The sequence below is a fragment of the Malania oleifera genome, chromosome 7 (assembly GCF_029873635.1).
Source record: "Malania oleifera isolate guangnan ecotype guangnan chromosome 7, ASM2987363v1, whole genome shotgun sequence".
NCBI lineage: Eukaryota > Viridiplantae > Streptophyta > Magnoliopsida > Santalales > Ximeniaceae > Malania > Malania oleifera.
The window spans coordinates 20,125,238-20,197,326 of NC_080423.1; the positions used below are offsets into that span (position 1 = coordinate 20,125,238).

Here is a 72,089-nt window from a genome sequence, read left to right on the forward strand (position 1 = left end):
TCCGCTCAATTTAAACTTCGTCCAAACCCCTTTTGGGTGAGGATGGAGGTTAGATTGGGAACCTTTGTATATAGGGATTAGAGCTTACCCACACATACTTGTATATAGTCTTCCCTAACTAGGATAGAGCCATGAACGACCTTATATATACGTACCTACCCTGGGTTGGGGCAGGAGCCACATTCGTCTCCATGTATAGTGTATTGTATATATGTTTTGAGATACCTTATATTATACCATGCATTCTGCATCCATTTTAGACTTACATACTACTTAGCCTGTATTCTAAAAAAGCTCAATAATGAGACCATGGCCCATCCTTTAAAAAAAAAAAAAAAATGAAACACTTGGCCCAAGCATTTTAAAATATGGGTCAGCCCAACCCTTTTCAAATAACTCGGGCCCAATTCTTTAAAAACAAACTTGGGCCCGACCTTTTCCTAAGCAAAAACTGGGCCCATGCCTAAGTTTCAAAAAGGAGCAAACCCAGATTTCAAAAGAGGACTTCAACCCCATTGCCTAAAAATTTGGGCCAACATTTTTTCAAGTAATCCAAGCCCAATTCCTTTTCAACTAGGGCCTTAACCCATCATGAAATAGCTCGAAGCCCATATTTTAAAATACTTGAGGCCCAAGTGCACACTAAAGTCCCCAAGTCCACATTGAATGAATCCAATGGGTTGACTAGCCTGGGTCAACCCCAACCTCAGAACATAATTTGACCCTTTATAGAATCTGAGGTACATGGACCATCATCAAGGAAATGAATGGGTAAGGGAGAAATTGAATTGAAATCGTGACCCATCAATGGTCATGTTAATCTTGACCCGTTTCATTAGTGGGATTTTTTTAAAATTCTAGCTAAGTAGTAATTTAGGTTACATCATACTCATGCACTCCATTTCATACATAGTCATGCATGATAGGCTGCATGCATGTTTATATCTTTGTTTGTATATATAAGTGCACTAGTTGCATCCATGCATAAACACCCATTGCATACCCTAATCATGCATCAAAACATTTTCACTCATGTAGTACATAAATTGTGCATACGTAATTCTAAAAAGGGAAATTCTTTGGTTTTCAGTTCCTAATCAAAGAGGTGGTTTGAGTAATATAAAGTAATAATTAAGACCACCACGCATCAGTACAATACCATGCGAAGAGCGAGAGAAATGAGTGAACAATTGGAAAATAGAGTCCTGGGTCTAGAACAAGGACAAGAAGAGATAAATGACAAGATAAGTAAGGTTCTAGAGTTACTGATGAACAAGGGAAAGACAGTGCATGTTGATCCCGAAGTAGATGTGGACCCCGCTCAGGCCCCAGGGTTCACCCCAGATCATGGACAAACATCAATTCCACCGCCTGGTGTCATGGGGGGTCCACCGCCGAATATGCCTCCTTTCATCCCTGCTATGCCAGCACAGGGGTTCCCAGTGGTAGGAACTCCTCCGTTCGTACCGTATGATATGGGAATAAGCAAATCTGAGGCTGAGTGTCGCTGCGCCGTATTAGAAGAGCGCTTAAAAGCAATTGAGGGTTCTAATACTTTCGATTCAGTTAATCCAAATGACCTTGGCTTGGTGCCGAAAGTCACCCTGCCACCCAAGTTCAAAATGCCAGACTTTGAAAAGTTTGATGGGACCCGATGCCCTCGAACACATTTAGTGATGTACTGCCAAGCAATGGCCGCTTACTCGGATGATGAAAAACTAATGATGCATTGCTTTCAAAGCAGTTTGAGGTCCGCCATCCGTTGGTACATTTAGCAAGATAAGGCTCGGGTCCGCACTTGGAAGGACTTGGCCAACGCCTTTGTTACTCACTACCGCCATGTGACGGAAATGGCGCCTGATCGCATGACTCTACAAGAGATGGAGAAGAAATCCACCGAAACATTCAGAGAATATGCTTACAGGTGGAGAGATATGTCAATCCAAGTGGACCCCCCGGTGAGTGACCGAGAGGCTATCTCCTTGTTCGTAAGTACATTAAAAGACCCCTACCGCACGCACCTTCGGGGAGTAACTCCCCACGATTTTATGGATAATGTGGCTGCGGGAGGAAGAATTGAAGGCGATATCAAGGCAGGCCTAGTTAAGGATAATGGCTCGGAAACTGGTTTAGGCAAAAGGTGGACTAATAGGAAGAAAGAGGAAGAGGCACAAATGATACAGGGGCAGTTTAATTGGAAGAATCAGTACACCAGAGGTGGGAACCAATGGCCCAAGAGAAACTTTGGTTTTGAGCCCATGGTAAATCAAACAGCGCATACAGGCACAAGGCCCCAGATTGTTCACTCTGGTCCACCGAATCAACAAGCACAAGATAAGAATGTGACTAGAAACTTCCGAAGGGTGGACCCCATTCCCATGACATATGCCGAATTATTTCCTCAGCTGCGGGAAAGGGGGATGGTATCTGCAATCCCTGGGACGCCCGTTGCGAACCCTCCTCCACAGTGGTATGATCCTGGGGTTCGTTGTGAGTACCATGCTAACTCTCCCGGCCATACTATTGACCGATGTTGGGCCTTCAAGCATAAAGTGCAATCATTAAGAGATGCTGGATGGTTAGCATTCGACGACAAGCAACCGGGAATCCATGGGAATCCTTTGCCCAAACACGAGGAAGGAAGTAGTTGACATATCCAGGAGGTTCCCAAATCAATGGTTTCAGTCATTATCCGCCGAGGCTAAAGTGATGGAGTACTGAACTTTTGACTATCTAATCCTTTTCAGTTGATGTTCTTTTGTTTTCCATTGTTATTTGCTTTTCGTAATCTGTGGACGCCTGTGTCTCGAAATAGTTTCTATATTCAATAAAATGAATTATGCATTTCGTTATCTCACTTGTATCATGAGTCCCATTGCCAAATTATGTTTGCTTATGTTTCATGCCGAAATAGGGAAAGTAATATTGCTAGTGTTCATGAGCTAGAAAGAGATGTTAAAGGATGAAACAATCATTGAATTCAGACATTATGAAGAAGTTTTTTTTTTACTTTCCAAGGAATTCAACGAGGTGGCTACACTGTTTTGATAAATTAATCACTCATGTTTTGATCAAATGATGGATGGCCCTCTTTGGCTGACCAAAGAACCCAAACAATGATTTACCATTTGTTAACCAAATTGAGCCTGAATGTTAAACCAGCTTTTTCTTAAAAGTCAGATCATCAAAAATCCAACCTGGGTTTGGGTCCCTTAGCGTTTGGCAAATCATTTGAGACAATAGTCATTACCAAAAGGATGGCAGTCATTGTTCTGCTACCCAAAAGAAATTCAAAGAAGAAATCCCTTGCAAACCCTTTTTGAGCCTAAAAGATTTATTTCTTGATTAACCCGTCAAAGGATCACACCCCACATTGGGGCAGTTTTTAAAAAATTGGTCCGAATTGAAGTTCAAGTGAAAATAATGTCAAGATTCCTTGATAAAAGGAAAAGTGAAAGTTGCAGTAAAAGAAGAAAAAAAAAAAGAAGCAGGAGGAAGAAGAAAGAGAATAAGAGACTTACTACATATGTGATCTTTGACCAAATTACCCTTGATAAAATTGATGATTTTGAGCCTTATGTAATTCCTTTCTTCTTTAACCCATATCCTTAGCCTACATTACGGTCCAAATGAAAGTCCTGACCAGATTGGTATACATTGTTGTCTCTAATGATTTGTCAGACTCAATACTGAGTCTGAACTACGTAATGACCTGATCCTGAAAAGGTACGTAGGCAGCTTGTTTAAATAACAAGTTCGGTTAACATCTTGCAATAGCGCCTCAACTCGAACTGGGGGCATAAAACATTATTTGGGGTGGTGTTGTTGAGCCTTAGTTTTCCTTTTATTCTGAAATCCTACATCCCTAAGCCTACATTTCGTCCCGAGTCTTAAAGACCATCTTGAGATCAAAGCATGGGTTGATAAAACTGGGGCAGTTGACGAGAAGGACAGTCATCTAGGTTGGGAAATTAACGTTACATGACTTTTGAATACTGGTATGAATTTTTCCCTATGATAGCATTGAAACATGGTAAAACATTTATTTTGTGCGGATGGCCTTTTGATTTAGCAAATTGATGTCATAGTTGCATAATCATTCCTCGTTCCTAAAAAAAAAAAAAAAGAGGAACCCTTCTTATTCTTTAGAGCATTAAAAGAGGATGGATAGTCAAAGAGTTTCAGAATCACCAGAAATTTCTATAAAGAAGATCCTTGTAGAGAAAGAGCAGCAAATGTTATGTCAAGTTCAAAAGGAATCCAACAATAGAGTCAAGATCGGTGGCAGATGAATTTAACTGGGGCAAATTCCGAGTTGAGTCTCAGTAGGTCCCATTCAAGCACTTTCTGATCGGATTGGAATAGGAAATCAGAGTCAAGATCAGTTGTAGGTCCATTCAACTGGGGCAGATTTTGCGATTTTTGAGCTGAGTCGATCACTTTCATGACTGGATGAATAAAGAAGATTAAGCCAAGATCAGTTACAGATCCATTCAAATATGGCGAGTTTCATGTGGAGACCAAAGATGAGGTCATTGACCACAAGTGCATTGGGAGAAAAGATTCATGCATTGTCATGCATTACCCCAAATTTCATGCATTGTCATACATTTCATGCATTACCTAGATTTCATATATTGCCATGCATTCCATGCATTACCATACATCTTATGCATTGCCATGCATTAACCTATATTTCACACATTACCACACATCTCACGCATTGTCATGCATTTCATGTATTACCATGCATCTCATGCATTGTCATGCATTTCACGCATTATCATACATTTCATGCATTACCATACATCTTATGTATTGCCATGTATTTCATGCATCACTTAAATTTCATGCGTTGCCATGCAATTCATGCATTGCCTGCATTTCATGCATTGTCATTCATTGCATACATTACCTACATTTCATGTATTACCATACATCTTATGCATCGCCCTGCATTACATGCATTGTCATGCATTTCATGTATTACCATGCATCTTATGCATTGTCATGCATTTCACGCATTACCATACATTTTATGCATCGCCATTGTGCGTTTCATACATTACACAAAAAATAAAAATGCATACATATAATCACAAGTTAGTAACATGCATATTAATTGCAACATATCACTGCATTATAAGTTAGCAACATGCATACATATAGCAGCATATCATTGCATTCTAGCATCACAAGCAACAATAGAGCACCTTTCACACTTGTCTTGAGCTTTCAAATGATTATTTGACATCCTTGATGGAGAAATTTTAGTTGTATTGGGGTAACTAACCCTAAGCACACATTGATTTACTTGGAAAATTAGGGCAAGTTGACCCCAGACACACGTTGATTTATTTTGAATTGGGGCAACAAATCCCAAAGATAGGGGATTCATTCATTGACATTCAGACTTTACCCCAAGTGCATTTTCCAAATAGAGTAACAACTTTCCAAACTTTGCTTGCACACCTTGCTACTGGTTGAGATGGCTGGATCATCGTGTCCCTACGGCTTGGATTCTTACATTCGAAGCAAGCCATCATTGTGTCCCATGGCTAGATCATCGTGTCCCTATGGCTCGGATTCTTACATTCGAAGCAAGCCATCATTATATCCTATGGCTGGATCATCGTGTCCCTACGGCTCGGATTCTTACATTCGAAGCAAGCCATCACTGTGTCCCATGGCTGGATCATCGTGTCCCTACGGTTCGGATTCTTACATTCGAAGCAAGCCATCATTGTGTCCTATGGCTGGATCATCGTGTCCCTACGGCTTGGATTCTTACATTCGAAGCAAGCCATCTTTGTGTTCCATGGCTGGATCATCGTGTCCCTACGGCTCAGATTCTTACATTCGAAGCAAGCCATCATTGTGTCCCATGGCTGGATCATCGTGTCCCTACGGCTCGGATTCTTACATTCGAAGCAAGCCATCATTGTGTCCCATGGTTGGATCATCGTGTCCCTACGGCTCGAATTCTTACATTCGAAGCAAGCCATCATTGTGTCCCATGGCTGGATCATCGTGTCCCTAAGGCTCGGATTCTTACATTCAAAGCAAGCCATCATTATGTCCCCTGGCTGGATCATCGTGTCCCTACGGTTCGGATTCTTACATTCGCAGCAAGCCATCCCTGTGTACCTCAACCTGGATTCTTACATTCAGTGCGAATCGTCTCTGGTTGGCAGAAATAAACAACTCTTGATTAACTTGAAAAGCGATAGAGAGTTGAATGGCTTGGCTAAAATAGGTGTCTTTTATCTTTGCAGGCTTGTTGCTACAAAAACGTAGGAGAGTTCCTACTGTTACATTGAAGCAACTAAGCCTACAAAGAGGGGCAGCTGTAGACACCCTATTTTTGCCCTAGCCAAATAAAACAAGGGGTCCCCTCTTAATTCTCTTATTATTATTATTATTATTATTATTATTATTATTATTATTATTATTATTATTTTCATATATTATTAGTACTTTACTATTACTTTGTTTGTATTTTTATTATCATTATTATTATTATTTTTCATTTTTATTATTATTACTAGTACGTTTATTATCTTTATTTTATTTTTACTTTACTATAATTACTTTTATTTTTCATTTATTTTATTGTTTTTATATTTATTACTATTATTATTATTATTAGTATAATTATTATTTTTTTTTTATTATTTTTAGTAATGTTATCATTATTATTATTATTATTTATTACTTTTAATAATAGTGTTTTATTTTTATTAATATTATTATTTTATCTTCATTTTTATTTTTTACTATAATTATTTGTTATTATTTACTAGTAGTATTATTATTATAATTATTATTTATTACTATTATTACCTTATTGATGTTATTACTATAATTATTGTTATTATTATTATTATTATTATTATTATTATTATTATTATTATTATTATTATTATTATTATTATTATTATTATTATTATTTCTATATGTGTTATTACCATAAGAATAAGAGCATAAAAAAAAAGAAAAAAGAAAAATAAAATCCAAAAAAGGAAATGTTTTTAGGGTTTTCAAAAAAAATTTTATAAGAAGAGAAGGCTACACAAGACGGGAGGAGGGGGCACTGCACAATACAGCCAAGGGCTGCGCACAGCACTGCCAGGAACCAAAACCAAAAAAAAAAAACCTAACCTTTCTTCTCTCTCTCTCTCATTCCCTCACTACCATTCTCGAGTAAGCTCTTCATCGCTATCAACCACCGTTGTCGCAGTGAACTTTGGCAGATCCAAAACCTATCAGACTCGCAGACAACATCGCCATTGTCGTTGTTGACCCGTTGCCTATAGCTCGCTCGCTGCTTTGTGGATTCCTGTCGCCGCTTCGCCTCCAAACATCTGATCATCTGAACTCTCCCGCAACGTTGGCGTCGCCGCACCAGCCGCACAGAAGCTTCACACAGCTCCTTTTCCCCCACGGTTGGAGCTTCACTCGCCGTCGCCTTCCATCCTTGCTCCGGCGAGCCTCCCCACCACGAGACAAGACACAGGCTGCTCCGACGAACACATCGAACGAGGCCACCCAGCCTGCCAGCGGCTATCCGAGCACCCCCCCCCCCCCTCTGCAGACCTCCCTGGCGAGTCCCTCTATGAGCCACCTTGCCTCCTGTTTCTGCCACACACACACTCTCGCACACACAGCACACATAAATATACATATATACTACTGTTAGTGTCCATATGTCTATATATATATTTTCTTTTATATTATGCATATATATACATATACATATATATATATATATATATATATTACTGTTAGTGTTAATAGGTATAGGTATATATTTTCTTTCATATTGATCATATTAAATATTTTTATTTTCTGTATATTATTATTAGCAATATTATGGTATTATTTGTGTGTTACTATGATATTATTATCTAACAATATTATTATTATGTTAGTATTTATATTATATCGTTGTGTGTAGCATTATTATTGTACTTATATTGCATGGTAGTTTTTTGTTCAATAATTATTATTTATTGTTATGAATTACCCTTATTATTGTTATATTGTAGATAGTATATATATATATATATATATATATATATATATATATATATATATATAGCCATGTCTATATTTTTAATTGTTTTCATATTTAATACCCATGTCTATATATATATATATATATATATATATTTTTATTGTAAATATTAATTGATTTGTTCCCATTGTTGTAGGGATCTTAAAATTTGTTAGTTTGTATTTTGGTTGTGCATATTATTTAATGAACATTATTATTGTTGTAGAAATGTTACAATTAAAATTCGTTTTAATCTTCAAGTTTATACTTTTGTTATATTTAGGGTATGTATTAAATTTCATATTCATTTTTAGGGTTTCCTTATTTGGATTTATAGAGTTTCCATTTAATCACGTATTGATTTCCATAGTTTGATTATTTCTATATTATCATACATGTGTATCTATTGTTTCCATATTGTTATACATTGATTTCCTTTTTGGGGTTTGATTTCTTCCCTATTATTGGATATTATTGTTTAGGATCAGATTAAAGTTATATAGGGCTTATATTGTTATTAACATTGTGATGTATAGACCTTATTATTCTAGTGGCATTTATCATTTGTAATTATGTGCTATGATACATATATACATATATACATATTGGTTGTGTTATTGTTACAAGTAGTGTATTATTGTTATAATATATTAGGGCTTTGATTAATTCATTTTGTTTATGGTATTTTTAGAATTTTTAGGATCTAAGCCTATATGGTATTTTTACCCTTTTGATATATATGGTGATAGCATTATAGTATTTCTATTATGTTTACATGTGATGAGATTTATTATAGTATCCTTAGTATATTAATATATATATATAGTAATATGGTATCTAATTACTTATTTTGACATGCATGATATTTTAGTAATTGTGAGTTGCTTATTACTCTATTACCATATATTAAAACCTCCCAACTAGTATTTTAATACTTAAAAAAAAACTCTAGAAGATTTCCAAAATTTTGGGAGTGTATTTTGTAAATTATTTTCAATTTTTTATCCCTATGATTTTATTGCGAGGGTATGAGCCTTCGGGCATTACGTACCCTAAGCTCTGAGGGAATATATATGTATATATTTATTTATTTATTTATTTTTCATAGGTATTTATAAATTCACAAAAAGGAGTAATTTAAAGATTTATTAGATTAACTTAGGGATAGTTTCAAATTAATTAGGTACCGTTCGTAAGAACGGGCGCGTAGGGGGTGCTTGTACCTTCCCCTCGCGTAACCGAACTCCCGAGCCTAACTCTGGTAACATACACCGATTCTACCCCTAACGGGGTAGTAATCACGTGTTCTAACCACACTAAAGGTTAGTGGCGACTCCGACCTTTTCCATGATTTTTCCATGAAAATATTAAAACTGATTTTTAATTTCGCCGCCCAGGGCACCCGCGCTCCCGGGACGTCGCGACATCTAGTACCCTCATATGTGACCTCTAATTTATCCCATATTTCTTTTGCAGTGGAGCATGCCATAATTCTGTTAAATTCATTTACATCAAGACTACAGTACAAAATATTCACAGCAGTGGCATTTGGACTAACAACTTTCATATCATCATCATCATATTCATCCTCAGTCTTAGCAACTCTAGTAGCACTCTCAGTTTTCATAGGGACATAATTTCCCTTAAAGACAATCCTCCACATCTTCCAATCAGTATTTTGAAGGTAGATGCACATCCTCTGTTTCCAAAAGGTGTAATTAACACCACTGAAAATAGGAGGTCATGTGGAAGATGGTCCCTCAAGGAAAGGGGTAATGGAGCTATGAGCCAAATGTGATCTTTTCCAAAATAATAGTTAGTCTATGCTACGTGACTCTGATACCAATTGTTAGCTTTACCATGATCCCAAGAGGGGGGGTGAATTGGTATTTTTAAGATTTAAGTCCTAGTTCAATCTCCTAACACCAGTATATTCACAATCCTATGGTCAATTTAGGGCAAGAAATGTAATTATACTAGAAATTAAATAAAGCAATTTAATTAACAGCACATGCACTGGAAAGTAGTAAGATAAGAGTGACACACAGAAATGTTATCAAGGTTTGTCCAATTACCCACATCCCTGCCTTGGCTAACAAGTACAAAAATTACCACTATAGTTGCTCACTTAAAAAGTGGAGCAGCACCCATAACAAACCAGGTAAATTAACATAGCGCTGACCTTAACCTTTACAACCAATCCTTACTAGGCAAGATTACCGCCCCCTCAGGCCACGCCTGGAAACACTCAGATTTTACAATCAGTTGGTATAGAAATAGTGTTTTCACATAAAGCAAAAATGTACCCAAATACGCACGTTTACATACACACCAATAGCATGGATATAGTGTAAGAATAATGATGCAAGTTTTGTTCAATCAATACTCAACACAGTATAATTAGTATGATGCTCAAGAGTATTCAACACAAGCAATGGCTTGGAATCTAAACAAGATATTTCTATAACAAATTAATATTCCAAGTATACAAGTCAGATAATCAACCTAGCTTAAAAGAATTTTCCTCAATGTAATATGCACAATACTAGTTTGGAAATATTTGCTTGTTTGAAAAATCTTTGCACACCAAAAACAAATCTATTGGACACTTGCAACAAAATGCAAATATCCAAAGCTTCCTTGGTTTAATCCCACCCAAGATTTATAATAGAAAAATCCGTGGGATAAACCTAAACTAAGCTCCCAAAGAAGTTATATCAAACACACAAACAAGTGGGAGTATTAGCACAGAATAACAATCACACTTTATACAAAAAGAACTCTCACAATCTCATATTTTATCAAAAGGATGCAAGTTTGAGAGTATTTGGGCAAAGGGTGAACTTTCAAGAGAGAGGAATTTTTGACTAATCACTTTGCTAATCGCTCTCTAATCTTGCAAATGAACTCATATTTATAGTCAGGGGTAAAAATATAACCGCTTGGGATATAATGGGAATAATTAAAAAAGTCCCAAATGATTAAAATGCAATTAGCCCAAATTAACCCTGTTTTACCATGGTTAAAATAATTTTAATCGGTTGGGGTTCGGGTGGCTGAACTTAAGCTCGGTCACCCATCCAGACACATGCTAAAAAGGTGTTCAATGCAGTTCGGTCGCCCAGATAGAGCTTTGGCAGCCCGAATCAAAGTCAGTAGCGAAGCTTCGTGACTTCGGGTGCCTGGACCAATATTCGGTGACCCAAATTCATGGGTTCGGTCACCCAGGGTCCTTTTTGTACTAAAATGATTGGTCACCTAAGTTAGTGAGTTGTCTTTTTTGAGGGGTTCAGGCGCCCGTGGATGGTGTGTGCATTTAAGGGTCGGTCGCCCGAGAGCCTAATCAACATTTTGACTTGTCAACATTCGGGCACCCAAGGAGTTTTGTACTCCAAAGGTTTGGTCGCCCGAGCACTCTCAAGTTGCTTAGAATTGTTCAAATTAAGCACAGTTTCAACACACCTATATATTATATGTTATGTGTGTGTGAGTGTTGGAACCTAGGGTCTTGCTATGGTCTTATTGAGCTTACGATATATCCTGTATGCATAATGTGCAGGTAAGAAACATACAAACCATGGCTAGGTTACTATTAATGACCCATATTATAGACATTAAAATATACAATTATAAATTACAAGTCTTCAGGGTATTCTTGTTTCTTCAAGTGTCCTTCCTTGGGATAATAATAATAATAATAATAATAATAATAATAATAATAATAATAATAATAATAATAATAATAATAATAATAATAATAATAATAATAATAATAAGATGATGATGATGATGATTGTTAACTTTGGTGCATTTCCAAGAGTGGGGGTGAATTGGGTATTTAAAATTTCTCTCTCAGATTCAACTAATCTAGCAACAATATTACTCAACTTAGGGTATGTCTATGCAATTATAAACCCAATCATTCACAATAGTAAAATACAAACATTCATGTGCTAGAATTTAAAATGTGGAAATTAAAAGCACGCACAAGAAATGTTATCGAGGTTTGGCGAAAGTGCCTACGTCCCCACCTTGGCTCACCAGCACAAGGATTCCACTACAAGTTCACCTCATAGGTAAAGCAGCACCAGTTACAATCAGGTCAATTAGTGGGGTTGACCTCAACCTGCGCCTTACCAGGATCGTGCTCCTAGTTTTCCTAACTGAATCTAAGCCAATACAAGACTATTCAACAGGGCTAGTCTCCCTCTTCAAGCGCACGCCTAGAATACAATAAATATGAAATTTGCATAGCATAAATATGTTTGTCAACTAAGCAGACTATGTACCACAATATAGCACAGTATGATCAGTGCACATCAGCAAGATAGGAATTATAAGCTCAATGTCAAATGTGTCCAACTACACTCTTACTAACGTCAATAGGTAATCAAAGCCATGAGTGTATTTTTCAAACAATCTTTGAAACAATCAATCACAATATCTCAATCACACATAGGGTTTCAAAGATATCTAACAAATGAAATCAAACAATCTCTGAAAACATTTTCTCAAGATACTAGCACAATAGATGTTTGAAAATAAGCATAGGAAAAATATTTTTGCACACATAGAAAATCTAAGCTTTAGGTGTCTTGCAATGTGAGTGTAAAGACCCACAAGCTACAAAGTTTCCCACACACCAGATTTATTAAGTTAAACCGGTGGAAAACTTTAGCTCAACTCTCAATCCAAAAATCACACAACAAAGAATATAATGAGAGCTTCAAGCCAATGGAAATGGAGTATAATTCCTCAAGGTACTCTCACAAGGTTTGCATTAGCAAAAGGGAAGTAGTATGAGAGTGTATAGGCTTTGTGCTTGAGAAATAGGCTTGGAAAAAATCAAAGGATTTTTTCTTAATCAATGTGCTAATCACCCACTAATTGAGCAAATGAGCTCATATATATAGACATGGGGGAAAATATAGTCATTGGGTACACAATGGGTATTTTTGAAAAAGATTAATCATTTTTAATAAAAAATAACCCGGTTTAACTACGGTAAAAAATTTGCCAACCCGAGAGGTTCAATCGACCGGACTTGAAGTTTGGTTGACCGAGTGTCCCAATTCGATCAATCGTGAAAAATTGAATTGTAAGTATGGTCGACCATCTTGAGGATTTCAAAGGCGATTTTCCAATTTCGCACGGTTTGAACGATTGGGTCAATTTGAACTACAAGGTTTGGTCAACTGGTCGGTTGGCATTTCCCATGTGGGAGTTCAGCCGACCAAGGTGTTGCCCATATAATATTGGCCGGTCGACCGAGTGATCAACTTGTTGACCTAGGGAGGTGTCGACTAGGTCTTGCCTATATACTTCTAGTCAGTTGACCAAGCGGTCAACATGTTGACCTGGTTGCGGTTCGGTCAACCGAGGATCTCAGTATAACTAAGTTCGGTCGACCGAACATGCCATCCTTGGGCATTTCGGTCCTTTTTCTCTTATAAAATTTTTCCTATTCATATAATGATTGATGTTAAGACTATATGGCATATTGTTATGAAGTATAGGGAGTCCTAAGGTTAGTCTAGGTCTTTTGAGCATATACCCTAAAAAATTCGGCGTCAGTCAACTGTGATCCCTAAGGTTCTGTGGCCCGCTATGGTCAGTCTATGGTCATCACTGAACTTTTATCCATATCATGCATGCAATGCATTAATTATTACAGACCATTTCCTATTTACTATTACAGACCCAAAATGATAAATATAAATTACAATAAACAAATAAGTTGGGGTCTTCAATTTTCTTCAATTTGTCGCATGCCATCAATATAATCTGATTAGTATGATCCTGCACACAAACTTAATAGCCATCAATTACGAGTATTTGTCATCATCAAAATCGGGTGTAATCTATAAGGTCAACATTCTCTCCTTTTTTTATGATGACAAATGCACAATGCAAAAAGTGGGAATAGCCTTGAAAGGCTCCCCCTAGAAATATGCATAATGTTAAAGGTTTATAAATGCAAACATTTTTTAAGTACCCAATTTCTCCCCCTTTTGGCAACAGCAAAAAGGGCCATGATAAACATAAAGCACATAGGCATAGACATTGAGTATTAATCATCTAAATACAAGATATGTTTAGGAAAAGGTTTTTAGAAAATTCGGCAACATGTCGTTTGAAAACAAAACATTTTTTCCCCAAAAATACCTTTATAGAAATGACCTGATTGAGTTTCAAATTTACAATATCCACAACTACCAGCTCAAACAATTCAATATGATTAAGACTTATTACTTTCAGCATCTAAAAAAATAATATAATCATACAATACACAATGAATGAAAAAGTATGAAATATAGCAATTACGCACAGAAACAATATAACTGGTTATTAAAATATTCAAATGACATGAAAAACGTAGTTAAACCAGAAAATATCCTCAAACCATTGTGATTTAAGCATTTCATAAGACCCACAGAAAATTTGAATTTAAAGACATACGATGTACAAAGAATGGATTTGAGCATAAACACAGTCTAACTAGTTCGCATGCATCTTTATGTGTAGTTACTGAACCAGTTATGCAACTTTAAAACCATATATGTGTATAATAATAATAAGGTAAGAAAGAAAAAATTCGTTTTGAAATTAGTTCTTACCATGAAGTATTACAATAAATAAATAAATATATATATGTATATATACAAATATATATCCCCCTTATGATGTTAGCTTAAAGTACTAGGGGTTGCTTACAAAAAAAAAATTAAAGATCATGCAAGTAAGTAACATTTTTCTGGTTTTTTAATCAAGCACACAAACTGAAATATAACCAGAAAATATAACCATAATGATCCTAAAGTTTTAATAATCGCATTCAAGATCATATGGCAAACACAAAGAACGTGTGGCGAGGAATTATATATCAACTTAAAATTTTCAAAAAGATCATTTCATTTAAGCACATGCCACAGTGAATTCACAATAGATCGAAACCGAAAAATGTTCGTGAGCAAAACAATATGGGAATTTATGTTTAGATGCTCCCCCTATCAATTTGAATTATTACTTAAATACACTAAGTTGCTTATACTAGATAGAAAATTATTTCATTATGCCTAATAGTATAAGCCATCAATTTAAATCTTTAAAAACAACTATATTTATCACCTTATCAGTGTAGTTGTCCCTATATAGACCATTGATGCATCAGAAAATTTTATATTAAGGCATACTTTAAAAGTAATGACCCATGAACATTCCATATCAAATCATAGAACTTCAAGTGCATGATATTATGATCAAGGATATCATAAGAGTCTCAACATTTCAGTAGACGAAAGTAATGCACATGGGTCATTTATGTGTTTCCTATAAGTATGGATCTAAGCCTTTCTAAATGTTTGATGATTACGTTAAGATGAAATTTAATTATTCAATTGATTTTCACTCATCTTTTCAAAAATATTTTAACATTAATTTTAACATAATCATCTTTCTACAAGGTTTTAGTTTGGGAAAATTCATGTCAAAATTTCAGCAGAATGCCGTCTGTAAATTGGACATTTTCCCATAAAACCTACACTTGATAGGTTCAATCAAGCAGTTTATAATTCAGTTCAAGGAACACAAAAGCCTATATCCACTACCAGCATGCAATTCTCATCAATTACATCTGTCATGCAAGAGGATTTAAATACAAGCATGCAATCTAGTATCATAAACTCAAGATATTTAGTATAGCTCAGTAGTAGTTAGTGCTAAGAAAAGATACAAACTATCCATCAAAGGAATTTTAACCAATCAGTATGTTATGGATAGTAATTTTGCAATGTTGATTTCATAAAGGCATATGAGCATAATAGGTATGATATCAAGAGAGCATTTCAATTTATATAATCATGAAGAATAAAAGCTCCCCCTGAGTAATGCACTCAACTCATTTAATGCCTTTTTCATTTTTTAATTCTTTAGCCAAGAGTTATAAGTTTTTTTTTTTTTAATGATTTAAACTTGACTTTGAATGCATAGGCTTTAACAGATCAAAAAGTCACAATCAATATTCTTTTAATGTACAAAGCCTATAACTACCTCATTTCTTATGATCTTCAAAATTATAGAGAGACACAAGTTCGAATGGCTTTGAATGATAACTACATGTGCGTAAGTCACTTTGAAATACACGCATTCATCAAGATTAGGACCTAGGCAACCGCTTTAGTCATTCAACACAATCAAAGGATATGAAGCTTTAAATGATTTAATTTTAAAATTGAGAGCTTTGTTTGAGTTGTAGAGAATAAATACTCTTGGATAATAAGATTATCATTAAGTTTAGAAGAGTATTTAGGTGAAGCAGGACATTATATAGTATAAACGAGTTGGAAGGTAACTCCTAGCTATTTAGATAAAGAGCATTTAGGAGTATATAGTTTGAAGAACGATGCTCTTTGAAGAATGGAAAGTATCCTTTAGATATGATCACTATTTTGGAGTAAGGATAAAAACCAATGAGAGAATGGATCTTTACCAAATGTGATCATGATGTGGTAAAGCTTTTCCTATGGAGGAGATGAACCAGAATCAAAGGATTTGTATTTTGAACTCAAAAAGAACAATCCCCTAGTGGATGCCTTTAATTTGATTTCAATGATGTCTTGTGAAAAGCACTTAATATATGTTGGTCATTTATGGTCAATAGTTCTTTAAGCCTAGAATGATGACTTGATTGTGGTTTAGGCTTTTCATATTCAAAAATGAGTTTAGGGTATAGTGATATATGATATAGGATGGAACCCTAACACTCAATTTTGTGCAATGGACAATAGTGGCCTAACTTAAAGTATTATATTTAAGCATGGGTTAAGCATTTGGAAATATTTACCTAACAAAGATGCCTAGTCCATTTGGAAGTGGATTTTATTCAATTTTTGAATTGGCTTCCTAATCTTATGATTCTTAGTATGGAAAAAGTGTATAGATATACTAAGAATTTTCATTTTAAGCACAAACCACTTCTAAGCCTACAGTCATCACAACCCCTAAACATAGGAACTAAGGGAAGATTAAAATATTTATACAATTTCTATTGGAATCCGATCTTCCTTAGATCCTACAGGGTTTGCCTTGTTTTCATTTCCTTTTCCAGGCCTCTAGCACTTCTAAGTAGACAATTAAACCACACGTGCCCTTTTCTTTCATGAAGTAAGCATATTTTGTATATATGTGAAGAATTATGCTTATTTAAAATCTTTTTGCTTGATGAGGCATAAGGATGCTTATGGGATTTGAAGGATGAATCCTTTTTGAAAATTTTTTTCTTTTTAACTCTTAAGAGTTTGTTTGAACTATACTTCCCATCTTTGGATTTGAAAATCATTTCAGAATTATCTTCAATCTTTCTTTCTAAAAAGATGATTTTCAATACCTTCACAATCTTTTTCTTTTCTAAGATGGCATGATAATTTTTCAAATTTTTGATTGTTTTGCCAATTTTTATTTTATTTTTCACTACAATTTCCTGCTTAGATAATCTAACTAGAAAGTTATGAAATTTAAATGAAGCCTTTTCGAGTTCTCTATATGAGGGCATGCTTTTAACATTTAGTTCATCACATGATTCATCATAAGATATATCATAGTAATTATATGAATCATTGCATGCTTGTTCAACAAGACTACCACAAAGATTATTAGATGATTCATCATACGATATGCTGCAATACTTTTCACAGGAATCATCGCATACATCATTGACAGTATTATTAACAGATGATTTAGCATGAGACACAACACAACATTTAGCATAAAAATCATCAATCGAGGTAGAGTGAAAATCATATTCCTCATCGCTGATTACTAGCTCATGATTTACCTCCTTTTCTTGGATCTCTCCATATCTCTTATCCAGCTCAACCCCGATCTCCTGTGCACTACTATATGCCATAATCTCATGAAAAATATTAGTATCTAAAGCACAATATAGTAAATCCTTGGCATATGAATTTGCATGCATCAAGTTAATATCATTTTCTACTAGCATACAAATTCATTTATCAATCACATGTCAGGCCCTCCAATTCATAGATTTTACAAAAATGCTCATTCTAATTTTCTAGGCGGTGTAATCAACACCACAAAATAATGGAGGACTAGAAGGTAATCGTCCCTCTCCAAGTGGGGATACACCAATGTGAGTCATCTCAATCTTTTAGCAAAAATGTTTAAGTCAATACTACAAGGCTCTGATACTAATTGTTAACTTTGGTGTATTCCCAAAAGGGGAGATGAATTGGATATTTAAAATTTCTCTCCAAGGTTCAACTAATCTAGCAACAGTATTACTCAATTTAGGGTCTGTCTATGCAATTATAAACCCAATCATTCTATAAGAAAAATACGAACATTCAAGTGCTAGAATTTAAAATGCGTAAATTAAAAGCACACATTAGAAATATTATCGAGGTTCAGTCAAAGTGCCTACGTCCCCGCCTTAGCTCACCAGCACAAGGATTCCACTATAAGCTCACTTAACAGGTGGAGCAACACTGGTTACAACTAGGCCAATTAGTGGGGCTGACCTCAACTTATACCTTACCAAAATGGTGTACATAACTTTCCTAACCGGATCTAAGCCAATTCGGGATTATAAGACTAAAATACAAAGATTCATGTGCTGGAATTTAAAATGTGAAAATTAAAAGCACACATTAGAAATGTTATTGAGGTTCGGCCAAAGTGCCTACGTCCCAGCCTTGGCTTACCAGCACAAGGATTCCACTATAAGCTCACTTCACGAGTGAAGCGGCACTGGTTATAACCAGGTCAATTTGTGGGGCTGACCTCAACTTATACCTTACCAAAATGGTACACCTAACGTTCCTAACCGAGTTTAATCCAATCCGGGACTATTCAATAGGGTTAGTCTCCCTCTTCAAACCCACACCTGGAATACAACGAAAATGAAATTTGCGTACACGAAAATATACTTCTCAACTAAGCAAACTATGTACCACAATATAGCACAGTATAATTATTCCACATCAACAAGATAAGAATTCTAAGCTCAGTGTCAAATGTGTCCAACTACACTCTTACTAACGTCAATAGGCAATCAAAGCAATAAGTGTATTTTTCAAACAATATTTGAAACAATCAATCACAATATCTCAATCATGCGTAGGGTTTCAAAGATATCCAACAAATGAAATCAAATAATCTCTAAAAACATTTTCTCAAGATACTAGCACAAGGGATGTTTGAAAATAAGCTTAGGAAAAATATTTTTGCGCACACAAAAAATCTAAGCTTTAGGTGTCTTGTAATGTAAGTGCAAAGAACAAGCTACAAAGTTTCCCACATACCAGATTTATTAAGTTAAATCGGTGGAAAACTTTATCTCAACTCTCAATCCAAAAATCACACAACAAAGAATAAATAAGAGTTTCAAGCCAATGGAAATGGAGTATATTTCCTCAAGGTACTCTCACAAGGTTTGGATTAGAAAAAGGGAAATAGTATAAGAGTGTATAAGCTTTGTGCTTGAGAAATCGGTTTGGAAAAAATCAAAGGATTTTTTGCTTAATCAATGTGCTAATCACCCACTAATTAAGCAAACGAGCTCAAATAGATAGACATGGGGGAAAATATAGCCATTTGGGACACAAGGGGTATTTTTGAAAAAGATTAATAATGTTTAATAAAAAATAACCCGATTTAACTACGGTAAAAAATTTGCCAACCCAAGAGATTTGGTCAACCGAACTTGAGGTTTAGTTGACCGAGTGTCCTAGTTCGGTCGACTGTGGAAAAATTGAACTACAAGTATGGTCGACCATCTTGAAGGTTTCAAAGGCGATTTTCCAAATTCGCACGGTTCGGTCGATCGTGTCAGTTTGAACTATGAGGTTCGATCGACCGGGCGGTTGGCATTTCCTACATGGGGGTTCGGTCGACCAAGGCGTTGCCCATATAATATTGGTCAGTCAACTGAGTGGTCAACTTGTTGACCCAGGGAGGTTCGATTGACCAAGTTTTGCTTATATACTTCTTGTCAGTCAATTGAGCGGTCAACATGTTGACCCAATTAGGGTTCGATCGACCAAAGATCTCAGTATAATTGAGTTCGGTCGACCGAACATGCCATCCTTGGGCATTTCGGTCTTTTTTCTCTTATAAAATTTTTCCTATTCATATGATGATTAATGTTAAGACTATAAAGCATATTGTTATGAAGTATAGGGAGTCCTAAGGTCAGTCTAGGTCTTTTGAGCATATACCTTAAAAAATTTGGCGTCGGTCGACCGTGATCCCTAAGGTTTTGTGGCCCCCTATGGTCAGTCTATGGTCATCACTGAGTTTTTATCCATATCATGCATGCAATGCATTAATTATCACAGGTCATTTCCTATTTACTATTACAAATCCAAAAGGATACATATAAATTACAATAAACAAATATGTCGGGGTCTTTAATTTTCTTCAAGTTGTCGCATGCCATCGATATAATCCGGTTAGTATGATCCTGCACACAAATTTGATAGCCATCAATTACCAGTATTTGTCATTATCAAAACTGGGTGTGACCTATAAGGTCAACAATGATGATGATGATGAAGAAAACATATGGTGACTTACCACTATGTGTATCATTTCACATCTTGAGAGAGAGAGAGAGAGAGAGAGAGAGAGAGAGAGAGAGAGAGAGAGAGAGAGAGAGAGAGAGAGAGAGAGAGAGAGAGTGTGTGTGTGTGTGTGTCTAAGTAAAACACCAATAAAAATTAGACAACCCACGAGGTGGTAGCATAAACTCTTAAGAAAAAAGATGACGTGTGTAAAGCATTTTTACAAAATAAAACTATTATAAAACAAGACTTTAGATTCTTCAAAAATAATGATGTGTGACGAAATATTAAAGCACTAATTGTACGGAGTTGAAAAGGTAGTGTTAGTTATTTGTTCTATAACCCTAGTAGTTGGTCAATGGTTTGATCGAGTATGAAATATTTATATTGAAAGGTTCAAACTTATGAAATGTTTATATATATTGAGAGAGCTACAAGAAGATTAGCTAGGAGCCTAAGATAAGGAATAGACCAACTGAGAATAAACAACCAATTAAATTTTGTCAATGCATGCAATGAAATAAACTTTTTTTGAGGGGGTAAAATGACATGTATAAAGTAAAAAATGTCTAGTGAATTGTACAATGAGGTTTTAGGTTCTTCATAAGAAAATATGGAATACCAAAGATCCAATGATACGTAGTTGAAAAGTTGTTCATTATGTGTCATTGTTACATGGTTCATTGATAGTTAGTACAAAATATTTATATTAAAATTAAGGTTCAGTATAAGAAAAATGAATTTTAGCAATGGATCTTAGCAACAGAACATGAAATTATTGCTAAAAGTCTAAATGTGTTGCTTATTTCATTGCTAACAAGTTTATTACGATGTTATTAATCAAATTTCTTAAAAATTTATACTTAAAGAGGTTCAAAGTTTTAGAAAAAGTAAAATAAAAACGGGTTAAAAATAGACTAACCCTATCCAATTTGAAGCTTAAGTCTAGTACTTCTCCCATTGAGTTGAAAAAGAGTTAAAAGAAATTGTATAAATTTACTCGCATCAATTTTCTATGGCAGTCATTAAATTTTTGTAACTTATGACATCGGTACAAAATTAATTGCTCAATATATCCATAGGTACATACCAACGATCAAAAACAATATTTACCATCACAAAAAGATTTTTTTTAAATTTTTCAAAGATATTTTGGTGACAAATTGCAATGGTATATTGCTCATTGCTAATACATTTAGTGACATATTTTTGGGACTATCGCTAAAATCAGTAATGAAAATATTTTTTAATTTCTTGTAGCATTCAAAATGATGTATTGTTATTGGATATGCCTCTTAACAATTTCTATAAGCATTATATTTTGATAATTTAATACTAGATGAAGCTGTTGAAGAAATCACTTCCTTCATATTCAAATCCTTCAACTTATCACATGCAGCATTTATAAATAATTTTTCAAAAAATATGGATGAACGAACATCGGATCAATTTACAACATGAACATTTTTTTGGTGGCTTGCTCAACTAAGTTTAAGAATCAATTGGCTAGTCCGCAAAATAAATGATTAATATAAAATGAAAATGATAACAGTCGATTTTTTTGGTTGTTTCACAACTATGCATCATTTTAATTTTGTAATAGGTAATTAGTTAAGGCCTAATACATGTGCATTAAGGTGATCAGAGATTACGAGCTACATATATATATATATATATATATATATATATATATATATATATAATGCATGTGCATTAAGATGATCAAAGATTAAGATATATATATATATATATCATGCACCAAATTAACATTGCTTTAAATTAATATTTTAATTAATTATGAGATTAGATATATATATATATATATATATATATATATATATATATATATATATATATCTCATGCATCAAAGAAACATATCATGTGATGGATTTTCTTCATGTTGAAAAGGAATGAAGCACTAACTTTACAAATGATGAAGTTCCCCACCACCTACGAAAAGAAGTTGGCATTCGAAGTCAGCAGCAAATAACATTTGGGCGGCTGTGGAAAGGCCTCTACAGCCCCGCCAGCCACAGCCATCAATCTCCCGGCCTCTGCGAGAGAACTGTATGTATCTGCATTTGACGATGACCTCTCATATATGATGAGGACGAATTACGGTCTGCATTGGGCGGCTGGCCGGCCTACTTGCTATGATTGCCCTCGGGAATTAAGTGGCTGAACAGCACAGCATGCATTACATGTAAGAGCTTAGACTGCACTTCTTCAGCTCCGCTCCTCATTGGCTACATCTCCAATTCGGTCCTCATCTTTAACATGTGACTTTATCAAGAACACTGAACATGATGATGAACTACATTTCATAAATCTAAATTACATTTATTAGTTAGTGCTCTTCAAAGATTTGACAAAAACAGACCCTCCCAAGTTTCAAACATGTTAGAGCCCCCCCTTTAGACTTTAAAATTTTCACATACCTTCCTTACGTATTTGTCAAAAAGACAAAGGTCTGTCCTTATATTTAGTAAAAATGATAAGTCTTTGAAGGATATGAGTATCTCAAAAATCAAATATTATGAGAAGTTTATAAAATTTTAGAAATCTTAGAGGAGGTTAGCATTTTTTGGCTAAACCTCGGGGAGGTTAATTTTTTGTGTGCGTTTATTTAAACATGCTAGCTAAATCAGAAACAAAAATACTAAGGGGTTGTTTGAGATGAGGGGTCGTTAGATATCTCTATCAAAGAATATAAAAACCAAAACAAAAAAATGAAAACTAAATATCATAAACAAAAACTAAAAATTGAAAATTTGTAGCCTATTCACTTAATATTTTTAAAATTAAAAATAAATTAAAAACCTAATTAAATAAATACTTATATTTTTTTTCCCTTGAATCAAATAAAAAATGTGATTTAAATAATAATTTTAAAAATATACAAAATATTATCATAAAGAAAGAAATTATTATAATTTTACTCTCTTTAGTTTTACAAGTACATGATGGTTAAAAATGGTAAGAATATTTTGTGGATTACAAATTTTTAGGAATTTTATACATATTTTTATATTAATATATATATTAAATTCAATTAATGCTAATTAATTATTTTTAACCACATGTGATTATTATTCTCACCCCTAATCTGAACTCAATCATATTAATGTTAACTAATTATGTTTTAAATTCAAATTAACGTTAATTAAATATTTTCTAAGTTCAATCATACCAATGTTAATTTTTATTTTATTTTTTGTTAATGTTGTTTAAAATATTATGAGTTGGATCAATTCTCCTTTGCTAATTGTTAAATCGTAAAAATGACGATGCGCAAGGCCTTGCTAGCAAGAAAATTCTTGCCAACATTTTACACGTCAAAATTAAATAAGATTAAAGGATTGCATTTTATTCATAATTGTTAGAATTATTAACTAATATAAACTACATTTTTTACGAACAGCCTGTATTACACGGATTCCTGCTAGAAAAATAATGAGTTCCAATTCTACATAAACCATAATGTTTACACATGCACAATATGTAGATTGTTGGATAGCGGAATGTGATTCCAACATTGCAATATCTTGAATGAATAGTGACCAGTAGTAAACCAAGGAAAACAAGTTTATTTTCAACAAAACACTCAAAGAGGTATGTTGGATTGCTTTTCTTGTGCATGTTTTGTGTTTTAGAGCATTGTTCCTATGAGAGAGAGAGAGAGAGAGAGAGAGAGAGAGAAGAAGAAGAAGAAGGGGTTGTAAAGTGCAGAGCTTGGTTAGGGTGCCAAGGGAGAGTGGGTAAGCAGGGGCAGTGAGTTTTGCATAACTAAAGCAAGGAAGCCAAGTGAGACAGCATGCGTTCACAAATTAATCAAAGGAGCAGCCTCCACACAGAATTTTTGAGACACACTGCAAATTTCATTACTGTTCATAAACCTCCATAACAGGATCAAGTGAAATAAATTATTTTTTTCCATGAGGGCCTAGAAATAAGAGAAGCAATGGCATCTAGGGGAATCTCATTTCCATGCCGTGCCTACTGTTGCAATGAGTTTGCTACATCAATCACAAACCGATACTTGACATCAGACTTCATAAGCCGTTCAAAAGCAGTATTGATGTAATCCATCTGAATGAGCTCGACTTCTGCAGCAATATTGTGTTCTGCACAGAAGTCCAGCATCTCCTGCGTCTCTTTAATCCCCCCGGTGTCACTCCCTCCAACAAGCTTTCGCCCTGTAAATGTGACACAACTGATTAATCAATTACAAAGGCAGCCTCTGATCAAGCTTTAGCCAATGCAGAAACCTTCCAAATTACTAAGATTCTTTTTATGTCCCTTGCAAATTTAAGAAATGCACTATAATGAACCCAAAGGGCACAAACTGCCTAAGGTGTAGGAATAATGTCCTAGCCTTCATAACCTGGCAGCTGGAAATAGTTTGGGTTTGTGATCATGCAGCTTTCTAGATTTCTATTATAATTTTAAGCAGTGAAAAAAATAAAAAAGATGTTTAAAGCCAAAACATGGATGTGATCGAAACATACTGGAAAGAAAACTCAAATTGTAATTTTCTTCTGTGGTCAGTGGCTAACCAATACTAAAAGTAGAGGGCAAGTTTCAGGCAAAAACACTGAGGTCCAAAAGTTTATTGAAATATTACCCAACAGTAGATCCTCATTATGTTTTAAACTTGCCATAAATCAGACCAAAAGTCCATGGCATAATAGCTATGTCACTTACCTGACACTAAAGAGAAGATAGGCAGATCTAGAGGCTTCTCAGGCAAACCCACCGTGACCAATTTTCCATTCAGCTTCAGTAGACCAAGAAATGGAGCCAGGGGATGCACTGCAGATATTGTGTCAATGATGTAGTCCATGGTACCCAGAGCTGACTATAAGGTAGCACCAACAAAAGAACATTGCTTAAAAAGCAGCATAATTAATAAGACCTGTGCCTAAAAGCTACATTTGACAAATCGCCATACAAGCCAAGCTAGAAAAATACGTCAAGCTACCAAACTCGAATTTGCTAAGAGCTCTAATCCATCTACTTCATTGTATTGAGCTAATTATACCTTCATATTTGCAGGATCACTGGTAACCAGGAAAGAATCAGCACCGAGTCTGTTGATTGCTTCATCTTCCTTGTGCCGGGAGGAACTGATGACAGTAACTTTCAACCCAAAGGCCTTGCCAAACTTCACGGCTAGATGACCAAGCCCACCTAGTCCAGCCACACCTAAATGCTTGCCGGGCTCAGTAATTCCATAATATTTCATAGGGCTATACACACTGATCCCAGCACACAATAGTGGTGCACCTCCAGCAAAGGGTAGATTATCAGGAAAGTGGAGCACATAATGCTGGTCAACAACCACAAAATCAGAATAACCACCGTAAGTCTTCAGCCCATCATGACAATAGGAGTCGTAAGTGTAAATCGCATTGGGGCAGTAACTCTCCAAGTTCTGTTGACAGCATTCACATGTCCTGCAAGAACCCACAAGGACCCCAACACCAACTCGGTCACCTGCTTTGAAATTTGCTACAGTACTCCCAGTTTTAGTCACAACACCAACAATTTCATGTCTGCATAAGAATAGGAGCAAATACAATCAACAAAGATTCCTTCCATATGAACTAATGGTTATAAACAGGGATTCAAACTCAAGCCACCATCACACACTAAATCCACTAAAACTAGTTGCTGAATTATGAGCCATTAATACTGTTAGAGGTTATTTATGTCTTTTAGTATTTTTATTATTGTGTTAGTATGTTAATTAGCAAGAGTTAGGGTATTATTGTCATTAGAATGTATTTAATTTGTATTATAGATAGAGGTAGAGACCTCTCTTCAAGTTAGGTCATTCATTTTAATCAAATCTTAACATGGCAACAGAGCATAATCCAACCAAAACCCTATTCCCCTCAATCGTCGCCGTAAAACACCATTCCCATGGCTGTCCTTCCGAGATCCACCTCCATCCCATATTATTTCACAAAACAAATCATACACCATAAACAAAACCCTCTGAAGCCTAACCCCACAAATCCTAGTGCCAGAGGAGCCCCCATGTGCCTGTGAGTGAGTGAAGTTCCGGCCACTTTTTTCTCTCTTTTTTTTTTCCCTTTGCCATGCTCTGATTCCTTCCCTAGGCTATATTTTGAAGTTGTTAGGCCTGTGTTTTGCTCAAAAATTCAACCTTTTCGACCATGCACTTGCGGTATTCCGTTAATCTTTGTTCAGGGTTTGTCAAGGTTTCTTTGAGTTTTTTGGAGTCGTGGCATTGTTCGTATGTTCAGTTGTGAGGCTGTGGCAATGCTATATCCATCAGTGAGTCGTTCACCTCATCCATGGTTGTGTTAGTGCTTCACATAGTTTGTGATTGTCCCGATTAGTTTTGATTGTTCTTCTTGTTTTGGTGTGACTACTAACCTGTGAGTGTTGGGATGGAATCTATGAATCCCAAAAATCTGCTTCCTACATCACTGCCACAAATAACGACTCAAAAGTTGGATACAAAGGACTATGTTCAATGATCTAAAGCTGTTCTAATTTATTTAGTAGGATTATGGAAATCTAACCACTTGTTCCAACATAATCCTTCTGATGAGATGAGAAAAGACGTGTGGGTTCAAGAAGATTCCTTAATTGTTTCCCTCTTATGGAATCTAATGGAGCCACAGATTGCACGGATGTGTATGCATCTAGATACATGCAAGGAGACTTGGGATTATGCCAAACTTCTATACTCTAGCAACATTACACGTATGTATGATTCATCCCAGAAGTACTTTCAATTGCAACACGGAGATAGGAGTATCGCAAATTATTTTGGAGAGATGAAGCGTAATCATGAGGAGCTTAATGTTGCGCAACCTATAACTGCTAACGTTTGTGAGATGTAGAAGTAGTGGGAGCAAATGATAGTTCTTCATGTTCTAGCAGGCTTGAAACCTGAGTTTGAGGTAGTCCGGTCCTAGATACTTAGTAGTGTCGAGCTGCCATCATTTGTCGATGTTTATTCTCATGTCCTTCGTGCTTCCTTTTTCATGCATTCTCCTGCTCTTGCATCTAGCTCCGAGAGGTTAGCCTTTGCTACACAGGCTAATTCTAGTTCCCTACCAAACAACCGCAAAAGTTATCGAGGTGGTTCGAGTGGTCGTAGTGGTAGAGAAGGACGAGGCAAAGGTACTCCCCGTAAGTGCACTCATTGTAAATGAAGTAATCATACTATTGGGCAATGTTGGGATCACCATGGCAGACCATCACGTGTTGCCAATACAGCCACCATTGACTTCACGCCTTTGGGGCCAGTCATGCAACCACCATCGACCCCTCACCTTGGGGGTCTAAAGGGGGGAAAACGTACTATAACCATGTCAGAGGAAGAGTATTCCAAGTTCCATCAGTATCAAGTGTCACAACAAGCTTCTCTTCCCATTGCATCTCTTGCCCAAACAAGTAATCACATAGTATGCCTGTCATCCAGTACTTCTCATCCTAGTCCTTGGATCATAGACTCTGCTACCACTAATCATATCACAAGTATACCTAACTTCTTCTCCACTTTTCAATATCTGGCAAATTTACATTGTGTTACTCTTCCTGATGGGACCACCACCGCAGTCAAGGGAATTGGGACTATAAATCCTACTTCTTCTATTTCTCTTCCTTCGATTTTATATTCTATTAGAAAAATTACTAAATCCATGAACTGTTCAGTAACATTCTTCCCTGTTTCTATGGTCATTCAGGATTTGAAGACGAGGAAGGCAATTGGCAAAAAGCGTGAAGCTAGTGGACTCTATTACTTTGAGTCACTATCTCCTTCTACCGTCTGCACTGCTGCTGCTACACCTTTCCAAATTCACTGTTGCCTTGCTCACCCTTCATTGGAAAAGTTAAAATGTCTTGTTCCTAGTTTGAGTTTTGTGTCTAGTCTTGATTTTGAGTCTAGTCAGTTAAGAAAGCACCATCGTGTTCCTTTCGCTTCTCGAGTCAATAAACATGCCACAAACCCTTTCATGTGAGTTCATTCTAATGTTTGGGGTCTTACTAGGGTTGTGTCCAAGTTGGGTTTTCAGTACTTTGTAACCTTTGTGTATGATTATTCAGGAATGACTTCATTATATTTAATAAAAGATCGTTCTGAGTTATTTCATTTACTCTGTATCTTTAGTTCTGAAATAAAGGCTCAACTTGGCTTGCCAATTCGAATACTTCGAAGTGATATTGCTAAAGAGTATTTCAATGCACAATTCACTACTTATACGACTCAATTTTTTATTTTTCATCAATCATTATATGCTCACACTCCTCAACAAAATGGGGTTGCAAATAGGAAAAATAAACATCATCTTGAAATCACTCACACCTTACTTCATCAAATGCATGTGCCTAAAGTGTTTTTGAGTGATGTTATAGTTACTCCTTGTTATCTGATAAACAAAATGTCATCCTCAATTCTTAGTGGTAAAATCCCCTACTCCATTCTCTTTCCTAATTCACTTTTATTTTCTCTCCCTCCTCATATATTTGGGTGTGTGTCCTTTGTTCATCAACTAAATCTTGGGGTGGATAAGTCAGATCTGTGTGGTATAAAATGTGTCTTTCTAAAATATACTCAAAGGGGATATCGTTGTTATAGTCCTGTGCTATATCGCTTCTTTGTTTCTACTGATGTTACCATTTTTGAGTTTACAACTTAATACACCCACTCACTAAGTACTTGTGAACTCAATGAGTCTCTTCCTTTGCCTAATCTTCCATATTTAACTTTGTTTTCCTTGCCCAACCAACCATATGAGTCTCCATCTAGTTCGAGTCCTTCTCATCATCTTGATCATCCTAATTTGCAGGTGTATTCACGATGGCGGCTCCAAAGAAGAGAGTACCCTCTAACTTCTATTACCACACCTTTGGTTTCCTCATCTGATGATCTTACTCCCCATGTTGTTGATCCTCTTATTGCTGTTTGGAAAGGTGAACGCACATGTACTCAACATCTCATTTCCAACTATGTTTATTACAACTCCTTATCACCCTCCTATTATTGTTTTGTTACTGTACTATCATCTACTACCCTTCCTAAATTTGTTTCGGAAGCCTTAGCCCATTCTGAGTGGAGGGATGCTATGGTTCAAGAGATGAATGCTTTACATGACAATGGTACTTGGGACTTGGTACCTCTTCCTCCTAACAAGACTGTGGTTGGTTGTCGCTAAGTTTACACAATGAAAGTCAACCTTGATGGTTCTGTGGCTCATCTAAAGGCTCATCTTATTACTTCGGGATACACTCAAGTGGTGTATGATCTAGATTATTCTAATACGTTTTCTTTGATTGCCAAACTAACATCAGTACGCATGTTCATCTCCTTGGCTACAACTTGTCACTGGCCTCTGCATTAGTTTGATGTGAAAAATGTCTTCTTGCATGGTGACCTCGAGGAGGAAGTTTATATGGAGCAACCACCTAGGTTTTTTGCTCACGGGGAGTCAGGCTTAGTATGTTGGCTCAAGAAGGCTCTATATTGTTTAAAACAATGTTGTAGCACTTGAGTTTGGTCTTCGACGATGTGTTGTGGATCATTCTGTGTTTTATCGTCATACTTCATCGAGTAGGATCCTTCTTGTTGTTCATATGGATGATATTGTTATTACAGGTGATGATGATAAAGGTATTCAAAGTCTCAAACTTTTTATACATACTAAGTTTTAGAACCAAATATTTGGACCATTGAAATACTTCTTGGTTATAGAAGTTTCTAGGCCTCGTGTTGGAACTATTTTTTTCACAAAGGTAGTATATTCTTGATCTATTGGATGAAACTGGATTGTAGGGATCTAAACTAGTTGATACACCTATGGATCCTAACAGCAAGTCAGTGCTGGATATGGGTGATTTGCTACCTAATCCTGGACAATACCAGAGACTTGTTGGAAAGTTGAATTATCTCACAGTCACTCGGCCTAATATATATCTTTTGCAACAAGTGTTGTGAGTCAATATCTAGAGAATTCTCTGAGGAAAAATCATTAGGATGCAATAATTTGCATCTTGAGATATCTCAAAAGTGCACCCGGGAGAGGCCTTTTATATCGTGATCAAGGTCACACTTAGATCCAAGAATATACATATGCAGATTGGGTTGGATCGCCTTCCCACCGGCAATCCACAACTGAGTACTTTATCTTGGTTGGTGGTAATTTCATTTCTTGGAAGAGTATGAAACAAACTATGGTGGCAAGGTCAAGTGCTAAATTAGAATATAAAGCTATGGCTCATACTGCTTGTGAACTTGTCTAGTTGAAGAACATGTTGGAAGAATTGGGTATTTCTCACTCTCAACTTATGAAGTTGAAGTGTGACAATCAAGCTACTCTTTATATTGCTTCCAATCCGGAATTTCATGAGCGGACGAAGCACATTGAAGTTGATTGTCACTTTTTTCAAGAGAAACTTGTGCAAAAGCTCATTACTACCACTTATATGAAGTCGGATATGCAGCTTACTAATTTTCTTACCAAAGCGTTGGGGGGTGCTCGAGTTACATTCATTTGTAACAAACTAGGAGCATATGAATTTTATGCTCCAGCTTGAAGGGGAGTGTTCGAGGTTATGTATGTCTTTTAGTATTATTATGAAGTCTGTTAGTCTGTTAATTAGTGAGAGTTATAAGGGTATTATTGTCATTATAATGTATTTAATTTGTATTATAAATAGAGGGTGAGACCTACCTTCAAGTTAGGTCATTCATTTTAATCAAATCTTAACAAATACATCCAAAGCAATTTCATCCTCTTCTCCATATAATAATAATAATAATAATAATAATAATAATAATAATAATTAATAAATAAATAAATAAAATAAAATTCAATAGCCCCCAATGAAATTATGGCACAACTGACCACCAAATTTAAGGCAAACCAAATGCCAGATTTTGGACATAGCTAAACAATGGCTGCAGTCATATATGGACAAATTATATTGGTACTGTGCCTAACAAAGTTTTAGCTCTCTTTTCATCTGTTGTTTTCTCTCTGCTTCTTGTTCATTTGCTTGTTTATTTGTGTGCAATGATGGGAAGTTATATCTACTGATTGTGTCAATTTGCTTCCTGTTTGTGCGATTGTAAATAGAATGAGCTTTTGATATGTAATTAGTGTGTAAATTTAGGGAATGTATGTGAATGAGATGGATTGATAATCACTACTACTTTTTTACATCTTAGAAACCCACTAAGAACCATATTAGCCTTCAATAACATAATGCCCTCCGTATCTTGAATAACATGATGAAGGACATGAAATTATTCTTTCCTCAACATCAACAGCAACTTTGGAACTTAAAGGAGTTGCATATCCAGAGGTTAGATGTTAACTGAATGTTATTACGCTGTCTAGGTATTAGATTAACATTTTTTACTGAATGCTTAAATTTGTATACTTCAAGTATTACTGCCTATTTGCTCATTTATGGTTAGGATACTTCCAAATAGAAATCTATTTTATTATATACCATAATTGTGACTTGATTTGCTTTGGAGATTTAATATTCATGCCCTCCAAAGCCTAACCTCACAAAACCCCAACGCTGGAGGAGGCCCCATACACCCTCACGCGTCAGCCAAATGCCAGCAGTGCTGAACCCCACGCGCCCGTGCGTGAAAGATTTTCCAGCCACCTTTTTCTTTTTATTTTTCCTCTATCATGTTCCAATTCCTTCTTTAGACAATATTATCAGGTCATTGGGGCTGTTTTTTGCTTCAAAATCCAACCTTTTTCGACCATGCACTCGCAGTCTAAGGATTCGCTAAAGACTCGAGGGATGGTGGAGGAAGGAAGTGTGAAGAGGGAAAGTCGCAATAATCTGAACTTTTTGGGAAAGCGACATATTGTAGAACCAGATTCCTTTGGAAAACATGAATCTCACTTGCCGAAGGCACGAGTTGCCAACAAGATGGAACCTTGTTGTTTTCCATCCAAAAAGCGAGACTCACACACAGTATTGCAAGCTAAAGAAAAGCTTGATGCTGCTCTCTCACATTACGGAGAGACGGCAAAAAATATATATATATAGAATCTTCAGATATGGAAGCAGCGGTTAAAAAGAGTGAGCTCCTTCAAAATATTGTGGAAAATACAACACAACTTTGTGAGGCCAAACGGAGGAGTTTTTTGCAAGAATTCAACATTGAATTGGAAGGCTAGAATGATGAAAACAACGGTTTGCTTTTGGAACAAATTCGGGAATTTGAGGATGGGTGTTTGTGCTCTTCTCAGTTAAAAGCTTTGGAAAAATCAGAGATTCCTATATGTCTGGAATTTTATGGGAGTGAAATCTTGAGGCAGGAGGTTACCTCTCAGAAAACAGAGAATAGAATTATCTATTCAGGTCAGTCGCAAGATGCAGTAAAGAGATTGAGGGGAGGAGATGGCTAAGAGTGTCAAGTCAGTAACGATATCACAGCAGTCGGAAAGAGATTGCCTTCAACTGTGCACTGAAAATGCTCAAGCAGGTACTAGTCTCATTAGTTACAATTTTGATTACTTGAAAGTCTTAAATGCTGAGGGGCCTGTGCCTTCTAATACTGGCCTTGGGCTCATTTTTTCTCCTGTGGACAATTCTATTAATCGTTCTTGTGATGTTGGAGGGGGGGGGGGGGGAGGGGTGATCCTCTTGGGAAGAGGGAGATCTTCTCTCAGAGAACCCTTCTCCATCTAGAATTAACAAAGGAATTCTATCTATTCCTACCCTACCCATTCTTTCTTCAAAAATTTATGCCTTAAGGAGGACTCTTAACAGGAGGAAGGGTTGTGGATTTAGTTGTCAGGGTGACGAGAGAGACAACCTAGACCCATTAAAACTCCTCGGGGACCTAGGATTGGCACTACTAGATTTTGTTAGGAACTCAGTGAAAGGAGGACTAAATCCTTGGACATATGAGAGGAGGAAAAAGAAAGTCCAGAAAGAGCTTAAAAATCTAGTTTCTTCAATTAATTATGAGTGTAGAAAAGGAGCCGGTAAAGGGGGGGGGGTGGGGGGGTAAGCGAGTTAAATTATGAAGCTTGTTAGTTGGAATGTTAGAGGACTAGGGGAGTTTAGGAAGGGGAGCTTGATAAAGGACGTCCTGGGCAAATACTCACTCGATATTGTCCTTATCAAGGAGACTAACCTGGAAGAGGTGAACTTAGAAGAGGTGACAAGTGAGTTGTTGGGGTTTCATCAAAGAATGAAAGTCTGCGATAAAATTTCACACAGTGAAGGACTTAAGATGAAGGGTAACCATGATCGTGGGAGAGGAAAATTCAGAAATGGATCAAGTCAAAAATCCCAAACTCAGTCCAAGAAGAAAAAGGATATCTGGTGTTTTTAGTGCGGTAAAAAGGGGCACATAAAACTGGAGTGTCCGGATTAGAAGAAAGGGAATGCTGAAAAGCAAGAAGGTACTTCAAAATCAGCAAATATAGTTCAAGAAGAAAATTCATATTGTAGTGATGGTGACATACTTTCAATATCGTTGGTGTCGGATCCCCTAACGGACTCTTGGATCCTAGACTCGGTGTGTTCTTACCACATGACTCGGAACAAGGAGTGGTTCAGCATTTACAGGTTTGTTAATTCAGGTTCAGTACTAAAATTAGGAATAGCTTCCCTAGAGGGGGGTGAATTGGATTCTAAAAATTTCTTTTAATTCCTTTTGGGTTACCTTAAACTTCTTTTATTTCTTTTAACCAATTCTTGATTTGTTTGTTTAATTCTTTAATCAATCAAGAACTTAGTTATTTTATCCAATCAATAACACGATTTAAACAACCAATCAATTAAACACAATCAAACATTTAATCTTCAACCACACTTTGAAAGTAAAAACAATCAAACAATTAATCACAATTTCCAAACCAATATACCCAATTTGATTGCCAAATATAAATTTACTTCAGCACAATAAGATTGATGTAAAATTCAAGATTTAGCACTTTTGGAATATAAGCACTATCCAATCAATCTCAAACTTTATACCATCCAATCACAATATATCTTTTGTTGTCAACCCTGGATATGAAATTGTAAGCCCTGTAGTTGAATTATAATTTATACTTTGCTGATATAGATTTGCTTCTTCAATATGTTTTTCAACAACACATTCACACTCTTCTCAATATTTAGAACTCAACTAAACTCTCAGTTAATTTATCCTTGGGCTGTTAACCAAGTAACGTTCTCACGTATGGTTTCCGCAAGATATGGTATAACCAACGTACTCCCTTTCGGTTTCCGCAACCCAAATCAAAATTAGACTTTTAAGTTTACTTGATTTCCAAATATACGCAGTATGTATAATTTAGATATTTAGAACATCCACGCAGTTGTATATGAACTGAAAATAAAGAATAATGAAAGAGAGAGTGAGACGAGGATTTTTACGAGGTTCGACTTATACCCAGTCCATGGTTTTAAATAAAGGCCGCGACCGTTACGTAACGCCTTTACGTAAAGGTTTTTTGGGTTACCGATACCGTTACACACCGCAAAATTGGTGGGAAGAAAAATCACGACCGTAGCGGCCGTTACGGACCGCAACCGTTACGTAAAGGCCGCTACGGCCGTTACGTAACCGCTACAGGACTGTTACACCAAAAAAATATTTTATTTTTTACTTTTTCTTCTCACTTTTTCTCTCTCTTTCATATATCATTGTCAATATTCCAAGTGGCAAGAGGGGGAAAAGATTATAATGAGGATGACAATGATACAAAATTTACTTTTTCTTTAAATACTCACAATAGATGCATTAATTAACAATTTCAAAATACTAACTTGTTTGGAATTTTTTTTTTTTAATAATATTAGTAATGTGATATTTATGTTCTTTATTTTTCAACTTCAACCTTCTTTCTTTTCTAGCTATTTTATATTTATATTATTCGTATGTCTTATGTGTCTAATAGATTAATGGAGTGTATAATGTATTTTATTTTATTAATTCATTTAGCACACATAAGAATTTATCACAGATAAGAACAATGAGAAGTATAAATACGTGCACACACGTAACTTTCTATCAATGATGGTTTAAAACAAATGTAAACTTGTTGCCCTTACCAAATAACTTAGTTACTCGAACTAAAGGGTCCAAAATACACTAAAACCCTTTCTAAGAATGGCCAAAAGCTTAAAACATGCAAGTACGCTAATATGCACAAGGTTGTGCATGCTTCAAAAAAATTCACGGCCGTTACACCCGCTTCCCGTTATGTAACATCCGCTACTCTTGCTTCCCGTTACACCTGTTACCGTTATGTTACGCTACCCGCTACCGCGATTTAAAACCATGACCCAGTCTACGTCCTCGCCTTTGGTAAACCACCAAAGGATTCACTAAACCTGTTCCTTTAACGGGTGGAACAAACCTTTACGACACTCCTTGGATAAGGCTAGAGCCCGCCTTCTCCAAACGATATCCCCTCGTCCGGTCACTCCTTACATAGGCTAGAGCCCGCCTCTCTAAGCAATATCCCCTTGCTTAGCCAACGATCCAAATAACTCTTAGAATCATCAATCTACAAGATACAAATCAAATATTTGTGTACAGGAACTTGCTCACACAAAGAGCTGATTAGTACAACATTTTAGAAACTAATATACTTCAAAGTAAATAACAATATGGAATTTAACTTGAAGCTCAATGAAGTATATCACCAATTTAATTCTTTCAATGGATGAAAGATTTCAAAATTATAGCACAAACTTAGTGAGTAAAATCAACAAGAACTCAGTAAGCTTCGTGCAAGTTGAGAGCAAGGGAGGGCCTTGAAAATTTGAGAGCAATTTGAGAGAGATGCTGAATTTTAATTCTTGATTGTGTTGATTCAATAATCTTTGAGGCTTATTTATAGACTTTAAAAGGTAAGTAACTTGGTCCCCAAGTGTGTTGAAATATCCCCCAAGTTTTCATAAATTTTGAGCCACGAACAACCTCATTTAAAAATTTAACCGTTATGAGAAAAATTAAAACAGCCGCGTGGCAGTCGTCTGCCCAATCCTCTAGTCGCCTGCCATGTTATTTTTAAAGCAACGGTAGGGGCAGTAGCCTAGCAATCGCCTGCCAGAACTAAGACAGTCGCCTGGCATAGCCACCCAGGCACCTAGCATGTTCAGGCAGTCGCCTGGCATGCACACATGCTGCTGTCAGCTTCGAGCACCCTTCTATTTTTCGATAATAACTTTTTCTATATAACTCCGAATTTGATGATCTTGGTATCAAATAAAAGCTAAGAGAAAATCCTACAACTTTCATGTTGAACACTTTTTAAAATAAAGAGTTTTTAATAGAGAAAAATACAGCACAATGCAGATGTAGAAAAATTAACAGTATTTTGAAAATCCTCTTTTTGGTGTTTTTTATTCCAAAAATGATTCTAACATTTTTGAAATAGTTTTTGACCTTATAAAAATATTTTCCAAGTATGTTCAAAGGTATCTAGGTCCAAGACATTAACCTAAGAGTTTCATGTATCCATATTGAAATTATTTGAAGTACTTACATGAAATTTCCTAAACTCTTTCAAATTTTCAATCCTTGAATTCCTTGAGGTCTTTATGCTTGCTTCATCTTTCTTTGAGCTTTCCATGTTGATCACTTGGGCTTTTATTCTTAAAGTTTTTTCTTTAATATCAATGCTCTCATGATCTACAAGCTTTAAACCTTACATCCATTTTTGAATCCATGCTTTAAGCTTCATATTGAATTCATTCTTTGAAGTACAAGCTTTCATCAATTCTTTAACGCTCTATCCTTGAGTCCTGAAAATATATTACTTAAACAAAACATGTTAGTTTTACTTGTTTGTTGTCATCAAAATAAGATATTAAGCCTTGTAAGGCCAACAAGTACTTATAGGCAATGATGTATCATGTAAAATCATTGGCACAAGAAATGTTAAAATCAAAATGTTTGATGGTGTTGTAAAACCTCTATGTGATGTAAGACCCATTCCGGACCTACTGAAGAGTCTAATTTCATTATGCACTTTGGACTGTAATGGATTTAGTTACAAGTCTGAAAGTGGAGTTATGAAGAGTGCAAAGGCAATCTAACAGTGATGAAAGGGAAAAAGTAAGATGGAAACATTTATTCACTATTGGGCCCTACGATTGTAGGTGGAGCTGCAGCCGTAGATTCTGAATTTGATGAAACTGTCTTGTGGCATATGTAGCTTGGGCATATAGGTGAGCATGGTATGAAAGAATTTCACAAAAGGAAGCTCTTGAAGGGTATGAAAACATGCAAGCTGAACTTTTGCAAGTTTTGTGTTCTCAGGAAGCAAAGCAGAGTGTAGTTCAAATCACAAATACATGAGATGGAAGGTATTCTTGATTACATAGATTCTGATATTTGGGGGCCGGTTAGAGTAACATCATAGGGAGGACATGTTTATTTTGTGAATTTTTTTAACGATTACTCGCGGAAGGTTTGGGTTTACTTCAAATCACGTCTTGTGGCATGTTTATAAATAGCACCCATAATAAGGAATGTAATATTTTATTTTAAATTGCAAGCAACAAGACTAGAACCCAGGGTCTCCTAGTAACCAACTCTGATACCATATTAGATTACCACTTTACCTAAAAAAGTGGTAATCTAACAATAGCCCTTCGGCAGCTCCCTTTGCCAGTCGTCGCCACTCACTAGCGGCCAGCTCTTCAATTTCGACTTTGGAGTCATCGGTCATTCGTGCTTCAAGGCTCTCCACTCTTCAGCGCGCATAGCATATGAGACATTAAGACCCACTGGCCACTTAAACTTTTAATTATATTCTTCTTTTAAAAAAAATTATATTTTGTTGTAACTTGTTACCTATATGTTAAATTGAATAAAAAAAAGTAATTTAATATAGTAAAAAATTTAGAAATCAACAATGATCATATGTAAAATAATTTTTTCTTAATTTATGTATATTTTAATTGTCTTATTTTTTTATAAAAGTAATTATGAAAGGCTAGTTCCATCACATATTTCTTAATATTTTTTAAGTTTTAAAACATAAATTTGACCTTAAATTTGAAATTAGGTAAAAAAAAAAATCTTTACATGATCTATTTTTTGTTTTTAGTTATCAAATAAATTAAAAAAATGATAAATTTAATAAACAAAATTTTAACTTAATACATTAATAATTCTGATTTTTACTACTCGAATTTCTAAAAAAAATTTATTTTAATCCCTATACTGAGAAAATGCTTAAAAAGTCAAATAGTCAATTTGTATTGTATGGATCTCTATTAGTGATGTATATGAAAGTAGAGCAAAAGGTCCTTTTCACCTTTAAAATTGCAATGTTAATTTCTTATAGTTATAAATGAAAATAAAATCAAGTTATAAAAAATAATGAAAATATTTTTTAAAGATAAAGGAATATATTTTTTTGTAAAACCTCACACACTTTAAAGATATGTATTTATTGAAATCCTTTCAACAAGAGAACACATCCCTTAAATATATGCGTAAACACTCTTATTTTACTAATAAATAAAATATCTAATATTTTATAATTTTATTTATTTAAATATTTTAAATAAACATTACTTATTATTTTTAATCAAATATTATATTTTATTTTTATATAATAAGTATTTAAAATTAGGACTATTTAGTACTTACTATTTAGTATTTACTAATTATATTATACCTTTCATTTTTTTTATAAAGGTTGTAACTTTGTATTTTTTATGTGTTTTGTGTAGAGATCATCAAATCAAGTCTATCAAGATGCCACGTGAGAAAAGAAATGAGAACTTACATAGTGAGGACATTGGATGGCATTTTGATACTCCAGTGGATGGTAACAGATATATTATTATGTGTAAGTTGTGTGGGAAGATAATTAAAGGAGGCATTACACGCTTGAAACAACACTTGGCACATAAAAATAGTCAAGTAGCTGGATGCTCAAATGTGACCACACATGTAAGAGAACAAATGATGAAACATCTACAACAGTATGCTAAGAAGAAAAGAGATAAACAAAAAATGCAAGATGAAGCAGAAGCCCAAATTAGAGGAGATTTGGAGAATTTGAGCGATGAAGAAGACTCGGAAGAAAAAAGAATGAGATTTGCTCGACAAGAAAGCATACGATCACAGCAACAATGGAAAGAGAGACAAATATTTCGAGCAAGAGCAACTGGAGGGGGTGATTTATGAAGAGGGAAGTGGTGTAAGTTAAGGTGTAATCCCAAGAGAGGGGTGAATTGGGTATTTTAAAATTTAAGTGTGGAAGCTTAATCAATTTTAAAACTTATTTAACAAGTGCTCTAAATATTTTAATCACCACAGAGTATTTTCAGCAAACAACTATACAAATAACAATATTCCTAAATATGAGAGAACCTAAACTTATATATTAATATGAATCAACTACGCCTTATTAACCAACAAATTAATATTAACAAGAATTTGCTTGGCTACCAAATAATTTATACAAACAAAATACTATTTCTAGTAGCTACAGCAGATTTTGATCAACAAGAGTATTCAAATCATTCACTGTATTCACAACATCAAAGTAAAACATTCATAGCATTCACAAATCAAAATAGATCATTTACAGAAGATAAATTTCAATATATGTGTGCTTGAAAGTAAAAAGATGAGGGAAAGAGTGACACCGATATTTTTTACAAGGTTCGGCAACCGTGCCTACGTCCTTGCCTCAAGCAACTTGCTATGAAGATTTCACTAATCCCTCTGTTCAATAGGTGGAGCACCTCTCTCCGTTAAGTAGGTGGAGCACCTCTCTTCGTTTAGTAGGTGGAGCACCTCTCAAGCAAGAACAACCTCTTGCTTGTCAAAGATTCACGACCAAAACCGTCAGTTCACAAATAAATCAATAGTTGATTTGTACAAGGAAAAACTCTCTCAAAAGAGCAAATTTGTACACGTAAAAATAACTCTAATGCTCTCAAAAGAATATTTGCTACAAAGCTCAAGAGATTGGTTAGGTTTTCTAGGTTTAAAAGCTTGAAACTTTGAAGAACAAAACCAGAAAATTGTTTCAGAAAAGGGAAACGGCACACGGCAGATTTTCAATATAAAATCTAAGTGTTTGCTTGCTATGTGGTTGCCCTAACACGATTAGGGTTAACCTTTTATAGCTAGGTTTGAATTCTGACCATTTGTACAAGTTTTGGTAACCATATATTTCAAAATCAGAAAGATATCGCGTTGTTCACAAAACATATCGCGCGCTTCGGTCGACTGAACTGGTAGTTCAATTGCCCAAACTCTTTTAACTTATGAATTTCTAAACAGGCAGTAGCCCTTTGGTCGACTGAACTTTGAGTTCGGTCGCCTAAACTCAACTGTGTATGGAGCTTTACAATGGCAGTAGTCATTCGGTCGATTGAACTTATGGTTTGGTCACCTCGAACTCTCCAATGCCAGACTAGTTTGTTCAGACTCTAGCCTTCGGTCAACTAAGTATATCCTCATGTGCCCAAACAACTAGAAATTCAATATTCTTAAATAATTTGGTTCCAAAACTGATTTTTAACTATTAGTATTGATATTTGGACTTTGTAAAAATATTTTCCAAGTATTTGAAAAGGTCTCTAGGTCCAATAATTAATCCTAAGAGCTTCCTAAACAAATACTAATTTGAGAAGTACTTACATGAGACTTATGTTACAATAAACATGGAATACTATCTAAGTCTTCATGTCTTTAACCTTGATCATCATCCAAGCTCTTCTTCAATAGTCATTCTTCCTTTTACTTGTGTTCTTCATGGCTTTACATCGTTCATTGTGCTTGTAAGCTATAATACCTATAAGTATACTTGATAGCACAATCAGATACCTTGGTTTGTCATTATCAAAACAAGATTAAGCCTAGTTAAGCCAATAGGTGGCTCGAGCAATGGTGCTGTCAGTGGTTTCAGTAGAGTAGGAGCTCGATCTTATAGTGGTCAAGAAGCCGGAGGTAGTGGACGACAATGGATCAATCCCAGTGCCCCTGAAGTTAGGCTAAAGGCAATGGATCCTATTTTAGAAAGAAGCAAGAGTACAAAACAACCAAAAATCAACACTAAGTTACTGAAAGGTTTAAGAAGTAAATTAGGAAAAACAGTTGAAAAATTCCTAATTTATAATCGGATTCTAGCAAATGTACCAGGCTCTCCATTTATGCAACATATGCTTGATGTTGCTGCAGAGGTTGGAAAGGGAGTGAAGAGTCCATCACCTTACAAGGTATCTGAAATTTATTTGAAGCAAGAGTATCGACAAATGAAAGATTATATATCTTCTTTTGCTGGAATTTGGAAGGAGAAAGGTGTAACACTTATGTGTGATGGTTGGTTAGGACCAACTAGAAAATACATAATAAACTTTTTAGTTTACTGCAATAGAGACACCGTTTTTCATAAGTCAATTGATGCCTCTGATGTGCTAAGCAGAACAACTGAATATTATTTCAAGTATTTTTCTAATTTTAATTGTATATGCAAATAGTATTATGAACTTATATGTTTTTAATTAAGTAATAATAATTAATAAATCTATAATTTCATTTCAAATTAATGGATTAGATGGTTGAAGAAATTGGAGAGGAGAGTGTTGTCCAAGTAGTGACTGATAATGAAGATACAATGAAGGCAGGAGGGAAATTATTGATGCAGAAGAGGCACAATCTCTATTGGACAGCATGTGCAACTGACTGCATAGACCTTATTCTTGAAGATATTGATAAGAAAAGTAACGTGAAGAAGGTCTTAGAAGATGCAAGAACAATACCCTCATTTATTTACAACCACACATGGATAGTGAAATTCATAAAGAAATTCACAAATAATAGAGAGTTACTTCGCCCTGCCATCACTCAATTTGCCACCAACTTCATTGCCTTGGAGACTATTGTTAGGCATAAACAAGCATTGAGGGAAATGTTTACATCTGATGCTTGGAAAAACTCAAGGTTTGGGATGGCGAAATCAAGCCCAATATATGATTCGAAGAAGATTATCTTAGGCAAAGAGTTTTGGCAAAAGCCTTCGATATAATTAACGTGCAAGAACCCTTAGTGACAGTTCTTAAATTGGTTGATGATGATGAAAAACCAACCATGAGTTTCATACTTGGGTAGCGTTACAAGCCAAGCTTGTCCAAGGCATTATCATGCCTCTGATTGCTTGTCTTGTGCACATTGGGTGGGAGCCATTTATGTAAATACTATTGTAGGTTTTATTCTTTGAATAGAATAATACCTTAGTGAAAATAGTGAGACAACTCAGTCATATTAATGCTTCCAGAGTGAGAATAGCATACAAGGCTTTTTAGGAGAGGATGACTGTTCATCAAACATTGTATAACACACTAGCTTTTATAAACATGTTTATCGTACTTGCCTCCTTTACAAAACAATGCTAGTTCTTATTATTCATATGTTATGACATGAATATAACACACCAAGTCATTATGTATGGATGATGAGACTCCATTGATACAGAGCCAATTTCAATAGACTTATTGCATTGGAGGGGCCGACTGGCGTGCATCCAATAGGAATTGAACCTAAGAATTCACCAATTATGAGTTGGGCGCTTTAACCATTCAGCCATGGATGCTTGGCAAGGATCCTCATACATGGTGAATAACCAAATTCCAATTGAAATGAAATCTTCAAGATAAATCAATGGAGACAACATTTACTTTAGGCATGATGCATGGATTTGTCCGGAGGCTCTCAATGTCTAATTCCAGCCATCTACAACACAGCTCGTGATAGAGATGCTTGCATTAGCCAGCACCTTCAAGAATCATTACAGGGGTTTTTTGGAATATACTTTTTCATAGAAACGTGAAAAACTAGTAACTTCACCAGCTTACTGATTTCTACAGCCATCTTTACAAGATCCAGCATCAAAACACTCATGACCTTCCTGTCTGATCCTTGTACAAGAAGGGGGTCTTCACTGTCAGATCTTTTTACAAAATAACTTCTTATCCAAGAATCAATCAACAGTCACTCCCCTTGGTCTCAATTATGGAAGACAGCTGCCCCAAAGAAGGTTGCTTTTCTTCACTGTCAGATCTTTTTTTACTAACAAATTCTGCATCAGCCATGCAAAGGGAACATCTGTTGGCTACTGACAGACGCCTTCTTTGCAAGTTATACATAGTCAAAATCTTACCATGGATTGCCTCCATGCAAGGAAGGCAACTTTTGTGGGGGCTGCTGTCTTCCAAATCTGAGTCCAAGGGAAATTAAACTTATTTGACTCCAAAGGGAAGAGCTTCCTGTAGAAGGATCTAACAGTGAAGGCCCCCTTCTCATCTAAGCCCCAAATAGAAAGATCAGTGCTATTCTGGTGTTGGAAGCTGTAAAGAAAGCTGTAGAAGTCCGTGAGCTGGTTGAGTTCCCAATCTTCCGCATTTCTAAAGAAGGAGATGTTCCAAAAGAGCCCCTGATCTGAGGTTCGATGTTGTTGACTGAAGCAGGCATCTTTATCACATACCAAGTTATAGATGGCTGGAAATAAGACACTAAGGCTTCATGATAGCGCCACGGATCATGCTAAAAAATAAATGTTGTCCCACCTCTCCACTTGAAATCTGATACAAGAAGCGAAATCATTCTAGCATTTCCCGATGAAATTCCACACCCCTACATCATGTGGTCCTCTAATAGCCTGGGAGATCCAATCATTATGTTCAAGCCATATTTCACAGCAACGATTCCCCGCCAAAGGTGGTCTTTCTCAATCATGAATCTCCATAACCATTTTTCTAATAGAGCTTTACTGAAAATGTTGAGGGACTTCAAACCCAAGCCTCCTAAATGAAAGGGTTGTTTCACATGCCCCATTTGACAAGGTGAAATTTTCAGACATTATCAAACCCATGTGGTTTAGTCCCAACATCAATTGAAATAGCTCAACAAGGAATTGACACCCATATGAGTGTTGTTTTTTTTCCTTAATAACAAATAAGCCATGAATTGGCATTCTATTAACATTTCCAAGTTATTTTGTTTTGAAAAGGATAGATGATTTCAATGGTTCAACCATATCAAGTAGTGCATGATGATCACAGCCATTCAACTTCAGAGTTTTGGAAGGGACAAAGATTCAGCAGTTTATGTATGCTTCAACTTGAAAGGTAGAATCAGTTCCTAGTGCAGCAGTATGATCAAGATTCAGTTTATGGATGCTTTAGCTTCAGTTTTACTTTCTTCAAACGCAGCAGCTGTCTTTGCATCAATTCGCTGTCTTTAGCTTCTGTTTGAATTGTTGTAATTTACTAAAGGGCAGCAGTTGATTTTGCCATTACAAAGAAAATAAATAATAAAATTATGTTTTAGATTATATGGTTTATGAAGGTTTTTGGTTTTTTAATAACCAAATGCAAGAGATTTATTAGAATGAGAATAAATTTTTCTATGAATTATATGCCATCGTTATCATCATGCACATTCACTAGTAATAATAATAATGATGATGTCTTCATCATGCATATTCACTAATAATAATGATGATGACGATGACAAACACAATGACAAAGATGAAACTCTAAAGGCTTCTTAAAAATAGCACCTGATTCTTGGATTAATGCCCCACAAATAACTTTTCACTTAAAAATGATAGCAAATATAATTTTAACTAGATTTACCTTTTCAACCCAATACAGTTACAGCCAAAAAACGTTTCAAGGGGAAAATTTTGGAATTTTATGAGAATCCGCAGGCAAACCTTCTTCTCCAGCATTGTATTTCTTTCCAACATAGGTAAATAGTTTGACTGTAAGTAAACTAACTAATATACAGAACCTACTGTCTCCTTCGCAACATTTTTACAATTTGACCTATTCAGGCAGCACTGCACTAGAATGTTAAAGTTCAGTCAAATCTCTTGTTTATAAATTCAAGACTAATTTAAATATAAGCAAAACTGTCTAAACATAAAGCATATCAATGGGTTAGGAAATCCTCAATCAAAAATAGTTAGATCAGCCTCCTTGCCACGTTCAATGGTGATAAAGAAAAAATCTTATTCACCACTAGGGAAGCTCATAAGATACATCAGTCTTGCTTTTGCACACCAATGAGTAAATGATATTAAAAACTAACAGTGATGAGTTATGTTTGATCTGATTATCTCTGTAGAAACTTAAACTGGTCTAACAAAAAATGAAGAACAGTATAATATCACTTGAGAACTTAATTAATTTATAAAAAAAGGAACAAGACGAGCACCATACCCAGGAACCACTGGATAATGTGTTGACCCCCATTCGTTCTTGGCAACATGCAAGTCAGAGTGGCAAACCCCGCAGTAAAGAATTTTTACAGTGACATCATCATTACCATTCTCCCTGCCAACAGTACAATCAAATTTTCAACAATAACAACAATAATAATTCCCAAGAAATGTCAAGTTGAACTGTGAATGGTTACAGGGCCAATCAGAGAGCAACTATAGGAGCAGGTTGAACCACCAGAGTCGAGAACACAAAAAAAAATTATTAAGCTAGTACAAATAGACATAAGCATGAACGGAATAATAGATGGACGCACGCTGGACCCCTGGAATTGAATAAGCACTTGGTGCCGTGAGAGAAGGTTTCAGGTGACAGTTGAAGAGCTGAAAGGATGGGAGGTTTCAGAGGGAGATGTGAAGGTCAACCTGGTAGTATATGAAAGCGACACAAGTGCTTGAATGTTCTGGTGATGTGAAGGCAAATCAACGAAAGAGCATCGGCTGGTTTCCTATGCTTCATATCTGCCAAAACAAGATTACAGCAACACAAAGGATGGTTCAGTGATGGTTTGAGAGTTCAACAATGGTGGATTCAAAGGCTTTGGGTGCTGATTCTGGCAGCAAAGGAAAGTTCTGTGAAGAAGAGATTTCTGGAAACTAAACCTCGAAACAGCAGTTATGTTATCTTCTTTTTTTTCTGAAACCTTCTCTGAATTTCAAATTTTGCAGCAGCAATTTTTTTCCCCTGCTGCATCCTGCCTTTTTATTTTTTCTCATGGCGGCACTAATCTTTTGCAGAATTAGATTATTTACTCAAGGGACCCCCTTACTATGGAGGGTCAGCCTAATTTATTCTCCCAACTCCTGGAGCTCCATCTACCTAGTAGTGATAGACCAACTGCAAATAGAGACCCTCAAATACATTTGGAAGGTAGGTATTATCATGAGGTTGATCCTGCAGACCATCAATATACCCCAACCCAGCCAACCTATAGCATGTAATAGAATTCCTAATAGGGGCAATAGGTACCCACCTAATCTTGATCCTGAGGATAACAAGAATTTACTAAGAGGGTAAAAGCTGGAGTCCAAACATATGATGGGAAATTTGATCCCCTTACCTTCTTAGGTTAGGTAGAGGAAATGGAGAATTATTTTGAGTGGTACCATATGAGGTAAGGAAAAATTCCGTTTTTCCAAAATGAAACTCATAGGTCTAGAGTATTGGCAAACTATTCAGCAAACCCTCCAAGAGTTAGATTAACCTCCTTCTACCCTCAGTTAGATGACCCTCCTACTAACAAGTGGGAAGTGATGAGGCAAATACTGAAAGAGAAGTACCTCACTCCTTCCTATAAGAAATAGTTGTTTAGTGAACACTTAAACCATCCACACTGTAACCATCATATGGAACAATTTGAGGAGCTTTTGTTTAGGAGCAACATTGTCGACAATAGATATCAAGACTATTACTAGGTCCATTAATGGTCTTAAGGAGGATATTAAGAGAGACATCGAGCTACATTCACCAGAATCTCTGGAGTTGGCCTCCAAAAAAAGCCCTTGCAATAGAGAAGTACCTTAAGATTTCTCGTAGGACATAAGAGTCCAATCAGTAGTCTAGTTTTGTCATTCCCCAGCCTAGAGGTCGGCCCTACTACCCTACTTTACCTTTACAGAAAGTACTACTAGATAACTACCCATTTCATCACTTATTCTAGTGGGTCTAAACACTTTACAGGCTAGCAATCTACCATGCTCGAGGTAACTAGCAGCTCATTGTCCCCAACCAGCCTTAGTTTTGGAATATGAGGCAGACGACATATCCAAACATGAGGATTAGGTTGTGTGTTTTGTGGAGTACTCGGGTGATGAGAGTTAGCCAATAGATACTGTTGATGATTTTGATGGGATGAGAACCATGTTAGTAAGGTGAGATGTGTTTCGTCCACTACTATTGATAGTGAGAAGTGGAAACGAACAACTATTTTTCAGACTCTCGTAAGATTAGATATATACATGTAAATTGGTTGTTGATGGTGGTAGTAACATGAATATCATCTCCGAAGTTGCTGTAGGTAGATTGAACCTTAAGGTAGAACCACATTCCCACTCTTTTAGGATAAACTGGGTAAACAGGAAAAATCTACCCATAACTAAGAGGTGCCACATATTTATAAAGATAGGGTATGATGTGATGTGCTACCTATGGCTGTAGCCCATCTCCTGTTAGGTCGACCATGGTTGTATGATCTTGATGTAAGCAACCATGGTAGGGGAAACACTTATCTGTTTAAGTACAAAGACAAGAATATCATTTTGACTGTTTAGGTACAAAGACAAGATCATTTTGTCCTATTACTAGACCTACACCGAAGGATCCTAAGTTCAGGAACAATCCAGCCCCACATGTAAGGAAAGGTATTGAGTTGCTAGATTGTTGAACTTTTTAGAAAGAAAATTTAGAAAACAAGATTTCCAATCAGCTCAAGAAGTTCCCTTTGAGGTCAATTAGTTCCCAAGTGAATTTCCACAAGAGATAGGGAAGTTTTCAGCTAAGTTCTTTGATGTAGTGCACCCGATGGGCTTCCTAGTGAATTACCACCAACACAAGACACTTAGAAAAACAAATTTCGTCCTAGGGTCACCATTTCGTCACCATTTCCTAACTTGACTCATTATAGGATGAACTCTTGAGGAGTGTGTTGAACTAAAAAGGCAAGTCGGGGAGCTCCTTAAGAAGCACTTTGTGAGACATAGCCTTAGTCCATGCACAGTGCCAACCCTTCTTACTCCAAAGAAAGAAAATCTTGGAGGATGTGCATAATAGTAAAGCCATAAATAAGATCACCATCAAGTATAGGTTTCCTATCCATAGACTTAGGATATGCTGGACATGTTAGTTGTTTGGAGGCTTGTAGCTAGCTCTCCAAGATCAGTGTGTGTAGTTGTTATCATCATATTTGCATTAGAGAAAAAGCCCAAGATGCTTGCCTAAGTGGTTAGCCATGCACCCTTTGGCCTCTCTAATGTTCCTACAATTTTCATGGGGATTATGAGACATTTTACAACCATTCATAGATTCCTCATGGTCTGCTATGTAGTCGGTCTAGAAGAAGCATCTAGGTCACTTACATCATGTCTTCACACTCTAAGGGAAGTCAAACTGTATGCTAACCTTAAGAAGTGTGCTTTCTTGCAGACTAGGGTGCCCTTTACCAGGTTTCATAGACACTATGCACACAATAACATCAAACCCAAACAAGGTCAAAGCAATTGGAGAGTGACCTAAGCCTAGGACATTTTTAGATGTTTGGATTTTTCATGGTTTAGCTACTTTCTACACACATCTCATTAGGGATTTTGGTGCTATTGTGTCTCCTATCACCAACTATCTCAAGAAATGAGGGTTTATTGGACCCCTAATGCTGACAAGACTTTTATTGAGATTAAGAAGAAGATGACTCGAGCACCTGTTTCAGTAAAGTCTTTGACGTATCTCCTGATGCCTCTGGTGTAGGTATAGGTTGCGATTTGAGCCAAGGACGACACCTAGTTGCATCCTCGACTGAAAAATTCTCTAAGGTTAAACACAGGTATAGCATTAGTGATAAAAAGCTGTAAGCTGTAGTTAGATACCTCTATCATTGGAGATACTATTTGTTCTCTCAAGAGTTTGTCCTCCATTATGATCACCAAGCAGTGCAACATTTGAGTTCAGTTCTTGGCATGCCAGTTGGGTAGAATTCTTGAACGAGTACATCTCTGCCCTCAAGCATCGTTCAAGTGTTCAGAATAAGGTTGTCAATGGCCTCAAATCCAGTAGTAACTATTCTTAATGCAATAACTTTCTTAATGTGATGAGTTCTGAGGCTGTAGGATTCGAAAGATAGAAGGATGAGTATATGATTAGTCCTGATTTTGGAATCATCTTTAAGGAAGTGAGCAGTCATACATATAGGAACTATGTTTTGATTTTGTTGTCTATAAGGGTTACACTGTATGGATTCCACACACTTCATTTCGAGATTTCATAGTTTGGGAATTGCATGCAGGTGGTTTGGCCAACCATTTACAGAGAGACAAGACCATTGCTGTCGTTGAGGATAGTGTTATTGGCCTTCTCTAAAAAGAGATGTCGCTAGGATAGTTTCCTAGTGTTGCACTTGCCAATTAGGAAAAAACTAAGAAACATAGCACTCGACTTTACACATCTCTTCCTTTGCCACACATGCCATGGAAATACTTGGGTGTGTCTTTTGTCCTAGGTTTGCCTAGAACAGCTCGAGGTCATGATTATATATTTGTCATAGTTGATAGTTCATGATTATATATTTAGAAGTTGTGTGGCGCTAATTGACATGTTCTTATGCCTTTCATCCCAAACCAATGGTCAATTTGAGGTTGTTAATTGTAGTTTGAGTGATTTTCTTCGGTCTGCTGTAAAAACAAAGCATTTTAGGACTTGGTATTGCCTATAATTGAGCTTATAATAATTGAATAAGTAGGTCCACCGGCTAAAGGCCATTTGAGCTTCTTTGGATACAAGCCTTGTGCTCCCATTGATCTTGTTCCTTTACCACCTAATGCTAGCATTTCTAAATATGCTAAATCTTTGCACACCATATCCATGATTTGCATGCTAAGGTTGGGTACGAACTTGCCACAAGTAACACAAATTATAAACTTGTAGCTGATGTGCGTCATAGAGCTAGATTTTTTTTATATATATAAATAAAGAATTATATTAGAAGAGAGAAGAATGTGCATCAAAAAAAGAAAGAGAAAAGAAAAAAATGAATCCTCCCTTTACATCAATTACAATAAATTACAAAGAAAATTCATCATAAACTGAAAGCCAACTCAACAAAGCAGAGCCAACCAGTCCCGCTGCAGGTATTCCAAAGAAACATGATGAAAGAACCCATTAGCCAAGACCCACAGCGACGCAAGATAAACCACTCAACTCCAAAGCATTTTATTAGTAGTAGCCACCCCTTTGAAAATACTAGTGTTCCTCTCCAACCAGACACACCAAATAATAGCCATAACAGTGAATCACCACAAGGCTGTCCTATCCTTATCTTTGCCAAAACCCCTAAATGTGATGGTACAAAATTCAAGGTGAAGGGACAAACCCAGTCTTCACCAAATATACCAAAAAGTTTATTCTAGACAACCCAAGTAAAAGGACAATGAAGAAACAGGTGTGAACAAGGCTCTTCATTCCTCAAACAAAGGAAACAAACATCTGGTGACAGGGCCTTATTAGGCCTTTTCTTCTTAAGCAAATCATTAGTATTAATTCTTTCAAGAATTGCAGCCCAAACAAAAGCTCTTATTTTTAAGGGAGTTTTAGCTTTCAGATCAAAGAAGACAAACCAAAAGGGTCCATATTAGGGTCGCGAGTCAAGTAGGAGAAAAATGATTTACAAGAGAATTCCCATAGAGATCTAAAAAGCAAACCCTTTTATCACTCCATAAATGAGCATGAGCATGAAAAGAATCAAGCAAACTGGTTAAAAGAGCTAACACATTAATCTCTTTGTCATTAAAATTTCTCCCAAAACGGAAATTCCAAGAGAGACTATCCCCTTGCAAAAGAAAAAAAAAAATCAGAAATAGGGATATCATAAAGACTAAAGGCTCAATGAAGACGAGGAAAAGCACTAGCCAAAGGCATCTCCCCAACTCAAAGGTCTTCCCAAAAAAGAATTTGCTCCCCATTACCCACCATATATTGGACTTTTGAAAAGAAACAATCATAAATTTGAGAAAAAGTTCCAAGGACTCGCACGAGTAATATTAACCCCAACTTTAACATCCCGCCCATTCTATAGAGCTAAATATTTTAATGTAGGTAACCATGTCATGGTTCGCATTCATCCACACTATCACAAGAATTCATGTAAGAATTGCATGCATGAGCCATTGGCCCATTCCCCATTATTAGAAAACTTGGATCTAATGGTTATGTACTTGATTTGCCTACTCACATGAATATTAGTCATATTTCAATGTGGAGGACTTGACACCTTATTAAGGCAACTTTGAGCCTCCTGCTTGTGCAGGTTCTACTGATCCTCAAGTACCCGTCATTCCACAACAGCAAAATGAGAATGAAACTATGTTAAGACTGATGAGTATGTGACTTCTTAAAATGGAGGTTTTGGTCGATACTTAGTTCAGAGTACTCTCCCTACTTCATATGTTAATTGACTTCCCAAATCCCAAGTATGATATTTTTGCACTTGATTCGGATACCTTGGAGTGGTATTTGCAGTCTAACTCTTTAGAGTCAATTTCTCTTCAACCAAGGGTGTATGACAGAGGAGAAGACGAAGAATTAAGAAAATAGAGCTTTTATTTGAGATTCAAGTTATTTGTTTATTACAGTAATTTTTAATTACTTTGGGGTTATTATGTAATTTTTTATTGTTTTGGAGTTATTTTATAATTTTTAATAGTTTTATTTTTAGAGTTTCTAATGTGCCTGTAAATATATGTTTACAATGTAAGGTTAAGAAGCTTTTGATTGAGTCTTACATATTTCCTCTCCCTCACCGCAGTCTCTCTCTCTCCTAATGTCTTCTTCTTCCTCCTTTCTTTTTCCTCCTTTCTTCTTCTTCCTTCTTCTTTCTTTCTCCTCTTTCTGTTTCTCTTTCTGCTTCTTTTCTATTTTTCCATCTCTACCATCTGTTATGTCCATCTGTTTCTCTGTTTTTCTCCCTTCTTTTACCCTTACTCTTTCTATTTCTCTCCCTTAACTCTTATCTCTTCTCTTGCTCCCCTACAGTCCTGCATCACGCATTATCTCTTCTCTGTATAGTCATTGCTAAAAATTGATCCCTTGTAGCTTATTTGATGGAGATATTGAAACTTGGAGAGGCTAAACATTCATTTTTGGAGTAGCATATATATTCTGAAGAGTCAAAAAGTCATGCCAACAGCTAGGGAAAAACGCATCCGCCCTGACTTTGAGACGTCTAACAATTGTAAGATAACTTATACTGTTTTTGTAATTCCTTGAAACAAAAAATCTCTCCCTTTCGTTTTAAGATTACATTATGTGAGCTTATGAGTTGTCTTGTACAAGTACTTTCGTATTGTTATTTGTGGGAAAGGTTACCTTGTAAGGTTGTATTTGGAATCGAATGGTGCACATGTGTGCAGTTAAAGTTGCACATGTGTGCAGTTAAGGTAGGTAGTGAATTCCCTTGATGTATTATTGGAAAGCGGACCAAGCCATTTTCAACCTTTTGTCACTCTCTCCTCTACTCTCTTTAAGTTTCTGAGATTATGTTTGATTCAAAAAATACCTATTCATAGAAATAGGATGTCATACAATGAAAATTGTATAAGTATGTAATAATTCAGAAACAAGTCGCTCTTGGAAAAGTTTATGTTATTCCATTTAACATGCAGTATGAAAGTAATAGACGAAATTTGGAGATGGTTAGTCATTGTCTATTCCTTGTTAAAAATTTATAAAAAAAAATTTGCTGTTAATTGCTTTACATAATAACACCTTTTTTTTTTTGTATAAAATATCAAATTCTTCTATTATAACAACTATATTCTTATAAATATTCATTATGCGAGGCAAAATTAATTATTGTTTATATATATACTCCCATTCAGCCCCTTGAGTGGTTCTAATAAAGAATCTTAATTGCATTAATTTCCTTTTGACTTGCATGATGTAAACAGACCCCCAAACAGAAGGGCCACTTAAGCATCAAACTTAAATTCTCAAATGCAACGAACAAGAGAAACCGAGATGCATACTCAGTATTTACACACAGAGAGTACCTACCTTCGTGAAAAATGAAAAGGAGATAGGACACCAGAGGAATCCCCCGCAGCCCAGCCAAAAGCCTTCAGTGGGAGCCTGTTTTCTGGGGTTTTCGCCATTTTTGGGCGACGCTCAGAGCACGGGGATGAGTCTCCGTAAGAGAGGAGAAGCTAGAGAGACTGGGGATTGCCTCGGGAAGCTCCGGAAAAGAAAAACTTTTGGGCAAGGAAGAGGCGAGCAGCCGAAGAAATAAGGAAGCCAACATAGAAATGGTGGCGCCCATGGCGATGAGATTGCAGAACAGAAGAATCCAGAAAGCGTTAGTGGCCATGACCTCACCATCGCATTTTTTATTGACGGTGGGGTTGATATCAGATTGCGATTTTGCCATTGGAAGGCGTTAAGGTTAAAGCTATTTTAAAGTATTCGCAAAATCTCGTTCGGATCAGAAGCCATGCCGGGAGATCTTTCTTCAGGCATACAGTCGGCGGTTGGGCACTGCCAAAAGCAACCTGGTGGGCTCTGATGCGAGTCAACCACCCGGGTCGACCCACTCCATAATTCTAACGAAAAGAATTAATTTAATAGTTATGGGCCCGTCTTTCCACTTCCATTTTTCACCTCAATAAATGCATTAGTATCACTATATCCCTCCTATTTGTAAGGCATATATCATTGCATGCTTCTATAAATATTGTATGCATGAATTCCCACTCGCGTGCTTGAAGTAAGTAGAATATATAAAAAGAAAATGAGAGATAAAAATATCTTATACAAGTTCGATTTCATATCATATTATAATTTCTCCCGTAATAGTAAAGTTTTAATCTCATCCGCCTATGAATTATGCATAGCCGAAACATGTAAATTTTTATCTTGTCTCTATTTATTTATTTTCTTATTTATTTTTCTACATCTTTCATAACACGTTATCAGCACGAGATTCTAACCGACTGATATATTTCTTTAATTCTTATTTAATTTAAGAGACTCTAACCGACTGATATATTTTTTGTATATTTATATCGTCTTAATGGATAGTTTTATTTCTATACCGCATATATATATATATATTTGAAATATCATTATCTCCAGAAGAGATGGTAAAATAATCCTCTTAAAGAGGCTAAATATTTAAATATTCCGTATATATATCTCCCGAAAGATAGTCCTCCTAAAGAGGTAATATATTTAAATTTCTCGTTTACATATTTAAATCTCCCGAAAAGATAGTCCTCCTAAAAAGGTAATATATTTAAATCTCTCGTCTATATTCTTAACCTCCCAAAGAGATGTTAAATTCGACCTCCTAAAGAGATGAAACATTTATCCTCCGGATAAAGTAGTATATTTAACTTCCGAAAGAAGTGGTAAATTATTTCCCAATTTAATATTGTAAATTGGAATCATACTTCTGAAGAGTACAAATTGAGAAAAATAAAATAATGTTCTTGAATAAACATATTTAAATACCCCCAGAATGGTGGAAATAATATTATATTATTATCTTTATTTTATTTTAGTTTTTACATTTTGTTTTCTAAATTGTCTTAGTATTGTTAATTTATTCACATGTTGAACTTAAGCAAAATTGAATTTGTTCCCCTTGATATCAAAGGTAACAATTATTTATCATGAATTCTTGATGTTGATATTCATCTAAATGCAATGAACTTGGGAGATACTACGTAGTGACCCATATTTTTGCTCTGATACCAACTATACTAACCCAAATTTAATATAACGGAAGATCTCAAATATATTTACCAGAGTACTAAATACTTTTTGTTACAACAATATCTCTAATATCAAATATTATCATCCGTAAAATTCTAAAACATTAAAATTACAACTAATCTAACATCTATTCTAAATAACTCTTACTATCTCACCCACACTTCTACTACGTTATTCTAATTTCGGCTAGACTCCTCCGAGTATCTGAAATGTATGAAAATAATTGGGTGAGACACCTCTCAATAAGTATGGACTAAATTATTATCGGTGTATGATTAAAATGAGCTTAATGTAAAAATAATTTAATAATAATAACTGTTAAAGCTGCATTTGAATAATTGTAAAACAATTGTAGAAAATTAAACTTACTTTCTTTCAAATCATAACTTAAGTCTAATAAATGACTTTGATCACATAAATATATAAATATGTATAAAAGGCTCCATTTGGCCTATGCTTGTCATGCAAAACCCCCATGATCGTGTTGTATGGTCCAAAGACTATACTTAATTGGTTGACCAGCCAACCAACCAAACTAAGTCAAATATAATAATATAATATTATATAATATATATATATATATATATATATGTTACTAAAGGATCAAGATCCTTCAGGAAATTTATTCCTAAGACCCCCCTTAGATGCTCTCCACTCTCTCTCCCTCCCTCTCTCTCTCTCTCTCTCTCTCTCTCTCTCTCTCTCTCTCTCTCTCTCTCTCTCTCTCTCTCTCAATTTCTCTACGAAATTGAAGAACAGACATCATTCTCAAGTCCCAATTCCGATCTTTAAAGATTTGACCGGTGAGATTTCGTCTTCTGCACGTCGTGAGCATCATTTCAAGATTAGTGTAAGTGAGCTAGATTATGTCCGATTTTATTTTAAAATATGTTTGATTTAAATTGATTATTTTTATTTTAATTATATTCATATACCTAAATTAAATTAAACTGCGGGAATTTGATCAAATCGAGTTTTCGAGAATATTTTGAGAATTAAATTAAACTGCAGGAATTTGATCATATCGAGTTTTTTTTAGAATATTTTGGGAATTTAATTAAATTGTAGGGATTTGATCATATCAGGTTTTTTGGGATATTTTGGGAGTTAAATTAAACTGCAAGGATTTGATCATATTTGGATCATATATATATATATATATATATATATATATATTAGGATTAAATTTAAATATGGGGAGTTGATCATGTCAACATTTTTATTTAATTCTACCAAATATATATTTATAAGGATTTCTCAGAAAATTTATATAATTATAATTATTATATAACATGTGTGGCATGAGTTTATTTTATTTTATTTCATAATTGAGCAAGTTTAGGGATTTTTGCGAAGTTATATATTACGTGTTATATTGTGCATTTTACGTTATTATATTTGTTACTTGTTTGGTTGGAAAAATGATCAAATGATTATACTGTTTAATTGCATAAATTGTAGTTATATGTTTTAAGAATCTTGATGGGTCAGATGTGGTAAATGCTTAGTACCGTAGCTATAGAGGAATATTAGTACAGTCACACTGTTGTGGAAGTGTTGGCGGTGGATAGTCGATTTGGCCTGAATAGGGTTATACCCACCTATTTCCAGACCACGATGTGGTAGGCAAATCGATCTTACAGACACAAAATTTTGATTTAGCTTTGGTCGACCAACCAAGTTAAGTCCAATCTTCGGACTATACAACCTGGTCATTGGGGTTAAACATAACGTGCATTGGCCTAAAGAAGTTCTTTTATGCATATTTGTGTATTTTGGTGACTATGGCCACTTAATAGGCCTAAACGATGTTTTGGAAGAAAGTACGTATATTTATTTTTATGTGTGATCTACGGTTTACAAATGCAATTTGATTTAAAGTAAAATTATTAAATGTATTATGATATTGTAAAGCTCACTTTAACCACACATTAATAATAATCTAGTTCTTACTTAGTGAGAGGTGTCTCACCCCAATTTTTATCAAACATTTCCGATATCTTAAGGAGCATAACTGAAATCAGAGTAGCGTAGCAGAAGCATGGGTGGGATTAGAAAGTGCAGTTTAGATTAAATATTAAATTTGTTATTTTTGGTATATCTTAAAATTTGTAAGGTTGTATTTGTTGACTTTTTAAATCCGATCCCTGCTTTGATGCTGACAATGCATGTGTATCTTATGTGTGCATTTAGTGTGTGAACAGGTTTACATATCAGTACGGACATTACATACAAGAGAAATGGAAGCCAAGACAGAACTTAAAGCCCACATAACAGCTTGGCGTATTCCATGAAGAGAAGAGTAAAAAGAACAAGAAGAAGACATTTATTATTTATTGTAATTGCATTTAATTTTTTATTATTTGGTCTGTAATAATGCATGCATCTGCATGATATGACTTTAATGCTCAAATAAGCCTTAGACTGACCTTAGATCCCCAAGCACTTCATGAAAAATCTCTTATAACTTAAAAGTATACCATTATTAATAGGGGTGAATTCTAATAAAAAATCAAGACCTAAATTGAACTTTGAAAGGGTTTCGACTGACTGAACATAAGGCATTAAAAATGTCTCGGTCGACCGAACTGGTAAAAAGTCAATACTTTCACTTGACTCGAGCGACCGACCCAGATTTGAACTAATCTTCCACGGTCGACTGAACCTTTATGCTGACACTTTTTACCATCCCCAACCGCCCGAATTTATAATTCAAAATCACCTCGGGGGACCAAATAGTGAGGATCGGAAAATTGAACAAAGAACTGGGCACCCAAACCAACGAAGGTTGAGAAATCGCCTTAACTTCAGCCAACCGGTCTCTTCCACAGTCACCTGAAGCCAATATAGGCTTTGTGTCTGTTCGGATGACCGGCCTTAAGGACCACGCGACCGAACCTCTCGGGTTGCGGTATTTTTAAATGCTAAAACGAGTTTAAAAATTAATTAAACTTTTCTAATAATACCTAGCGTGTCCCCAACAGTAAAAATATTTTCAAAATCTATAAATATCCCCTCATTACTTCAGATTAGAAACTTTGATTAACTTCCAAATCCTCCTAAAATATTTTGTTAATCAAAGTTCCCCCCAACAACATTTTATTGAAAAATATTTTCTTTGGGGCAAATTTATTTTACTCTCTCCTATTCTTTTTCACTTATTACTTTTGCAAAATCATTTTTGAAAGAGAAATTTTTGTGTGGGCATTTACTTTAGATCATCCACTCTTACATAAGCTTTATTTCTTTCACAAATTTATTTTTAAGAGTTGGATTAAAGTTTCTCCCAATTATTTTCTTCATAAATATTATTAGGAGAAATTTTCTATTGCACAAATATTTGTGAGCTTAAATCCCATATTCTCCAAAGAATAATTTTATTGCAAAAATCTTTATTGGAGAACATATTTATCTTCTATACATATTCATATATTTTATTTGTGCAAAAACTATTTGAAGAACAAACCCTAGGTTCTCCTATATTTTTATTGAAATATATTCTTTGGAGAAAATTTTATTAGAGTCACATCTTTGAGTATTTTATCATACGCATCATTTCTCAACGATTCAAAATATTGTTTTAAGAAAACACCATTTCCCTACTGAGCATAAATCATGTCATATTAGAGATTGCATTGTAGAGCTTTAACGTGTACATCTTTTCTTATATTTTCAAAAGCATTATCTTGTACAAAAATGTCTTTATTATAACGGTTGGGTTTAGCCAGTTAATTAAACTAGGGAGTCTCAGCCCTGTAAGTGAGGCCAGTTCAATTCAGCCCGAAAAATTGAACTAGGGAGTCTCTGCCCCGTGAGGGAGACAAGTTGGGCTCAGTCTTGTAATTGAACTGAGATTTACCTTACCCGTTAAAGAGAGGTTGCAAAATGACTTTTGCTCCACCCATTTAAGTGAACAGGGATAGTGTAATCCTTAGGGGGGTATGCCAAGACAAGAACGTAAGCTGGTTTGACCAAACCTTAATAACAAATATCATATGTCTTTCTCTCCCTATCTCATTTAAATTATTACACTTTAGTTCCCATAAGTGTATGTTTTCTTATTTACTGTTATAATTATTGGCATCCACACATTTAATTTAAATTATATATGTTGCACACATGTATGTCCGCATTGATAGCCTAATCATTTTACATACACGCTTTTAATATTGAATAGGATATGAACTACGGTGAATCGGAAAATATTTAAATTAGCCAAAAAGTTTTAAAACCCAATTCACCCTCCCTTTTGGGATCACATCATTTCTAACAATTGGTATTAGAGTCAGGTTGCAATAAGCTTAACCGCTATTTGCATAAAGATTGCAACGACTCATATTTGGTATATCCTTGTTTTGAGAATAAACCCTTTACAAATCCTCCACTACTTTTATATAGATTTTACCATTTGAATTTTTGAAAATGATTTTGTAAAATCAATTGATTGGAGATTTTGGAAAGTGTTTGGTACAGGAGATCATATCCCATAAAAAAATATTTTTAAGTGCATAGTTTCCAAAAACATGAAAATGATTTGAATTTGCATGACATGATTTTGATGCATATCATCTTGTGTGTCGTGCATGTGTTATATTGTTCCTTTGTTACTAATGCTTTTGAAAAAGAATTTTGTTCTATACTAATGCTAAGGATTTTGGGAACCATAAGAGTTTTGAAAAATGAAGAGAGAAAAGGACATCACCCCGAGCTCAAATGCTTAAGAAGGAGTAAAATGGAAAGGTATATCTAGCCTCCTTCTATTTTTATTGATTATTTCATGTCATGATTCATGATGCTTTTACTGAGTTGAATTTTATTTGAATCATGAAAACTTATTTATGATTGCATACCATCTTATGAGGTGTACTTTAAAAGAATTCTTTTTATACTCGTAAGGTTTTAGGAATATAATATATAAGGGGTTATATTGTGTTAAATGCTTAAATAGTGTTTTATGCTTAAAATTCTAAACTTTAATATACACTATTATCATACTGAGAACCATAAGAGAAGCATGCCAATATGTGTTTTTAAATTGATAATATCCAATCAAAGCTTAACACATATACATATCATTACAATTGGTTAATGTTTGAAAATATTGGCTATAGCATGATTAAGTGAATCCCCTTCAAATGGACAAAGGAGTTTTATTAGTGGAAATAATTTTTTTTTTTTTTTTGCTATATATGCTTGTATGAATATCACAAATATAACATATCTTTGTCCATCACATAGTAATGAGTTTTAGGAAATTGATCTTATGTTATGTAATGTATAATCCTAAACTCATAATTGAGCTTAAACGATAAATCATTTTCAAATGATAAATTGAATTTAAGGAATTCATAAGCTCATCCCCGTATTAGAAAGTATTAGTAAGGCCAAATATTATTAATCGAATATAAAATTCTTTGGTTGCATAACTGAGGGGGAGCATAAAATTTAAAATCTCATCCAATAAATAATTTATTGTACTATGCATACCTTTTATTGGATGAATTGTGAGCTGAACACCAACTATCCATTTTTAGCTTTAAAGTTACATAAACTGATGGATTGTTAATTATGATCATTTGAACTGAATTCTATATGTCCATTATTGTTTAATTTTTTGATGAATGGATAATTTTTATTTAACTGTTTTGAGACATATGCAACTATCCATTGCTTGTAAAATGAATATATCATTTAAGGGATAGTCTATAGTAATTGTTTACTGGAATGCATACGTGTACCGAATGTCTCCTGCATGACTGATGCAGTGATGTGAATTGCATGCTGGTAGTGGATATAGGTTCTCGCATGCTCAAACTAAATTACTATGTTTTGCCTACTTGAATCTATTAGGTTTTTGTGCATAATTTTTTTGGAAAATGTCCTATTTTCAGACGACATGCTGCCAAAATTTCGGTAAACTTTCCCAAATATAATTAAAGATTATAAAACATGCACTAAGATGATAATAACTTTATGCATGCTGCGTGAACCTTAGAAATATCTGTATAGAAAATGCATGCCAATTAGATTTATAGGTTTGTACATGTTGAAACTTATAAGCTTTAGGCTAAAACTGAAAAACATGTACAATCAAAGTTTTTGAATTCTTGTAGGATGTCCTTCATCATATACGCTTCTTATTGACCTAGGATAATTTAGTTTATGAACACCATTTGATCCAAATCTTTGGTATTTGCACTTTTACTCACCCAAATGGTAAAACATCATCCTTGTATTTAAACGTCTTACGTTTTGATGATGGTTCATATACTAGGGGCAATTGCATGACTTAGGGGAGGTTTCATATTGCACACACTCATTGTGTTTTGAGTTGTGTCATCAGTATTTTGAGCCCCTATTGCATTACCCTTGAGTATAACATTAATTGGCTATCATGTTTTAAAATGAAATGCAAAATGTCATGCATATGTGCTAAATGCCTATAATTGTTGCATGCTAAAATCTTTTAAAAGGATGAACATAGTATTTAAATGACTATCATCCTTGAACTAGATTGCAAATATGCGTGCATGCAAATACACAGGGGGAGTTTAAGCCCCACTCTAAGGAAAATGAACATGAGCTTATCGTCTATAATCTCTTGCATGCTGAGTAATATTTAGAAGGATGAACATGTGTTGAGTGTACTTAGATGAAATCCATCTTTGAACGTTAATGCACTTATGTGTGTTTGAGACTATACCGGGGAGCATAAGCTTCATCCTTGAGATAAGGATCTTAATCACCTACCCCGGGGACTCACATCCTCCATTATTTCTACCTTTGAGTTCGAAACTTTTCTAGGTACCCTAAACATCATATCTTGTCTTTATTGAATTATCTTTGATATGGATTGTTCCTGGTACGCACGAACATTGCACATAACTTAATGTTTGCATTTTCTGGTGCATGTGTTATCCATAGTATCTAACCACATATTCAAATTGATAGGGAGAGCACCTAGAAATTGAAATTATATCTTGCCGTGTTCACCAACATTTTTGGATTAGATTTATTTTTGAATTCATTGTGACATGTGCTTAAATGTGATAATATTATTGAAAATCTAAATTTGAGATATGTTGATTGCCACAATCATTTATTTTCCCATATAGTCTTGAATTAATTTGTCTAAATCATTTTAGGATTTATATGGTTGTTTTTCTGGTTATTTGTTGAAGTATTTTTGTGCTTAAATGCAAAACCAGAAATACATTGTTTACTTGAACTTTCATGTTAAAGTTCTTTTTCACAAGCATAGCCCCCAGTGTTTATTGAAAATCATAAGGGGATATATATATATATATATATATATATATATATACACATTTTAAAAAGCAAGAATTGAACTTAAATGGAATATATCTTATGTCTTGCTTGTGTGCTTAAATGCCTTCATGACCTGTGCTATTCTATGTTAAAATTTTGTGTCATGAATTTTCAAATTTTGTAAAGGGTGTTGCACAACTGGTTCATGGATCATATATGAAAACACATGCGAAGTAATTAAATCATTTTTATGCTCAAACCAATTTTTTATTTGCCATATGCTTTTAAATTCCAATCTTTTGTGAGGTCTTATGTTTTGCTTAAATTGAAATGGTTTGTGCATATTCCTGATCTGGTCTTGTTCATCATGTCATTTTTATCTTTTAGATGACTAGCTAAAACTGTGTTGTGTGCTTAATTCCTATTTTTTAAAACAATTCAAAATTTTCTATGCCCAAATCCTATACCAAAAAGGGAGAGTGTTTTTCTAAGATAAATAAAAGTTTTTTCAAAAAGGGGAAGTTCTCCTTACTAAGTTTGTTTTAAATGATAAAATTATTTTATACTTAGTTTAGCCCTTTTTGTTGATGCGAAAAGGGAGAGAACTTTATAAGAAAAATATTTATGACCAAACAGGAAGTGTTTTTTAGGGGCAAAAATATTAGGGCAAATATCTGAGTTTTTGCTTTAATGCAAAAATTTAAACCCACGATCTTTGTAATGTCTTCTTTTGTGATATGCTTGTGATGTATTGTCTATACTTTTACATTGTGCATATTCTTAGGGGGAGTCTTTTCAGGCTTATCCCATTTTGCTCTTGGGGTGTCTATTATCATCAAAGAGGGGGAGATTGTTAACTTTTTAAGTTTGATCCCTATTTTGATGCTGACAATGCACGTGTATCTTATGTGTGCATCTAGTGTGTGAACAAGTTTACATGTCAGCATGGACATAAGATACAGGAGAAATAGAAGCCAATACCAAACTTAAAGCCTACATAACAGCTTGTCGTATTCCATGAAGAGAATAGCAAAAAGAAAAAGAAGACGTTTATTCTTTATTGTAATTGCATTTAAATTTTTATTATCTGGTCTGTAATAATGTATGCATCTGCATGATATGACTTGAATGCTCAGATAAGCCTTAGACTAAACTTAGGTCCCCAAACACTTCATGGAAAATCCCCTATAACTTAAAAGTATACCATTATTAATAGTGGTGAATTCTAATAAAAAATCATGACCTAAATTGAGCTTTGAAAGGGTTTCGGCTAGCCGAACATAAGGCGTTAAAAATGCCTCGATTGACCGAACTAGTAAAAAGTCAATACTTTCACATTTGAACTAATCTTCCATGGTCGACCAAACCTTTATGCTGACACTTTTTACCATCCCCGGCCGCCCACACTTATAGTTCAAAATCATTTCGTGCGACCGAATAGTGAGGATCGACAAACCGAACAAAGAACCGAGCACCCAAACCTACGAAGGTTGGGAAATCGCCTTGGCTTTAGCCAACCAGTCTTGCCCACATTGACCCGAACGCAATACAGGCTTTGTGTCTGTTCAAGCGACCGGTCCTAAGGACAGAGCGACCAAACCTCTCAAGTTGCGGTATTTTAAAATGCTAAAACGGGTTTAAAAATTAATTAAACTTTTCAAATAATATCCAGTGTATCCCCATCAGTCAAAACTCTCAAAAAATCTATAAATACCTCCTCATTACTCCAGATTAGCAACTTTGATTAACTTCTAAATCCTCTCAAAATATTTTGTTAATCAAAGTTCCCCCCAACAACATTTTATTGAAAAGTCTTTTCTCTGGGGCAAATTTATTTTACACTCTGCTAATCTATTTCACTTATTACTTTTGAAAAATCATTTTTGAAAGAGAAATTTTTGTGTGGGCATTTACTTTTGATCATCCACTCTTACATAAGCTTTATTTCTTTCAAAAATTTATTTTTAAGAGTTGGATTAAAGTTTCTCCCAATTATTTTCTTCATAAATATTCTTGGGAGAAATTTTCCATTGCACAAATATTTGTGAGCTTAAATCCCAGATTCTCCAAATAATATTTTATTGCAAAAATCTTTATTGGAGAACATATTTATCTTCTATACATTTTCATATATTTTATTTGTACAAAAACTATTTGAAAAACAAACCCTAGGTTCTCCTATATTTTTATTGAAATATATTCTTGGGAGAAAATTTTATTAGGGTCACATCTTTGAGTATTTTATCATACACATCATTTCTTAAAGATTCAAAATATTGTTTTAAGAAAACACCCTTTCTCTACTGAGCATAAATCATATCATATTAAAGAGTGCATTGTAGAGCTTTAACGTGTACATCTTTTCTTGTATTTTCAAAAGCATTATCTTGTACAAAAAAGTTTTTATTGTAACGATTGGGTTCAGCCAATTAATTAAACTAGAGAGTCTCAGCCCCGTAAGTGAGACCGGTTCAATTCAACTCGAAAAATTGAATCAGGGAGTCTCTGCTCCATAAGGCAAACAAGTTGGGCTCAGACTTGTAATTGAGCTGGGGTTTACCTTGTCCCGTAAGGAAATGTTGTAATCCTTGGGGGGTATGCCCAAAGAGAGAACGTAGGCTGGTTTGGCCGAATATCAATAACAAATATCATGTGTCTTTCTCTCCCTATCTCATTTAAATTACTGCACTTTAGTTCCCATATGTGTATGCTTGCTCATTTACTGTTATAATTATTCACATACACATATTTAATTTAAATGAGATATGCTGCACAAGTGTATGTCTGCACTGATAGCCTAATCATTTTACATACACGCTTTTAATATTGAATGAGATATGAACTGTGGTAAATCGAAAAATATTTAAATTAACCAAAAAGTTTTAAAACCCAATTCACCCCCATCTTGGGATCACACTATTTCCAACAGTATTAAATTTGATATTGGAGACATTGTTATAATAAGGTTATTTAGTACTCGAGTATAATAAATTTGAGGTCTTCTGCTGTATAAAATTCAGGTAACTACAATTGGTATTAGAGGAAATTTTTAGGTTGTCACATACTATTTAAAATGGAAATACCATATCCCTACAGGATCGCGCAAAAACTATGATGTTCCTCCCGTCATCATTTAGATGAAGAATTAAAGACTAAATACCTCACTATCAAAGACCCACTTATCCTATGGAAAAATTTAAAGGATAGTTTTGACGACTAGAAAAATGGGATTTTACCAAAAGCTCGATTTGAATGGTTGAACATGAGGTTGTAAGACTTTAAAAAAATTGGTGAATATAACTCAACTTTGCATAAGATTAGCTCGAAACTAAAATTATGTGGTGAAAATATTACTAATAATGATATGTTAGAAAAAACTTTTACTACTTTCCATCTTACTAATGTGCTCGTGCAGCAACAATATGGAGAGGAAATTTACTAAATTTTTTGAACTTGTATCATGTATTCTTGTCGCTGAGTAAAATAACGAGCTTTTGATAAAAAATCACCAAATTTGTCCAACTAGTTTGACCCCATTCCTTGAAGTGAATATCAATACATCTTGTGGTCGAGTGATGTATCCCTAAAATGCACTATTTTAGGCCTTTATTTACCTTTGTTTTGCTCTCATTTGTCTTGTAATTACCCTTTCTTATCATAGTTCAGAGTTGTGTAAGGTTTGTTCATGTTTCAGGAAAATTAGGATAAAGTCGAAGAGTTAAGCAATATGAGAAACCAATGGAGTAATTGGGAAGCACAAAGCTCAAATCAGATGCTCAACCAAACCCCCAAAGCCTCAGTTCATCAAAGCACTTAAAACCTTGTTCGACTATATACTCCGACTAGCTAACACAGGGGGCGACCAGGTCACAGAAGAAAGACTCCAAGGTTCAAACTGAAAGTGAGATGCTGCAAGGTTCGACTATCAGCTCAACCAAGTGACCCTTAGGGGCAACTAGGTCGAGAGCTTGAGACTGACTGAGCCAAATATCCTGAGAGTCTCGACTAACTGCTCGATCAGGAGACCCTGAGAGGTCGAGAAAGCTGAGATTTACTCAAATTGAGATCCTGCAAGTCTTCACCATCAACGCGACCAAGAAGACCCATAGGCGTGACTAAGTCGACAATGTCTAAAGTTTGAATCCCAAAATTCCTAAGTGTGACCAAGGGAAGACATGGGTGCAACCTGGTCGAAAGATGCGAGCCCAGCGAATTGCTTTGCGAGATTTTCTACCAAAGTTCCCTGTTTTGAATTCAAACCTTTGTAAACCTTCTTGGGTATAAAACCTAGCTTTGTTTATGTGCCTAAGGTTCCTTTTTGGCTCCTCTTTGGTTAGTGACAGACCTAGAGAGTCTTTGGGTGCTACTTAGAGTAGATTTACTGCTTTGATTTCAAGTCCTTTTACTGGTTCGTGCTTGGATTTTTCAAAGGCGTGTGACAACCTTCGATTTCATGGTGCTGCAGCGTAGATAGCTGGTTTTTGATTGTATTTTTTATCACTAGTGACAGATTGTTGAGTTGCAATTGAAGCCATTTTTACGTGTTTCCTTTACTCTGCTTTCATTTAAATACATGCACTTTAAATACCTTGTCTTTGATTTCCATGCAATTTTACATCTTTAATTGTGACGAGACCCTTGGATTCGTCGATGAATGTCTTTAGGATCTCGTCGACGAGGTCCCGTTTCATCGACGAGAAAATACCGAGTGAGGATTTTGGGCTACTCTGAATTTCGTTGATGAATGGTAAGGTTCATCGACGAATTTACTGAAGGACTCGTCGACAAGGTGACGTTTCTCATCGACGAATCTAGCCCTATAAATAGCCAAAACTCGGATTTTTATCAAATATTTTAGCACAGAACTCACCTCTCTCTCTCTCTCTCTCCTACGACTCCCTCCCCTTCTCTCTTCAATTTCGGGCCTGTTTCTCGCCGAATCGAAGATCTGAGGCCACCACGACGCTCATGGCAAAGTTCTCTGCAAGTCTACCAGAGCAGGTCGTTGGTGAAACGAAATTGGAATTCATCCCAAATCCAGGATAAGGTCTTTTATTTAGTTTTTGACCTTCTGACAATTGTAGGAAATGATGTAGGCCAAAAAATATTGATATTTTGTTATGGCAAATGTGGTTTTCAAGGTGTTGAGTGGAGAACTCTAGGGGTGTAGGACCCGTTACAGAAAGTGGATTTTAGCAGAAACCAAGTAAGGGAAATATGTTGTGCTAGAATTTTAAGAATATTAACAGAGTTTTTATAGATACATATATACCAGTTATTATGCATTTTTTTAAGAACAAATGTTTTAATGTTGTGTGGCCTTAGTAGATATTTACCTGATGTAAAATTTATACAGTACTTCAACATGATATGTTATATAGCATGTATATATAGTTATTCACAGATGATTAACAAACAGATTCATATAGGTTTTATTTAGTTCAGTATATTATAGTTTATACAGAATGCTATGTTTTCCTAAATACCATAACACATAGTTTATTAAGACAAATTTTATAGTTATAGCATCGAGATGCTACAGTCATTTAGATTTTTTAGTATTTACAGTACATAATTATAGCGTTATGGTTATTTTGGAAACATAATGAAATCAGCAAGGGTATATATATATATATATACTTATATAGTATCAGATCCCTGTGGAAATATTATAGACAGATACAATTTACAGAGCACGCTACCGTTGCTATATACAGATAGAGTGCAACCACATATCTCAGATAGTATGTGGGCACCGTCTAACCGTGCTCGAAGAGGATGCAGCTCCCCAGTACACTGGGTAGAGGGGGCCGGTTAAACGAGGTAGCAGCCAGTCCCGCGCTTAGGAGTGGATGCAGTTTGGCCGGGCTGAGGTAGTGTAGAGTATGATGACTTACTTGGAGGGCCGACCACGTTAAGTCCCGCCTACAAGCCGCACAACCCTGTCATGAGGGGTCAAATCATGACATACAAAGTCCCGGGGAAAGAACACAGTTATATATATACGTACACAGATTTATAGTTTTCATTGTATATAGTATGTTATAGTAGTATGAATGGTAGAAAGCTCAAATGATACAAATGTTTTAAGCTTTTATACATGCGTTTTATAGATTTGTCAAATCATGCAGTTTTAAATTTTAATATTATAATTTTATGACTCGATCGCCACACACTGGTAATAACATATTTTCACTTACTGAGCATCGACTCACCCTATTACTTTACCATTTTTCAGGTGAGCCAGCTAGGCGAACCGATCAGGCTCGCGAATAGAGATCACTTGGTTACCCTAGTTATAGGGTAAGTTTTGTGTAGGGTTTTGTATCTTGAGTAGTTGACACTGTAAAGAGAAATGTATTATGTAGCTATGGTTGAAAATACTGAATTCTAGTATTATATATACATGTATTGGTGGTTATGTGATTTATGTTTTTCCACTGCATAGGAGTGCCCATTACATGCAGGTATTGGAGTAATTTATTAAAAAAAAATGGTGAAAATTTTGAGGATGTTACACTGAGGATCTTTCTTTCTACGCTATGCTTCCCCCCATGGTCAAGGTTATGCAGCCCGAAGGCTAGATCTAACCGCGGTTGGTCGACCCAGTTAAATCAAAATATCATATCATATATCTCGTGTCTGTAGTATGACTACCTGGCCTATAACCCTGATCCTGACTCAAGGGGCACAACAACTCTACTGAACAGCTTAGTTGACTGTCATGCCACATGCTCCAAGAGTCCATGTGGTTGCACTACACCACTAGCAATGGTACCGTGCTCAATATCACAACCCATCATTAGGATTTCCACAACCATCCATCAGGGTTAACAATACCACATACCCGCAATCATTATACGGTACTAGCATTTTATCAATCATATTTCAATGATCCCTTTACAGCAGTCGCACTTTGCAATGTTCACATTTTCGCAGTACTCACAGTCAGTATACCCAATTCAATAATCACATTTCAATTCCATATTGCAGTATTCATATTTCCCATTTTCACATTTCAGTATATATGTTTCAGAATTCACGTTCTCATTTTCACGTTTCAATATTTTCATATCAATATACACCATTAATCTTATATCAGTATATCTCAATTTATCTCATAATAGTATATATCGTGTTTCACGTATTTCAACATTTCTTAAAATACCCATATCAGTAATTTACATAATCTCATTTTCATACAAATCATTTCCATTCACATATAAATACTATATTTCATTATTTTCCACTAACATATCAATAATTCTCATTTCATTATTTTCTCAGAAATTACTCATCATTATATTTCACATTTTTCAACATGCGTCGTATGCCACACAGTTTTCATCTAATATTCAATATATATTAATTTCGCAAGGGAAAATACCATAGCTTTATTTTCCAAATATTCACTCAATCAATAATATAAAAATACTACCATAATTTATTTCCCTTACCTGACTTACTGAGAATCTTGTGAAAACCCAGATCCTACGCCCTCGGCGCCCATAACCCAAATCCTACAATTCGCATTTTTCCCGAATTAATTAACTCATTTCCCAAAATAATACCCATATAACCTTCCCTAGACTCCATATACTCCAAATTAATATTTAACCCCCTCACTTGGTTTTCTAAACTATGCCCGCAGAGCCTCAAAATTACACCTGCGACGCTCATACGGGCCCTGAATTCCTACTTCAACCTCAGAATGCCCAATATTCTAGAATTTCTAAATCAACACTAATTAAATAATAATTAGCCCCTTAATAACCCCCTTATCCCAATTTTGGGGTTATGCCTACGATGACCCCATGAGAAATCCGCTCTACTAGACTTGTAGAGAATAATCCATAGATTCTCGTGGTGGTGTTTGATCGTCAATTTGGCTTAAGATTTATAAGAAATTAAGGTAAAATTGGAAATTTAGCTTGCCCCGAGAGATACGCCTACACCGCTCCTACAACCAATCTGCTCCGATAGAAATGACGGCAACAAAAAATGGAGTCCAATGGTATTTCTTGAATTTCGATCGGGCGAGTATTCGTCGAGAAAATAAGGAGAGAGAGAGAACGAGGAGAGAGACGAGAGACTCTGGGGGGCTCTGCGCAGCCTCCTTTCTGTGTTCAAATCCTGAAGCTTCTTTTGAAGCTTCAGGTGGGTGACATTATATAATAATAATAATAATATTTAATTAATAATAATAATTTATTTAATTAATAAAAATAAAAAAATAAAATTTAATTATTTTTTTCTTTTTTTTAATTTAATTAATTAATTTAATTTTTTTGAAATCACTCTACTAATCTTGTATAACCATTTTTTGGGGTTTTTACATAAACAGTATAAGTACTCTTTTCATTCTTAAAACGAATTTTACTGGATATAAGTTAAACCATTCGAATTTCACCAGTAAATCCATTCCTAGAACACACATGCACCAGAAGTCCGATATTATGTCATGTGCAAGATGTTCATGTGGCCCCAAGAACAAATCATATCAAATATCGATTCAATAGGTGAAGGATATAATGTTCATGGATTTCGAACTCAAAAAGTAGAAACAATAATAATGCGAGTCCATGGGGCAGGAAAATTATTTTTCTTGAGTTGGGGCTTACGCTCCGCGGTATAGTCTCAGGAACACATAAGTGCATTTACGTTCAAGGATGAATTTCATTTAAGCACATCCATCACATGTTCATCCTTCATAACAAAACTTCGCACGTAAGAGATTATAGACATTATGCTCTTATTCATTCTTCTTAAAAGTGGGTCTTAAGCTCTCATGTATATTTGCATACATGCATACTTGCAATTAAGCTCAAGGATGATGTACATTTAAAAGCATTCCTCATATGTTCATCCTTTCAAAGAATTTCATCATGCAGCAAATACTAGTCATTCAGCATATACGCATGACATATTGCATTTGGGTTTAATGCACGATAGCCAATCAAGGCTATGCTAAAAAATAATATAATAAGGGTTCAAAAAGGTGACACAACTCAAAATACACAATGAGTGTGTGTGAATTGAAAACTCCCCCTAAGTCATGCAACAGACCTAGTTCATGGACTTGAATGCTAAGACATGATAATCAACCATTTAGGTCTAGAGTGAAATTCATAATCTAGGGATTAGGACCAAATGGTGTCCATGAACTAAGTTATCCTAGAACAATAAAATGTGTACATGTTTTCAAATTATATAGCATTTTGGATTTAACATGTACTATAACCAATTTAAATTGTGTAGCATCATAGGAAAGAGAAATGAGTTGCTTACACTAATCAAGGATTAATTCCACCAAGTACAAATAGTATAAGCCCTCCCTTTTGTTGCAACTACACTAGTTTTCTATTAAGGCATTTTATCATTTGACTAGTGCAATCTTCCCTATATGTTCTTGTGC

At 35.3% G+C, this 72,089-nt stretch overlaps 1 protein-coding gene across 2 annotated transcripts; it reads right to left on the reverse strand.

Annotated features, from left to right (window-relative positions):
• Nucleotides 1-24,494: 24,494 nt before the first annotated feature.
• LOC131159776 (probable mannitol dehydrogenase 1) lies at nucleotides 24,495-54,220 on the reverse strand. Of its 2 annotated transcripts, XM_058114942.1 has the most exons (5): nucleotides 53,690-54,220; nucleotides 45,875-45,988; nucleotides 25,680-26,193; nucleotides 25,343-25,496; nucleotides 24,495-24,834 (listed from the first exon to the last, which is right to left on the reverse strand). In XM_058114942.1, exons 1-5 carry the CDS (start codon nucleotides 53,785-53,787, stop codon nucleotides 24,635-24,637), a joined length of 1,080 nt encoding a protein of 359 aa, XP_057970925.1. In that variant the 5' UTR covers nucleotides 53,788-54,220; the 3' UTR covers nucleotides 24,495-24,634. The 2 variants fall into 2 exon arrangements, with proteins under 2 accessions (XP_057970925.1, XP_057970926.1); XM_058114943.1 differs by lacking the exon at nucleotides 45,875-45,988 and having other exon boundaries at nucleotides 53,690-54,173.
• Nucleotides 54,221-72,089: the final 17,869 nt, after the last annotated feature.

What these genes read in the sequence shown, in the direction of transcription:
- LOC131159776 (XM_058114942.1), bottom strand. Translation starts at nt 53,787, where the DNA reads ATGGCGAAAACCCCAGAAAACAGGCTCCCACTGAAGGCTTTTGGCTGG. An exon ending in GTGATCCTGCAAATATGAAG is followed by an intron (nt 25,497 to 25,679) that starts GTATAATTAGCT and finishes GCTACCTTATAG; the next exon opens with TCAGCTCTGGGTACCATGGA. An exon ending in TATCTTCTCTTTAGTGTCAG is followed by an intron (nt 24,835 to 25,342) that starts GTAAGTGACATA and finishes TCACATTTACAG; the next exon opens with GGCGAAAGCTTGTTGGAGGG.